This window comes from Rhinoderma darwinii, chromosome 3 (genome assembly GCF_050947455.1).
Source record: "Rhinoderma darwinii isolate aRhiDar2 chromosome 3, aRhiDar2.hap1, whole genome shotgun sequence".
In the NCBI taxonomy this organism is placed as follows: Eukaryota; Metazoa; Chordata; class Amphibia; order Anura; family Rhinodermatidae; genus Rhinoderma; species Rhinoderma darwinii.
This window is the reverse complement of record NC_134689.1, coordinates 79,468,062-79,540,150: the sequence shown is the minus strand read 5'-3', so window position 1 is coordinate 79,540,150 and position 72,089 is coordinate 79,468,062. Positions and strand designations below refer to the sequence as shown.

Sequence of the window (72,089 nt, the reverse complement as noted above, 5' to 3'; positions counted from 1 at the left end):
CACTCCGCGATTGCATTGCAGGGGGCGCGATGAGCTGCTAGAGGGGGTCGCCCCCCTCTTTCTAACTATTTAAATGCCACGGTCGCTATTGACTGCAGCATTTAATGGGTTAAATGAGCGGGATCGCACTCGAGCGCGATCCCGCTCGTTACTGTGTAGTGTCGGCTGTAACATACAGCCGACACCTGCATATTATGGAGATGGATTCACTCTGTGAGCCCGTTCCATGCTTCTCCTACCCGGCTATGACCTTGAGGGGTGTAGTTTCGAAAATGGGTACACTTCTCAGGGGTTTCTTTTATTATTTCACATCAGAGCCTCTGCATTTGTCAACCAATACTTTATAAATCGAGAAATTAGGCCTCAACTTTGCATGGTACTCTTTCACTCCTGAGCCTGGTCGAATGTCCAGGCAAAAGATTAGGGCCACATGTAGGGTGTTTCTCAAACTGGGAAACACAGCATAATAATTAGAGCATTAATTGTTATGGTGCCACAAGCTGGCCACCACATATTGCCATTTCTATGCAAAAAATCCCATTTTCACTTTGCAACATCGAGTGCACACTAATTTCTGCAAAACACCTGTTAACATGCTCACCACAAGGTGAATACATTGAGGGGTGTGGTTTCCAAAATGAGTATCACTTCTGCCGGTTTCCACTGTTTTGGTCCCACAGGAGCGTTGCAAATGCGACATAGCGCCCAGAAACCCATCCTTCTCTTCTGAGCCCTGCCGTGTGCCCAAACAGCAATTTATTACCACATATGGGGTATTGCCATACTCGGGAGAAATTGCTTTACAAATGTTGGGGTTCTTTTTTCCTTTATTTGTTGAGAAAATGTAAAAAAAATTAGCTAAAATTACGTCTTATTGAAGATAAGGGTTTTTGTTTTTTTTCACTTCTAATAAAGTCTATGAAACACCTGTGTGGGTCAAAATTCTCACTACACCCCTAGATTAATTTTTCACGTGGTGTATTTTCGTGAATGGAGTCACTTTTGGGTAGTTTACTCTGTACTGGTACCTTAGGGGATTTGCAAACGCGACATGGTGCCAAGAAGTCAATCCAGCAGAATCTGTACTCCAAAAGCCAAATGGTGCTCCTTCTATTCTGAACTTTGCCGTGTGCTCAAACAGTAGTTTATGACCACAGATGGGGTATTTCCGTACCCTAGAGAAGTTGGTTTACAAATGTTGGGGTTCTTTTTTTCCTTTATTTGTTGAGAAAATGAAAAATTTTTAGCTAAATCTACGTCTTATTGAAGAAAAATGATTTTTTTTTATTTTCACTGCCCAATCCTAATAAAATCTATGAAACACCTGTGGGGTCAAAATGCTCACTACATCCCTAGATGAATTCCTCAAGGGGTGTAGTTTCTTAAATAGAGTTACTTTTTTGGTGTTTTCACAATATTGGTCCCTCATGGGCTTTGCAAATGCGACATGGCCTCTGCAAACCATTCCTGCTAAATTTGAGCTCCAAAAGCCAAATGGCGCTCTTTCCCTTCTAAGCCCTGTTGTGTGTCCAAACAGCTGTTTATGACCACATGTGGGGTATTGTTTTACTTGGGAGAAATTGCTTTACAAATGTCGCAGTGCTTTTTCTCCTTTGGTCCTTGTGGAAATGAGAAAAAATTAGCTAAACCTACATTTTCTTTGAAAAAATGTAGATTTTCATTTTCACGGCCTACTTCCAATAATTTCTGCAAAAAAAATCTGTGGGGTCAAAATTCTCACTAAACCCCTAGATAATTTCTTGAGGGGTGTAGTTTCCCAAATGGGGTCACTTTTGGGGGATTTCAATTGTTTTGGCACCGCAAGAGCCCTTCAAACCAGACATGGTGCCTAAAATATATCCTAATAAAAAGGAGGCTCCAAAATCCACTAGGTGCTCCTTCGCTTCTGAGGCCTGTGATTCAGTCCATTAGCACACTAGGGCCACATGTGGGATATTTCGTAAAACTGCAGAACCTGGCCAGTTAATGTTGAGTTGCGTTTCTCTGGTAAAACCTTCTGTGTTACAAAAGAAATTGATTAAATATTTCTTTCTGCAAATAAAAATGAAATCTGTACATTTTACCTCTACTTTGCTTTAATTCCTGTGAAACGTCTAAAGGGTTAAGAAACTTTATAAATGCTGTTTTGAGTACTTTGGGGGTTGAAGCTTTTAAAATGGGGTGACTTATTGGGGGTTCCTAATATATAAGGCCCTTAAAGCCACTTCACAACTGAACTGGTCCCTAAAAAAATAACATTTGAAAATTTTCTTCAAAATTTGAGAAATTGCTGCTGAAGTTCTAAGCCTTGTAACGTCCTAGAAAAATAGCAGGATGTTCAAAAAATGATGCAAATCTAAAGTAGACATATGGGGATGTTAATTAGCAACAATTTTGTGTGGTATAACTGCCACATTTTTGCTCAAAATGTTGGTGTTTTTCACAAATAAATATTGAATGTATCGAGCAAATTTTTCCGTTAACATAAAGACCAATGTGTCACAAGAAAACAAGCTCAGAATCGCTTGGATAGGTAAAAGCATTCCAAAGTTAATACCACATAAAGTGAAACGTCAGATTTGAAAAATGAGGCTCTGTCAGGAAAGTCAAAAGTGGCCAAAGCAGAAAGGGGTTAAAGGAAAGGTGTCATGATTTTTTTTTTTATTAACCCCTTAACGCACCTTGATGCAACTGTACGTCATGGTTTGCACTGCATTAAGGCACCATGAAGTACAGTTACATCATGGTGCTTTCCTGTCACCATGTCAAAACACAAGGTGACAGAACAGTGACATTGGCTGTCATAGACAGCTAATAGTCACTGTGACTCGTCGGGGGAACAATCGCGGTGCGGCTTTTGATTGGTCAGTCAGTAGTGACTGACCAATCACAGTATTGCAGCATGCTTACCCAGCTAAAAGAGCCGGGTAACCACGCTAGCCGATCAGCTGTTGGCAACAGGAGGCCTAACAATGGCCCCCTGTCTGCCAAGTACGGCGGCCTGTTAGGACCTGCCCGGAGGCGGGGCTTAAAAGGCTTCCAGCCGCAGATGAAAGATGGCGGCAGGTTTAGAAGCTGAGCCTGCGCCATCGACCAAAGGATGTCAGCTGTATGTTACAGCTGACATCCGGCTGTAACGGCAGGGAACAGAGCTAGCTCTGCTCCCTGCCATTAACACCTTAGATGCCATGATAAAAAGTGATCATGGCATCTTAGTTTTTTCCAGGAGACCGGCATCGCTGCGATGTGGTCGCACTGATGCCGATTGTTACTATGGGAACCGGAGGCCAACAGTCGCTTCCTGGTCTGCCAGGTATGGAAACTTATTAGGGCCCCACCCGGAGGCGGAGCCTAATAGGCTTGCTGTCAGTGAATAGCTGACAGCTCTAATACATTGCACTACGTTGGTAGTGCAATGTGTAAGAATAAAGATGAGAGGTGCAGGTCTTCAAGTCCCCTAGTGGGACAAAAAAAGTTAGAGAAAAGTTCAAAGTTAAAAAATTAAAAACTGCCTTTTTTCCTATAATAAGTCTTTTATTATAGGAAAAAAATTAAAAATGTTAAAAAAGTACACATATTTGGTATCACCGCGTTCATAACAACCCAAACTATAAAACTATAATGTTATTTAAGTATAGAATAAAAAGTGATCAAAAAGTTGCACGTACCCCAAAACACTACAAATAAAATCTACATCCCGTCCTGCATAAAAAAAAGTCCTTACACAGCCTTGTCAACGCAAAAATAAAAACGTTATGGCTCTCAGAATATGGGGACAAAAATGTATTATTTTTTTTTTGTGCAAACGCTGTAAAACATAAAAAAACTATATACATATGGTATCGCCGTAATCGTATCGACCCGCAGAATAAAGTACAATGTAATTTATAGCGCACGGTGAACACTATAAAAAAAACAAAAAAAACATTGTCAGAATTGCAGGTTTTTGGTCGCCTCGCTTGCCCAAAAAATTTAATAAAAAGTGATAAAAAAATTGCGTGTACCCCAAAATGGTACCAATGAAAACTACAGATTGTCCCACAACAAATAAGCCCTCAAACATCTCCGGTGGAGAAAAAATAAAAAAAGTTCTGGCTCTCACAATATGGCGATGAAAAATGTGCAGAGTGTTGCAAAAGCAGATAAGATCGGGCACTATTTGTCAGTGCAACACTGGGCACACATATGCGGGTTATTATTTATTTACCGCATTATTATACCCTCTTATTAAGCCCTGATGTACCCCGCACAGATTACATACGCCCCCACATTATAAACTGAAATACCAGCCAAACCCCAACCAGAACTACTGCCAAGCAAAATCTGCGCTCCAAAAGCCAAATGGCGCTCCCTCCCTTCTGAGCCCTACAGCATGCCCAAACACCAGTTTACGTCCACTTATATGGCATTGCCATACCCAGGAAAACTGGTTTAACTGTTTGTGAGATATTTGTCATCAGTGGCACAAACTGGGTACAACATGTTGTGCACTAAATTGGCATATCAGTGGAAAATGTTACTTTTCACTTTGCACCATCCGCTGGGCACTAATTTCTAATGCAGAATCACCTGTGGGGTCAAAATGCTCACTACACTCCTTAAAATGCCCTAAGGGGTGTAGTTTCCAATATGGGGGTCACTACTTGGGGGTTTGTTTTACTATGTGACTTCCGTGCCCTGCAATTGTGGGCCAATGCTGTGAAAATCACCAAAATAGACCTCAAATGCGCATGGTGCACATGCTCATTTGTCCAGGCAAATGATAAATGCCTTGAGGGGTGCAGTTTCCAAAATGTGGTCACTTCTTCGGCCTTCCACTGTACTGTGGTACCTCAGGGGTTTTACATATGCGACATGGTGGCCAAAAACCAATACAGCAAAATCTGCATGCCAAATAACGCTCCTTCCCTTTAGAGTTTTGCTGGATGTCCAAATAGCAGTTTGTTACCACATATGGGGTATTGCCGTAATCAAGAGAAATTGCTTTACAAATGTTGGGGTGCTTTTTCTCCAGTATCCCTTGTGAAAATGAAGACATTCTACAATTTAGTGGAACAAAATGTAGATTTTCATTTTCACAGCCAAATTCCAATAAATTCTGCAAAAGACCTGTGGGGTCTAAATGCTCACTATACCCCTAGATAGATTCCTTGAGAGGTGTAGTTTCCCAAATGGGGTCATTTTTGGGGGGTTTCCACTGTTTTGGCCTCTCATGGGATTTGCAAATGAAATATGGCACCTGAAAAACAATCAAGCAAAATTTGAGCTCCAAAAGCCAAATGGCGCTCCTTCCCTTCTGAGCCTTGCCGTGGGTCCAAACAGCAGTTTATTACCACATATGGGGTATTGCCATACTCAGAAGAGTTTGCTTTACAAATGTTGGGTTTCTTTTTCTTTTTTATCTATTGTCAAAATCGAAAAATCTGAGCTAAAACGAAATTTTATTAGAAAAAACTTAGATTTTCATTTTCAGAGCATAATTACACTAAATTCAGCAAAATACCTGTGGGGTCAAAATGCCCACTATACCCCTTGATAAATTCCTTGAGGGGTGTAGTTACCCAAATGGTGTGGTTCTTTGTTTTGGCCCCACAAGACCTCTTCAAACCTGACATGGTGCCTAAAATATATTCTAATAAAAATAAGGCCCCAAAATCCTCTAGGTGCACTTTGCTTCTGAGGCGTGTGTTTCCATCCAGTAGCACGCTAGGGCCACATGCGGGCTATTTCTAAAAACTTCAGAATCTGGGCAATAAATATTGAGTTGCGTTTCTCTGGTGAAACGTTTTGTGTTAGGGTATGTTCCCATGCTTAACCAAAAACGTCTGAAAATGCAGAGCTGTTTTCAAAGGAAACTCGCGTTTTTCGCGGCGTATTTTACGGCCGTTTTTTGGAGCTGTTTTTCAATGGAGTCAATGAAAAACGCCTCCAAAAACGTCCCAAGAAGTGTCCTGCACTTCTTTTGACGAGCCGTCATTTTACGCGCCGTGTTTTGACAGCAACTCGTAAAATAAAGGCTCGTGGGAACAGAACATCGTAAAACCCATTGCAAGCAATGGGCAGATGTTTGTAGGTGTAATGGAACAGTTTTTTCAGGCGTAATTTGAGGCGTAAAACGACCGAATTACATCTGAAAACACTGCGTGTGAACATACCCTTACAGAAAAAAATTGATAAAAACAGATTTTCTGCAAACAAAAAGGCATTTGTAAATTTCACCTTTCATTTTTTTAATTCTTGTGAAACGCCTAAAGGGTTAAGAAACTTTTTAAATGCTGTTTTGAATACATTGAGGGGTTCAGTTTTTAAAATGGGCTGATTTATAGGGGGTTTATAGTATATAAGGCCCTCAAAACCAGTTCAGAACGGAAGTGGTCCATAAAATAAGGCTTTTTAAATTTTCTTAGAAATGTGAGAAATTGCTGCTAAAGTTCTAAGCCTTGTAACATCCTAGAAAAATAAAAGGACGTCTAAAAAACAATGCAAACGTAAAGTAGACATATGGGCAGTGGCGTAGCTATAGGGGTCGCAGCATTCACAATTTTGACCGGGCCCCGAAGCCAGGGGAGCCCACGGCCCCCCGCACCACATCAATAAAAAGTTACTATAGTAACTTGGGCCGTGGGCCCTGTTACTATAGTAACTGACTGTACTTACCTTCCTGGTTCCGGATCGCAGCGGAGGTCCTGATGTCACAGCGCTGTGTGCAGCGCTTGACGTCACAACGCTATGCGCCAGGCACAACATCGAGAGGACAGAACTTCCACCGTGGCTGAAGAGGAAGGTAAGATTAGTATCTCTGACTGCTAAAGCTGATTGGCGGGGTCCAACTCCCGGAAGCCGGCCAATCAGCTGTTTTGAAGGAACCGCAGCACTCGTACGAGAGCTGCTTCCCCTTCATTCCGGTCACACTGTGAATCCGTGTAGGCGATTCACAGTGTGAGCGGGTGGTGAAATGAAGGGGAAGCAGCTCTCGTACGAGTGCTGCGGCCCCTTCAAAACAGCTAATTGGCCGGCTCCCGGGAGTCGGACCCCGGATACATCAGCTATTGATGTCCTATCCTGAGGATAGGCCATCAATGTTTAGGGACTGGATAACCCCTTTAAGCCTACGATGTAGCAGGCTTAGAGGGCCCATGAGACAGGATCACAGATTGTGTGATGCTGTCTGCTGGGCCCTGTATCTAAGCCAATCACATGGTAGGCTTAGATACATGGCCCATGTGTGATCCTGTCTGATGGGCTCTGTATACAAGCCTACCACACTATAGGTTTAGATACAGGGCCCCAGCACACAGTAATCTTATACTGTATAAGATTACTGTCTGCTGGACCCTGTATCTAAGCCTACCTTGTGGTAGGCTTAGACACAGGGTCCCACAGACAGTATCACACATGGGCCCTGTATCTAAGCCTAACACGTGTTACTAATCGTTTTTTGTGTGTTTTCTTACAGGTTCGGCCATTGGACTACGTCGTATTCAAGGACTACTTCGATGACGGCTTTTTTTATTATCAATAAAATGGATAATGAGGGTTGTGTGTGGTTTTTTTTTATTTCAATAAAATATTTTTTCTATGTCTTTGTGGTTTTTTTTAAACTGTATTACTACCGCCTTAGTAATGGCCACCGGCTGATTGACAGCATCCATTGCTAAGGCGAGGCTTAGTGTTAGCCGGTGCCGAGGCTAACACTAACCTCCATTATTACCCCGGTACCCACCGCCACCAGGGGTGCTGGGAAGAGCTGGGTACGATCCAGCACCTGACCATCTGTAGTGACGGCCAGGCACCGGGGCGGCCGCAGGCTGATAGTAGTAGGCTGGGGAAGGCCAAAAACAGTGGCCCTCTGGCGTCAGTTCACAGTATTACAGCCTTCTCCTTCTCACTTGAATAGGAGAGGCATTCATAGTAGAAGAAAGGAATGATGGAGGAGTGGTGCTCGCTGCTATTCCTTCAAAACAGCTGATTGGCGGCTATAAAGAATCAGCAGCACATGAGCGCCGCTGATCCTTCATAGCTGCTTCCAAGCTGTTTTGAAGGATCAGCGGCGAGCACCGATTCTCCGTCGTTCCTTGCTCCTACTGAGAATAGCCCACTAGCGGCGATTCACAGTATTACAGCCTTCTCCTTTTCACTTGAATAGGAGGAACAAGGAATGACGGAGCAGTGGTGCTCGGCGCTGTTCCTCCAAAACAGCTGATTGGCGGCTATGAAGGATCAGCGGCACGCGAGCGCCGCTGATCATTTATAGCCGCTTATCAGCTGTTTTGAATGATCAGCAGCGAGCACCGATGCTCCGTCGTTCCTTGTTCCTACTGTGAATAGCCCTCTAGCGCCCTCCCCATTTTCATAACCAGCCAGATACAATAAAACAGTTGCAGCCTAGCATTACCAGGGTGGGAAGGGACACTGTTTTGGGCCTTTCCCAGCCTAATAAAACCAGCCTGCGGCCGTCCCAGTGCCCGACCATCACTACATATGGTCGGGTACTGGATCGTACCTGGCTCTTCCGGATACGCCCGGTGGCGGTGGGTACAGGTGTAATAACGGGGGGTTGGTGCTGGCCCCGCCTTAGTAATGGACAACTTCAAACAGACAACTGGCATTACTAATGCGCTAATAAAGTATTAAAAAACAGATATAACTCCCTGTTCACACAGAGCTTGCTGGCGCTGATTTTGATGCGGAAACCGAGTTGGAATCAGCGCCATAAAACCCCAGAAATCTCCCCGCATTGATTTCAATAGGAGGCAGAGGTGTTTTTTTCCCAGGCGACTTTTGATTGCTCGCGGGGTGAAAAAAGCGGCGTTTCCTTTCTCGTGTCTTCCGCCTCTGACCTCCCAGTGGTTCATGCATTAGCTTCAAAGGCCGCGTGCGAAAACTGCTGCGAAAACTGCGGAAAAAAAGTGCAGGCAGGAATTCTGAGGTAGATTTTTATCTGCCTGCAAAAAACTCTGTGTAGACAGGGCTTAAGAGAGTATTCACACAGTGCGGTTTTGCGGCATCTTTCCCAAGTGGCCGAAAACCACATCGAATAGCGTATGCTTTTTTACCACAATTTTTTCGATGCGGTTTTCGGCTGCATATTGAAAACGCGGCAAATGTGAATACACCCTAAGATAATATTTTTTTATTCAAATAAAAACTCCCCCACACAACCCTCGTTAACCGTTTTATTTAAAAAACGTAGATCATCGAAGTAGTCCAGCGTACCTACGACGTAGTCCAAACGGTCGAACAGAACCTCCAAAACAAAAAAATAAAGCTAGTAATATAAAAAATAAAAATCTTCTCACTAAGGGTATGGGGAGGACACGCTTACTAAAAAACGTCTGAAAATACGGAGCGGTTTTCAAGGGAAAACAGTTCCTGATTTTCAGAATTTTTTTTAGCAGCTCGCATTTTTCGTGGGGTTTTTTTATGGCCGTTTTTGGAACTGTTTTTCTACAGAGTCAATGAAAAATGGCTACAAAAGCGGCTCAAGAAGTAACATGCACTTCTTTTTTGAGGGCGTTTTTTTTACGTTCCCGTTTTTCAAAACGGCCTCGTAAAATAACGCCCCTTCAGAACAGAACGTCGCTTTTCCCACTGAAATCAATGGGAAGATGTTTGGAGGCATTCTGCTTCCGATTTTTCAGCCATTTTTCGGCCGTTTATGGCCCGAAAAACGGCCGAAAATAAGCTGTGTGCACATACCCCTAGAGCGACTTCTGTCTTCTCCCTGCACCGCAATATAAACTAGAGGCCAATGAAAAATAACTCACACGCCGCTCAAAAAAACAACAATGTGTAGACGTGAAAAAAATACGTCTAGCGTTTCTTGTGAAGCGGCTTTTAAAATATAGGCGGTTTTTACATGATTTTAACGTGTTTTTTGACACATTTTTTGCGTGCTTTTTGGCTAAGGGAATATTTAGCACACTTTACGCGCCAAAGAATTGACCAGACACCTCTTATTTTCCCCAATGCATTTTTTAAAAACGCTTGCGTAAAAAATCGTGTTGTATGTACTAACAGCTCGCTTTCCCATTGATGTAAATGGGAAGCTTAATCAAGCGTTTGACGCATTTTCAGGACACATAAAATGCGCCAAAAATCACGTCAAATACGCGCCGTGTGAACCTATCAACTGAAAAGTTATTCACTACAGGGTCCTCCCTCTTGACTTTCATCATTCTTTGCCTTTTGGTGTGTTCTAGAGCTCTGCCAGCTGCCATTATAAAAGCACTCAAAAAATGGGAGCTGGACAATGCTTAGAAGTTTGAAGACACCTTTTCCTGACTTATAGCCAAAAATAGGGAGGGGGTGAGTCCCACTCCCACATTTACAGCAGCTGTAAGTCAGGCTGCTTTGTCTGATTCACCTTGTTGTAATTCGGGGAAGTGCTCCTTCTGGTGACCAACATAGGAAAACATGTCAAATTATTATTTCTTTTTTAATAAATCCCACCTTGTGGAAAAAAAAAAAATACGGCAAAGTAACTTACTTAAAAAAGATGTAATTCGCGACACATTCCCTTTAAACTCATTTTAATCACTTTCACATTTTGCCACCTTTTGTTTATTTGAGGACATTTTGTATCCAAGCCAGGTACTTAAATGGGGGCTTATCCCCCTCTTGAGAACTTACCTAACCTTCTCACCTCATCCCCTGGGCACGTCAACAAAATTTCTTACCATACTCGTTTCACTCATGGGGTACGCCCCATCAAAGGATCTAGAATGCTGTGAAGCATTGCAAAAATGTTGGCAGGCCTCAAAATATGAGGCACAAAAGCAAATATAATGCAATACATAATAAAACAACCTGCAGGACACTCTGGAGCAACCCCATTATCCATCCCCCTTAAACCAGTTAGTGGGATCTAGCCATGACAACTAATCTGGCCACTCCAGGCTCCAATTATCTCTAGAATTGACTTTCTAGAATTCTTCCTTTATATTCTTAGCTTGCTCTATGTCATACTTAACCTGCATAATGCCGGAAAGGTCTATATAATGGCAGCATGCTGGGCAATCTACTTGGCACATGCCCCCTTGGGCAGCATTCAAAACATTAAACACATAATCTGTAACATTGTCAAATATTTCAGTTAATTTCTCTATGTTATGTGCATTCTTTACTGCTAAGCCTACTAATGTTAACGATAATTCAAATTTGTTCACCAATGGCGCATATATTGGTCATAAAAATTGTGTTGCACTGTCACTTACTGTCCTAATAGGACTTTTACCACAGCGAATATAACAAGTTGTAGGCAGCATCTTTCCCAGGTAACATAACCTCAGGGTTCACATTGATGCCATGTACTTGCTACTTATGAGTGAGAACAACATAACTTCTCATAATAAAACACTTTGGATTGTAATCTGCAGTATCGTGGCATATGTATATACATTATAATTATAGTGGGTACTGCCAGTGTACCTACAAGAAGAGACACAGCCTGGCTCCTGCCGCACCTGCCGAAATTGTAGAGAACAATTCTGTCAGTTTAACCCCTTAGATGCCGCGGTCAATAGCGACCGTGGCATCTAAGGTGTTTGACGGAGGGAGCTTCCTCTGTCACCCCATCGGCACACCCGCGACACGACTGCGGAGCGCTGATTGATTACCATGGCAGACGTTGCCTAACAAAAGCCCCCAGGTCTGCCAACAGTAACTGCCTAATAGGTAATTCCAGAGGCATGGCCTTATGGATTGCCTGTCAGTTTACACTGACAGTCAATAATGCTTTGATATATTATTGTAAGTCTACGGAAGCATTCTATCTGCAATCAGAAGACCGCATTGTGAAGTCCCCTAGTGGGACTAAAAATTTTTTTATTCAAAAACAGTTAAAGTTTATTCAAAAAGAATTAAAAAACGTGGTTTTCTTTTATTTTTGCTGTAATCTTTTTCTTTTTTTTAACGTGTGAAAAAAAAAATACACATATAAGTTATCGCCGTGATCATACCTCGATCAATAAAGTTAACTCATTAATTAAATCGGCATACAAATGGCATACAAAAACAATTTAAAAAACAACCGCAAAATTACTTTTTCTTTCCATTCCCCTCCCCCCCCCCCAAACGATAAAATAAAAGTTGATTAATAAGTTCCATGTACCGCAAAATAGTACCAATGCAAACTACACTTTGTTCTGCAAAAAACAAGACCACATATGGCTATATAGACGGAAAAATAAAAAAGTTACGGCTCTTGGAATGTGGCGATGCGCTTTGGCTTCTTAATTATAGACTGAGCTCGCGAGCACACCCTGGTGGTCACTGTGGAACAAGACGGCCATATGTGCAGAAATCTCTGGAGAGAAGATCGTCAACTGGATGGAAGGAGTTTGTGGTCAGTGACCACGGACGTGACAATGCCCTTAATACCATGAAATAAAAAATGTACACATCTTCAACATTAACTCAAGATAGACGTACGCATCTGCAATCATTCATCACACAAAACGTTTTTAACATACCTCTGGATAAATTTCTGCGTCCAGGAGATGTGACGTCATGACTGCTAATTATAGCCCCGGCAAATGCATGAGTGAAAAGGGGGTTTGTGTAAGAATAAGCTTTTAACTTACCAGGCCTGTTTTTAAAAAATGTCACTGATGCAATGCCAGACTATTAATCTCCCGTGTTTCGGCACAAAAAAACTGTTGATGCAATCATGGCCAAAATATATATAAAGCTGAAGTTTTAGACGGGTATATAAGTAGATACCCTCCCAGGAAACTTATCCAGATCCAAATCTTAAGTTATATCGATATATCGGAGAGAAGTAAGAGACACAGAGACACTGCTTTGTATACCAAAAAATACTCCTCTGAGGATTATTGCCAAAAACAATTACAATAATATCTTGTGAAAAGGGATTAGATTGATTTCAGCCAATAATTTACAATATGTCAATAACTCTGATTCAGCCAATAGCATACAATGAGAATATGTTCCAAGGCATTAAAAAAAAACTTTTAAATGTGAAATTATAATTCTCATGAAATTCTTACGTCATCTCCGTTCCTGCATTTGCAATATAATTCTATCTCTATGGGCTATTCCTTCTCATGAAAGACCTTTCCATAGAGTTACAAATACAAGGTCAAAGAGTACATTCCTTACAGACTCCAGATAAGAGACAGAGAAGTCAGAAAGCTTAAAGGGAACCTGTCACCAGCATTTCACCTATTAAACCAGCAATACCTGGTGGTAGTGGGTAAAAATATCATTTTCATGTATCCTATAATTATCTTCTAAATTATCTTCTAAGAAGGCTTTGTACCTTTAGTATTCAGTTATTTAGTGTTCCTGTGCCGTATAATATGAGTATAATAAAAACTTAACATTTTTTCTAATAATTGGTGTGTGTCGTTGCTGATTTTCCTTTTATAAGTTATCTTGTTCCTATTTAAGTACTCCAATACCCTAGAGTCAACTTGGCTAGCAGAAGAGGGTTGCACCCTCTTCCGCTTGCTGGCGGCAGTATTTTCTGCAGAGGGAGGGCTACAGACACTGTGGCCAGATGAAGTCCCTGGATTGGCTGGATCATTGTGATCTGGGTGTTCCTGGGCTGGGGCAAGTAGTGTGCTCTCCACTTCTCCCCTCTCCTCTTTCTTCCTCGTCCTCCTCCTCAACAACTCAGTTGTCCTCAGAGCTTAGTTTAGAAATTGTTTACAATTGTTTACAACACGTATTAACAACTAATGTCATTTTTTTATTTTTTAGGATACTTACGAGTGAAGTTTGAAAACCGGAAAAAACATATATATAAATATATATATAGTTATCTGAGGGGCGATTATATAGTTAAACCTGTTCTACAAGGCCAACATGACACGAATGCTTCATTTTTACGGTGACACCAGCTCTATCAGGGGCACATGGCAACATTGTTTAATGCTAAGACTTGCTCAATAGGGACACATGACACAAATATATGAAGGGGGCATTTATTAATCATTATCAGGGCCACATAGCAGTAATGGAAAAAATTATTTTTTAGGCTAAAACCTGCAAAATCTGCGGCATATGACATCAACGGATAAAGGGAATCTATATACAATATATATACAATATTTAAAGCTAGGGGCTCTAGTATGGTTGCACTTACCAAACTTTGATTTTTCAGCAGGCCTCGCACGGGACCACTGCTGCTGAAACACGCTTTTTGCAATGGCCTCCCATGCTGCATCTTTCTTGATGTGATCATTGAACGCATCCGTCCTGGTGTCCCATAACTCTGGCCTCTCCTACACCGTTATAAGTTTTTATACATTAATGGACCCTGGCGTCACTTTTTTTAACAGTGCTCAGGATGAAACAATCAGCCTCCAATTTCTCCACTAGATTATTCATGCTGGTCTGCAAGCACTTTCTGTTTTTTTGTTTTTTTACCCAATTTCCTAAGCATGAACAACGCACAGCACATGGATGTTGCCCATGGGCTGTGTGTTATTTTCACAAACCTGCACAAACACGGACCAATATGGGACATGCAGTGAGTTTTACGCAACGGACACATGCTGTGTGAAAAATCACCATTGTCTGAAAAACCCTATTAACCTCTTCACGCGCTGCTCCGCAACTGTACGTCCTGCAGAGGGTTTGCTTACTGCATCAGGACGTACAGTTGCGGAGCAGTTCCCGGCGCACACTGTCCTAACGGACAGTGTCCGGGAACCGGGAGGTCAGCTGTCCCCGACAGCTGACACTCCAGTCTTGCCGGTCAGCGGACCATCGCCGCTGATTTCGGCAATTAACCCCATAAATGTGGCGACAGATTGGGTTCGCCACATTTAAGAGGCTTGAAGCACATCAGCAGCCCCCACGAAGGGGCTGCCGATGCTTGTCGTGGCAATCGGAGGCCAGACAATGACCTCCAGGTTGCCATATACGGAAGCCTCGGAGGAGCAGCCTCCAGCCGGTCCTCTGAGGCTTCCTGTCAGTGTGACTGTCACGTCACAATGACAGTTAGAATACATTACAAAACGTAGGTAGTGTAATGTATTCTAGCAGCGATCAGAGCTGCAAGTCTAAATGTCCCCTAGTGGGACAAGTGAAAAAAGTAAAAAAAAGTAATAAAAATGTTTTTAAAAAAGTGTAAAAATAAAAGTTAGAAGTTACATAAACAAACACTGCTTTTTTTCCTATAATAAGTCTTTCCTTATAGGAAAAAATGAGCACGTTAAAAAAAGTACACATATCTGGTATCACCGCGTTCGTAACGACCCCAACTATAAAACTATTTTCCCGCACGATGAACACCCCAAAAAAATCAATAAAAAACTACACTAGAATCGCTTTTTTTTGTGGTCACCACCCCTCCCAAAATAGAGAATAAAAAGTGAGCAAAAAGTCGCATGTACCCGAAAAAAGTACCGATAAAAACTACAACCCGTCCCGCAAAAAACACTTTTGACTGAAAAATAAAAAGTTATGGAGACACAGAAAATGAATTATTTTGTAAAAAAAGTGATTTTATTGGGCAAACGCTGCAAAACCTATATACATATGATATCGCCGTAATTGTACCGACCCGCAGAATAGAGTAAAATTGTCATTTAAAGCACACGGTGAACGCTGCAAAAAATAAACTAAAAAATCATTGTCAGAATTGCTTGTTTATGGTCACTTGGCTTGCAAAAAAATTGAATAAAAAGTGATCAAAAAAATCGCATGTACCCCAAAATGGTACCAATGAAAACTACAGATTGTCCCGCAACAAATAAGCCCTCACACGGCTCCGGTGTTGAAAAATAAAAAAGTTCTGGCTCTCAGAATATATGGCGATGCAAAATGTGCAGTGTTCCAAAATCGGATAAGATCGGGCGCCATTTATCAGTGCCACACATCTATGAATTATTATTTATTTACTGCATTATTATACCCTCTTATTATGCCCTGATGTTCTCCACACAGATTACATCTGCCCCCACATTATAAACTGAAATACCAGTAAAACTCCAAACAGAACAACTGCCAAGCAATATCTGCGCTCCAAAAGCAAAATGGCGTCCCTCCCTTCTGAGCCCTGCAGCGTGCCCAAACAGCAGTTTGCGCCCACATATACGGCATCACCATACCCGCTTAAAGAGGCTCTGTCACCAGATTTTGCAACCCCTATCTGCTATTGCAGCAGATAGGCGCTGCAATGTAGATTACAGTAACGTTTTTATTTTTAAAAAACGAGCATTTTTGGCCAAGTTATGACCATTTTTGTAGTTATGCAAATGAGGCTTGCAAAAGTCCAAGTGGGTGTGTTTAACAGTAAAAGTCCAAGTGGGCGTGTATTATGTGCGTACATCGGGGCGCTTTTACTTCTTTTACTAGCTGGGCGTTCTGAGGAGAAGTATCATCCACTTCTCTTCAGAACGCCCAGCTTCTGCCAGATCACGCTGTGACGTCACTCACAGGTCCTGCATCGTGTCAGACGAGCGAGGACACATCGGCACCAGAGGCTTCAGTTGATTCTGCAGCAGCATCGGCGTTAGCAGGTAAGTCGATGTAGCTACTTACCTGCAAACGCTGATGCTGCTGCAGAATCATCTGTAGCCTCTGGTGCCGATGTGTCCTCGCTCGTCTGACACGATGCAGGACCTGTGAGTGACGTCACAGCGTGATCTGGCAGAAGCTGGGCGTTCTGAAGAGAAGTGGATGATACTTCTCCTCAGAACGCCCAGCTAGTAAAAGAAGTAAAAGCGCCCCGATGTACGCACATAATACACGCCCACTTGGACTTTTAATGTTAAACACACCCACTTGGACTTTTGCAAGCCTCATTTGCATAACTACAAAAATGGTCATAACTTGGCCAAAAATGCTCGTTTTAAAAAAATAAAAACGTTACTGTAATCTCCATTGCAGCGCCTATCTGCTGCAATAGCAGATAGGGGTTGCAAAATCTGGTGACAGAGCCTCTTTAACGCTTTATGAGGTATTTGTCTTCAGTGGCACAAACTGGGCACAACATATTATGCACTAAAATGGCATATCAGTGGAAAATTGCAATATTCACACCATCTGCTGTGCATTAACCACTTTGCGCACTATGGCTTAATAGCACGTCCATGCGCTCCGTACGCTGCGGGTGTCGACTGTGTATTACAGCTGACACCCAGGACTAACAAACAGGAACAGCCTGTAAAAATAACAATATACTGCAATACATTAGTATCGCAGTATATTGTACCAGCAATCCAATGATCGCTGGTTCAAGTTCCCTAAGGGGACTAATAAAATATGTAGAAGAATTAAAGTTATTAGTATTGAGAAAGAAAAAAGTTTAAAGTTAAAAAAAAAAACTTTTTCCATTTTTCTTCTAAAGTAATGTCAAAAAATAAACAAAATTGGTATCGCTACGTCCATAAAAGGCCGAACTATTACAATATACCATTATTTAACTTGCACGGTGAACACCGTAAAAAACTTAATTTAAACCGCCAAAATCGCTGCAGTTTTCGTTTTTACCGCACGGCGAGAGCTGTAAAAACGAAAACCCCGAAAATGGAATCAGATTTTTTTCCTATATTCCTATATTTTCCTATTTTTTTTCAGTTTCCCAGTACATTACACAATTCCTCAAGAAATAAGCCCTCACATCAATCTACTGACGGAAAAAGAAAAAAGTTATGGTTCTTGGAAGGCGGGGAGTGAAAAACTAAAATAAGAAAGCAAAAAATGGATCAGTCCCGAAAGGGTTAATTAGTTTCTAATGAAAAAAAACTTTTGACCACATGTGGGGTATTTCCATACTCGGGAGAAATTGCTTTACAAAAATTGTTTGTTTTTTTTCTCCTTTATCCCTTGTGAAAATGAGAAAATGCAACATTTTAGTGGAAAAAAATTGTGATATTCATTTTCATGGCCTAATTCTAATAAATTCTGCAAAAGACCCGTGGGGTCTAAATGCTCACTATACCCCTAGAAAAATTCCTTGACGGGTGTTTCCAAAACGGGGTAACTTGGGGGGTTTCCACTGTTTTGGTCACTCCAGGGCAATGCAAACGCGGCATGGCACCGAAAAACAATCCAGCAAAATCCGTGCTCCAAAATCCAAATGGCGCTCCTTCCATTTTGAGCGCTGTCATGGATCCAATCAGCAGTTTATTACCACATATGGGGTATTGCCGTAATCAGGAGAAAATGCTTTTCAAATGTTGTGGTTCTTTTTTTCCTTTATTCCTTGTAAAAAGTTAAAATTTCTATGCTTTTTCAGAAAAAAAATCTATTCTCATTTTCACTGCCTAATTCCACTAAATTCTGCAAAAAAAACTGTGTGGTCAAAATGCTATCTATACCCCTAGATAAATTCTTTGAGAGGTGTAGTTCCAAAATGGGGTCACTTTTGTGGGGTTTCCCCTGTTTTGGTCCCTCCAGGGCGTTGCAAACGCGACATGGCATCTAAAACCAATCCAGCAAAATCTGTGCTCCAAAATCCAAATGGCGCTCCTTCCCTTCTGAGCCCTGCTGTGGGTTCAATCACAGTTTATTACCACATATGGGATATTGCTGTAATCGGGAGACATTGCTTTACAAATGTTGGGGTGCATTTTCTTCATTATTCCTTGTAAATATTAAAAATGTCTATGTTTTTTCAAAAAAAAAGTAGATTTTCATATTTACAAACTAATTCCAATATATTTAGCGAAAAACCTGTGCGGTCAAAATGCTAACTATACCCCTAGATAAATTCCTTGAGGGGTCTAGTTCCAAAATGGGGTAACTTTTGGGGTGTTTCCACTGCTTTGGCACCACAAGACCTCTTCAAACCTGACAAGGTGCCTAAAATATATTCCAAAAAAAAAGGAGGCCCAAAATCCACTGGGTGCTCCTTTGCTTCTGAGGCCTGTGTTTCAGTCCATTACCACACTAGGGCCACATGTGGGATATTTCTAAAAACTGCAGAATCTGGGCAATAAATATTGAGTTGCATTTCTCTGGTAAAAACTTCTGTGTTACAAAAAAAAATGTATTAGAAATGAATTTTGGCAAAAAAAATAAAATTTGTAAATTTCACCTCTACATTTCTTTAATTCCTGTGAAACGCCTAAAGGGTAAAAACACTTTGTGAATGCTGATTCGAATACCTTGAGGGTGTAGTTTTCAAAATCGGGTGACTTCTGGGGATTTTCTAATATATAAGGCCCTCAAATCCACTTCAGAACTGAACTGGTCCGTGAAAAAATGGCCTTTTGACATTTTCTTTAAAATATGAGAAATTGCTGCTAAAGTTCTAAGCCTTGTAACACCCTAGAAACACGCTCGTCTGATTGAACCCTAAGAATCAGAAAGATCTTGGACACAGGAATGAGCCTGCAACGTCCGTGGTCGCTGACCACGAACTTCTTCCACCCGGTCGACGCCCTTTTCTCCAGAGATGTCTGCACATGCGGCCATCCTGTTCCACAGTGACCACCAGGGTGCGCTCGCGAGCTCAGTCCAGCCTTAAGGAGCCAGAGCGCACACAGGTGTGAGATTGAGCTGATTGCTCCCAGAGCACCCTGCACTATAAGAAGGGCTCTGCGCCTTCCTGTATTGCCTGAGTTTTATTGTCGTTACCCTAGTCTGTCTATGCAAATGGTCTCCTAAATGTTTTCCAGTTCCCAGTGTTTCTCATTCCTGCTACCTGTAACCTGTATCGCCTGCTATCCTGGTCAAGTACCATATTGAGTTGGAGTAGTGCTGCTGCCTGTCCTGCTTCACCACGCCTTGTGTCTGCCTGCTTCCTAAGTCCCAGCCGAACCTGTCTTGCTACTGTCTGAGCTACCACAGATACACCTATACAAACTATAGACTGTGACCTATGTCCTGTTGGCCAGCTGCCATACTGTCAAGGAAGTATGGTCCAGTGGGTCCACGTACCCCACGTCACAGAGTACTCCATTCTGAGCATGCACAGAGCACAAGATCGTGCAGCTCAGGGCATAGACGACAAGTGATGAACTGCGCAGACTTGGCCAACGTATTCAGGGACCAGCAGGTTTTCCCAAACTTCCTTCAATTTGGACATGGGCACAAGGTAAATATTTTATTACAGAAACAGTTAAATATTTTTCAAAATTGTACATTAGAAAGTTGTTTTTATTTTTTAAAGGTACTTTATTAAATCCATTTAGGTTAATGGGAGAACTCCTTTAATGTTGGGGATGTATTTTGTGACAGGTTTTTTAGAGAAGAAACATGCGGTCATAAATTTGTTGCAACATATGTAAATATATTAATTTAGCTTTAACTTAGATATAGGCTAAAAATTTTCTACTTTTGATAGATGTAGGCCATAGTGTCTAAGATGCCTAGCAAATGCAGCCAAATTTACCATGCCAGGTGTACCATTTAGATAAATTTGACACAATTGATGCAATTTAACCCAATTTGTGAATGCTTCCATCTAACAGCACTATAATTCTTCCACATGACTCGATTTACTAGTGTGATTAAACTTAAAAAAAAAAAACTTTCACATATCATAGTGACATGTCAAAAGTTTTGATCAGTAGGGGTCCAAGCGCTGAGACCCCCACCGATCGCTAAAACAAAGCAGCAGAAGTGCTGTGCCCCTTAATTTCTTATCGGCTCTTCTCAGCTCTCCTCGGAAAGCCGAACGAACAGTGTATGGATTTACAGACTCTGTTGAGCCCGCACACCACTCGATTGGCTTTTCCCAAGAAAATAAGGGGAACAACGCTCACCTAAGCTGATCTGTTGCTTGGTTTTAGCAAACGGTGGAGGCCTTAAACTTCTGACATGTCACTTTGAAGTGTAATTAAACTTTTAAAAAAATCTTTGACATGTCACTTAGAAATTTCAAAGATTTTTATTAAAGTTTAATTATACTTTAAAGGGGTTGTCCACTACCAGACAACTGATGACCTATCCACCGGTCATCAGTACATGATCTGTGGGGGCCGACACCCAGACCCCACACCGATCAGCTGATCCGGTGGCCTCCCTGCACCGGACGTACATGACGGTGTTCGGGTACTAATCAGTCTCAACCGGCAGGGATAATACGCTGAGTTCGTACGAAAGGAATCACACCACACAGAGTCTGGTACAAAGCTCCTCACTCAGCATCAGGCGTCACTGATTTATTTATTACACACATTTGTTCTATATCTCCTTTCTCCTGGGGGTGGGTACATGTTATCACACTTTTATAAAAGCACGTATCACTGTAAGCCTCTTGTTACTTTGTGTCATCCTTGGATAGGTTCACCCTTATCTGGTCCTTTAGATATGTCTTCATAGTTCATAGTTTGTTCATACCAGGAAGTGACTTGTTATTTTATTAGTGCGTAGTCCCTGTTCAGGGGCCATCTTGCCACGTATACTTATCTAATCCTATTACTATTGCTTCATCACAATTATGTACACAACTCTATAGTCTATATTTTATTAAAGAAAGAAAATTATTATAAACATTAACTTCTGTCCACTCCATCCTTCACAGTCCCCCCTTTTATCATTATTTTCTTCATTTCTTAACCTAAGTGTGTCCGTGCTCTGGGAAAGGGGAGTAAAAGGATTTTTTCACCAGTTTGAGACGAGCCTCCCCTATTAGGAGACCCCCCTTTGTAGCTGGACTTAAAGAGTCGGTGCACACCCTACACTATCTATTCATCTTCAGAACAATAGTCTCGATAAAGGGTGGTTGTTTTCATGGATGGAGTTGGTAAAAGTCCTTCAATTTCTGAAGAAAACATAAAAGTGGGAGTTACTTCAGTTATAGTTTTAGTCATTAATTTCTTCATACATGGTAATACACAACAAGCAATAACTGCGAAAAGCACTAGAAAGATTAAGATTACAATCCCAATTTGGGCCAGAATTTTCTGCCATCCGGTTAACCATGAGAAATACTGATCCCATGGGTCTGTGAAACCTCAATTTCGTTTTAATTCCTCGGATAAAGAAACAATCTGTTTGATTGCCATGGTTACTTTGCCGTTTGGTCCTGTGTTATCTGGAATAAAAGTACGACAGGTAGTACCTATCATGGCACAAACGCCTCCTTTTTCTGCTAGTATCATATCAAGGGCCATACGGTTCTGGAAAGTCATAGTAGATGTGGGTCCTAACTGGTCAGCTAGACCTTGTAAAGCGTCCCTAGTATAGTTAACAAACCGTTGCTGGTTGTAATAGATATAATTTATCCAATCTACATTTTTGTTAGCTGTGATCATAGGGATTAATGATTCAAATCAAGCTGCTACCTGATCCCGGGCCTTGAATTCATCTGGGACCCCCCTTGGGACTCCTATAGCATCTATATACACATGGGGGTCAAAACTTCCTTTCAGATCTCTTTTTTCCCCTTGTAAATATGTGACTATTTTGAGAGATGGTCTCTTGGGTTTCTAACTGTATACCATTCAATACTCCTAAATATCTCTTAAAATTGTTATCAAGAATACAAAATATCTCCTATTTCTTATTTGGCTATTATTCATACATAATATCATCCCATCAGTTTCTTTTATTACAATCGTAGAGTTGAGCCTCTCCTTGTTGCATCTTTCATAAGTCTTATTTATCATTTCGTTTCTATTTTTACTGGTTGTATATTTCTGTCGATACTGTAAATCTGGTTCATAACAACAAAACCACAGCCCCGGCGTCTCTTCTTGTATGCTAATGTTGGCTGTTTTGTCTATGTGAAGGTACACAGTCCCTCCATGTGGTCCTTTTTTCCAAGTCCCTTCGGTTGTAGTCACATTTGTAGTATAACACGGGGCATTGGCCTTACATGTGTAGTTACCCTCCTTTCTATCCACTGTGGCATTCGCCCACCCTGTCCTGAACTGTTCCAGTGATTCTGTACTGATTACGTGTACAGGAGTAGCAGTTCTGCCTTTTTGTATAAGAGCACACGCAACAACCGCCGCAACAACCGCAAAGATCTTCATTCTTCTGGCTGAAGAACCTTTTTACAATGACTGGCGTGAATCCAGCTTGCCTTTCCTTCGAGCTTCACTGAGGTGCTTGTAACGAGTAGGACTTGAAAAGGACCATCAAATCTTGGGTCTAGACTTTTCCTCACGTGTCTTTTAACAACGACCCAATCTGCTGGTTCTAGCTTATACGTCAACTGAATCAGGACCTGGAATGGAAGCAAATACTTGTGCATGCACCTTGGTCAATTGTTTGTCAAGCGTTGATACATAATCTGTTAGTCTACCATACTGCATTTGGAGCACCTGTGGAAAATAACATCCTAATCTGGGAGCCGACCCAAATAAGATCTCATATGGGCTGAGACCTGTTCTTTTTGTGGGCGTGTATCTTACTGAGAACAAGGCTAATGGTAGACACTCGGTCCATGGTTTCCCGTTTTCTACCATTGCTTTTTGGATTTTCAATTTGAGAGTCCCATTTAGTCTCTCAACCTTCCCACTGCTTTGTGGATGGTATAGTGTATGTAGGGCTTGACTTATGCCTAGAGCTGACAACACATGGTTCATGATTTCACCCGTAAAATGAGTTCCTCTGTCTCTCTCGATCATCTCTGGAACTCCATATCTGCACACCACCTCGTTGATCAGTTTCTTTGCTGTGGCTACGGCTGTAGCTTTGGTTACTGGAAAAGCTTCTGGCCATCCTGAAAAGAGATCAATACAAACAAGCACATACTCCTAGGTACCAACTTTGGGTAGTTGAATATAGTCTATCTGCAGTCTCTGGAACGGATATATAGGTCTGGGTGTGTGCTTCTGTGGTACTTTTACAGTTCTTCCAATATTATGTGTTGCACAGATCATGCATCCTTGTGTAAAACTGCTGGCCATCACACTAAACCCTGGGGCATACCACACCTTGTTTACCAAGTCCATCATTGCCGTTTTTTATTGGTGTGTCTCTCCATGTGTTATCTGGGCCATCATTGGGAACATTGTCTTAGGCAGGCACAGTTTATTCTGGCATTGCCAGAGGCCATCTTTTCGTAGCGTTGCTCCTTGGGCCGTCCACTTGTCTTTTTCTTCTTTTGTTGCTTGTCCTTGAAGTTTTTTGCCGTAGTTCCGGGCTTACAGCTGGTCTTGTTTCCTCTGGATCTTTTATCTGACATACGGCTGCTAACACGGGTAGCTTCTGTGCTGCTTGCTTTGCCGCTTCGTCTGCCAGGGCATTTCCTTTTGTCTCTGGTGAACTCACCTTAGTGTGAGCTTTTATCTTTACTACTGCTACTTCTGTGGGTAACATCAGGGTCGCCATCAAATATTTTACAAAGTCTGCATTCTTTACAGGTGTACCTGCAGAGGTCAAAAATTGTCTTGCCCTCCATATGGGGCCATAATCGTGTGCAATCCCAAATGCATATCGAGAGTCAGTGTATATATTTGCTGTCTTTCCTTCTGCATGTTGGCATGCTGCTGCCAGGGCCTTAAGCTCCGCTTCTTGTGCTGAGCGGGACGCTGGTAAGGAGGCTGCTTCTAGGACTACATCTTCGGTGGTTACTGCATATCCTGTAAGAAAAGATCCTTCTACAAAATACCTTGAACCATCCACAAAGAGTATTTAGGTCTGGGTTTTGGAGTGGGGTATCTTTTACATGTGCGAAGCCCACTGTTTCCTGGGCCATAAGGGCCATACAATCATGTTCATCAGTTTCAGACAAAAATTGTGACCATACTTTACCTACGTCTTCTCCCCCCTTGCTCCAAAGGCAGTAAGGTAGCTGGGTTCAATGTAGTACAGCGGTGTAAAGTAACCTGCTCAGGGAGAAGAAGCGCACAGGTTAATCTCAAATGTCTTGCAGTGGACAAATGCTTAGGTTGTACTTGAGTTAGAATAGCAGTAATATATATATCATGTGGTGGAAATGCCAGGACCAAATCTGAGGCCTTGTTTAACATTGAATTTACAGCAATGATAGCTCTCACACATGATGGGGAACCTCGGGCCACAGGGTCTAGTCTAGCTGAATAACATGCTACCGGGCGCTGCTGTGGTCCATGACTTTGTGTGAGAACCGCAGTGTCATGTCCATTTTGTTCAGTACAGTACAAAGTATATGCTTGCGTAGAGGTACTCCATGGATTGGTGTCACAAGCCGCTACCAAACACAACTCCTCCTCATTCAGCTGATAATCCAGAATACTTTGAGAATCTCACTTTTATCAGGTTCTGCAAATACTTGATTAATACAAAAACAAATAAAAATAAAACATTCCCAAAAACTTTACATCAAATTAACAATGTCCAGACAAGTTTTGTTTTGCCTTCTCCCTCATCTAAATCCATAAAGACTCGTGTGAGTGATGTCACCTCGCCTCCTGTGTAACTTTGCTGGAGGGGGATGGTCTCTTACACATAAACCAAAATTGTACCTGATCAGTTCCTTCACCCTTCCCCCCTTTGTGGACTCTGCGAGAGTGATGTAGCAGAGTTCACAACTACATCTCAACATAACACTAATTTAACCCCTTGTAATGTACAACAGCCTGAAACAAAAATGACTTTTTCCTGACAAACATTTGATCTTTACAATGACATAACTCATGTGTGAAATCAAAAACAAAACAATTGTAGTTAGTTATTCAATAAAACAGAAAATATTATCTCTGATCACATTAATTACTGCAAACCAATAAACAGTATATAAAAATAGGGAACGGTGGGGGGCACATACATTTTCAAAACCCCGTGTCTCACAGTATCTGTAGTTTAATACATCTGAATTAACATCAAAACACATGAAATCTGATCACATCATAACACATAAATATCGTAACTTTTATAACCAACAGCGCTTGCGCAAAAGAGAAGAAATGTATTTAGGTTTGTAGACATTACTGATATATATATATCTCAGCAGTGCATATTGAGATCCCTCTGTCTCATCAGCCCTGCAGACTGCACCCAGTCAGCCCCCCTCCTCCTCCTCTCAAACACAGCACACTTTAGGGGGGAGGGAGGTCACAAACTCGCAGCTTCTCACAATCTTAACACTTTCAATGCCGGCAAAACAACATACGTATCTGCAATCATTTATCACACCATTGTACAGGAATTATCTACGTTAATGTTTAACCGTACAATCTGACGGCCACCATCTCTATATTATGATGACGTGTTGTTTCATCAGTGAACTAAAACTGGAACTTCTGTAAATAGAAAAAACACTACAAATGACAAAATTAACAAGGTGATTATTTCATACTGATTTGGTTGGGCCGGGCGTGGCCACATCCTACGGAGGGGGCTTATAAAATCCTCCTTCTTGTGTGAGTACCGGATATAACGGAACAACAGGTTTAGGTGTACCAAGATGGCCTCCTGGGGCGGGGAGTGGTGCCGAAGGCGTGGCATATATGGGAGGATCGGGGCGTGGAAAGTGACATGATACACAATATTCAACTTGGGGCGGGTTCTGTTAACCACAACTGGGACACTCCCACGAAGTTAGAATTCCACCGTCGCCATTATAGGGCGGTGGCTGGACACGTTCTTTGTAATACACATATTTGATGATTTTACCCTTTCTGTCTCGTATTTCTTGCTCAGTAAACTTGTCTTTAGTTATGGCTATGGCTGTTCTTTGCCAAGCTAATGCTTCATCTAACTTTCCTTCGTCACTTAATCTTCCCTTGTTTTCCCTAAGAGCTGCAGCCCATTCTTCCATCTATAAATATGCCACATATGTGCATAACTTTCTTACTATTTTCTACATTCTTCTTGCCTTCTCTTTTTTCTACTATCTCTTTTGCGGTTAATGAACCACATTCCTTTGCCTGTCTCTTTGTTTTAAACACATTAAACATACTGTTCTATATTTAACACCGTCCTGAGAATGAAACCTTATTCTCGATGTTTCTGAACACAAAACACAATTTTTTTTTATTTTTTTTTAACACAATTATAACTGACTGTCTGTCTCTGTCGTCTTAATGGTATCAACCTATACCCTGCGACCAATTAAATTATTACACTTACACCTGTCGTCTTAATGGTATCAACCTATACCCTGCGACCAATTAAATTATTACACTTACACCTGTCGTCTTAATGGTATCAACCTATACCCTGCGACCAATTAAATTAAATTATTACACCTGTCGTCTTAATGGTATCAACCTATACCCTGCGACCAATTAAATTAAATTATTACACCTGTCGTCTTAATGGTATCAACCTATACCCTGCGACCAATTAAATTAAATTATTACACCTGTCGTCTTAATGGTATCAACCTATACCCTGCGACCAATTAAATTATCACACTTATACTTATCACCTATGCCGGCGAGACGCGACTATCTATACTATGATTCTTGGAACCACACAGCGGGTTAACTCTCTGTCGCTGAGAGTGTGGCCGGGATCGACTCCAAATACCTCGGTATCTTATCACCTGCTCACTCTCCCACACGGATAAGAGCCAATATTCATAAACATGAACTTAACCTTACCGTGTTTTATTTGAAGCTGATCAGACTTCCTGGGAGCGTGGCTGGTGATTCGATGTTGAGGCGTCTGGGGGTCGTCGATCACGGACACGGCTTATCCCTCGAGTGTGGCCCCACGTCGAGCGCCAAAATGTTCGGGTACTAATCAGTCTCAACCGGCAGGGATAATACGCTGAGTTCGTACGAAAGGAATCACACCACACAGAGTCTGGTACAAAGCTCCTCACTCAGCATCAGGCGTCACTGATTTATTTATTACACACATTTGTTCTATATCTCCTTTCTCCTGGGGGTGGGTACATGTTATCACACTTTTATAAAAGCACGTATCACTGTAAGCCTCTTGTTACTTTGTGTCATCCTTGGATAGGTTCACCCTTATCTGGTCCTTTAGATATGTCTTCATAGTTCATAGTTTGTTCATACCAGGAAGTGACTTGTTATTTTATTAGTGCGTAGTCCCTGTTCAGGGGCCATCTTGCCACGTATACTTATCTAATCCTATTACTATTGCTTCATCACAATTATGTACACAACTCTATAGTCTATATTTTATTAAAGAAAGAAAATTATTATAAACATTAACTTCTGTCCACTCCATCCTTCACAACGGAAGCAGTTGGCACTGGCCACGGAATAGCAGCTGAGCTGCAATACTGCAGCTCTGCTTTTATTCAAGTGAATAGGAGCAGAGCTTCAGTTCTGTAGCACAGCCGCTATGCTATGTACGGAGCAAACTGCTTCCGGAACCGTATATAGCATAATGTGCCATAACATGCGGTGCCCACAGGCCACCGGAGTGGCTTATTGCTGTGGGGTCCGGGTATCGGACCCACACCGATTATATACTGATTACCTATCCGGTGGATAGGTCATCAGTTGTCTGGTGGTGGACAACCCCTTTTAGTAGTGTTATTTGTTTACCAGCATGACAAACATGCAGTACCTGTTAAATCACCTGGATAATTGTGATATTAAACACTTGCATTGTAAAAAAAGGAGATGGCACTTTGAGAACTGTGTTCTTGTACTGACCGTTAAATATATTTTGTATATGGTGCCTCATATATCCTTGGCTTTTTGCATACATTGGGTTAGATTTATCAGTAAAGTCATAAGTTGCAAACATTTATGAGTCAGCAATTTATTAAAATGGTGCATGCCGCATGATAAATATAGCATAACATAACTCTTCCTTACAGTAGGCATATATTTACCCCAATATTTTGAGCCATAAAAGTGGCACTTACCATAGATGAGGTTAAAGAGACAAGTTACCTTGTATTAGGAGTGATATAGTTATTAACTTTGTTCCTTAATTCAAAAACTGCTTTATGTGTCCCTTAAAACCTTATTTATTTGAGGTCTCCAAGTAAGTCTAGATTCAGGGGCGCATGCAGGTGGGTTTCCAGTTGCCCGGAAACCCCCATGACCAGGGCCGGAAGGCCCTTACATCCTATGGGACCAGTGGCATCGCTAGCACCGGACGACTGCCACATTTAATTGTATCTACATCCTCAGGACGTAGGTAAAATTAAATACTATGGCGGAGCAGGGAGCTTTAAGCTCCTTGCTGCGCCATTCACTAGGCTACAGGCTATGCTAGGCCTGCATCCTATAAGACGCTGGAACAAATCCCTGCACAGGCCAGCACGGGCAAGGGTCCTTTCTCGATGTTTCATAGGCTGCAGGACTGAAGAGGCAGTGAGACTCTGCAGCTCCGTTCCTCGTGGGAATGGGGCTAGGTGAGTATAAGTTTTTTTTAATTTGTTTGGGGCGCACTATCTACAAGGCAGGAATGTGTGGAACTATCTACAAGGGGGGAGTGTGTGGCATTATCTACAAGGGGTGTGTGACACTATCTTCAGGGGCTGTGTGGCACTATCTACAGGGGAGTGGCACTATCTTCAGAGGGCTGTGTGGCACTATCTACTGGGGGCTGTGCAGTACTATCTACATGGGGCTGTGTGGTTCTACCTACCGGGGTGTGGCACTATCTATGGGGGGCGTGGCACTATCAACAGGGGGCTGTGGCACTATCTACATGGACACTGTGGCACTATCTACAGTAGGCACTGTGGAATTATCTACAGTAAGCAGTGTGTGGCAATATCTACAGGGAGCAGTGTGTGGCACTATCTACTGGTGGCACTGTGGCCCTAACTACACTGGCTGTGTGTGACACGATAAACAGGGCGCAGTGTGTGGCACTATATACTGAGGGCACTCTGGCGCTATCTATATGGACTGTATTTGGTGCTATCTACATGTTAGGTGTGTGGCACTATCTACTGGGGGCACTGTGTGGCACTATCTACAAGGGACATTGTGGCACTATCTACAGGGGATATTGTGGCACTATCTTACAAGGGGCACTGTGTGTGGTACTATCTACACTGGTTTTTACGCTGCCAGTAGTGGCCAGCACATATCCACTAGTTTAGCCTTTTTTTTATTAGAGCTTGTAATATAAAGAGCTAGGTTAATGGATAAGTGCAGACCAATACTCGTAGCGTAAAAACTGGAGGGTAGATGGAGCATGGTGAAAATTACTTGGTTTGAAAAGCCCCCTTTAAAAATCCTGTGTTTGCCCCTGAGGTCTACAGGTAAATAAGACTTTGATAAGACAAAGGCAGATAACTCTGGCTTGAAACTTAAAGAGGCTCTGTCACCAGATTTTGCAACCCCTATCTGCTATTGCAGCAGATCGGCGCTGCAATGTAGTTTACAGTAACGTTTTTATTTTTAAAAAACGAGCATTTTTGGCCAAGTTATGACCATTTTCGTATTTATGCAAATGAGGCTTGCAAAAGTACAACTGGGCGTGTTGAAAAGTAAAAGTACAACTGGGCGTGTATTATGTGTGTTACATCAGGGCGTGTTTACTTCTTTTACTAGCTGGGCGTTGAGAAGAGAAGTATCATCCACTTCTCTTCAGAACGCCCAGCTTCTGGCAGTGCAGACACAGCGTGTTCTCGAGAGATCACGCTGTGACGTCACTCACAGGTCCTGCATCATGTCAGACGAGCCGGCACCAGAGGCTACAGATGATTCTGCAGCAGCATCGGCGTTTGCAGGTAAGTCGATGTAGCTACTTACCTGCAAATGCTGATGCTGCTGCAGAATCAACTGTAGCCTCTGGTGCCGACACGATGCAGGACCTGTGAGTGACGTCACAGATCTGCACTGCTAGAAGCTGGGCGTTCTGAAGAGAAGTGGATGATACTTCTCATCAGAACGCCCAGCTAGTAAAAGTAGTAAACACGCCCCGATGTACGCACATAATACACGCCCAGTTGTACTTTTACTTTTCAACACGCCCAGTTGTACTTTTGCAAGCCTCATTTGCATAAATACGAAAATGGTCATAACTTGGCCAAAAATGCTCGTTTTTTAAAAATAAAAACGTTACTGTAATCTACATTGCAGCGCCTATCTGCTGCAATAGCAGATAGGGCTTGCAAAATCTGGTGACAGAGCCTCTTTAAAGCACACCTTTAGATGAATATTAGATGTAGGGCAGCTAGAAATATTATGTGTAACCTGCATATTTTATGTCTCTTTCCTTCCCATTTATGGTTTTTATAAATTAACATTTTCTCTCTATGCTGAATATGTGAGAAATTCATGGCGCATGCTCTAAGCCTATCAGATTTCTAAGTTTGCCCTCCCCTTAAACTTTTATGCTGTTTCAAAAAAACACTGAGTGACAAACTGAAACTCCTCCTCTTGGTCTTCTAGTTCCTGTTTTGGACTAGAGGGATTTTTTGATGACTGAGAAAGTTTCTGAACATAAATTCTTCAGGTAGAAAAAAAGAAAATAAAGGCTGCTTGGAGCTAAGTTAGATGCCACTTTTCCATAATAAGACGTATTACAAAGTGTCATGTAGTCACTGGTACTGCTGGTTTATGCAAAACAAAATGTAACCATAGATGTTTTTTTGCCTGGATTTACACATTAGTTTAATGTTTTTCTCGACTTTTTAGGTCAATCAAATTTTTTTTATTTTTGTGATCGCACTTAGCATCTTATAACGGTTCTCAACTGTTTGTTCATGGATCCTCGGTGTGATCTGGGAGATGGTGCTTGGAACCCAGGCAACGCTTGGCACAGCGGATAGAGGCGGTCGGATGGAAAGGCAGAAATCAGGACAGGCAGCAGACGTCGTAATGGGTATGAAAGCAATAGGTCAAAGCAGGCGGCAGGCAAGGATAGTCAAGTTCAGGCAGAGGTCAGCAACGGGAAATTCACACAAAGGCAGAAGGGAAGGAAACAGAGAACCAGGGCACAGGGAAACTCACGGGGAACTTGGTTGAACAAGCATGGATGAACGGAAGGAGGAACCTTAAATAGGAAGTCTTTAGAATTAAGGCGAGCACTGACCCTTTAAGACAGAACGAGTCACTGTCTAGTGACTGCAGCCGCACATCGAGGATGACGGCCATGGAGGGAGGTAAGGGATGCACTTACCTGACACCGCCCAGGGCCAGCAGAGCGTCCGGATCGGGTAAGTGGACCTCGGGATGAGCATGCGGTAATGGAGGGCGCAGGAACCGGAGCAGAGGCCGTGGGGAAGGCGGGGAACAGCGCGGCAGCCGTTACACATCTCATATTCCATTATGATCAATCCGCAAATCCCTTTGCTCAAGAACTATGTATTTTGTGGGGGGGGGGGGTGGTTTAGTTGTTTATTTCTATTAAGCATATTTAAAACAACACTTTTTCTTTTTGTGTTCGCATTTAGCATCTGATATTCCATTATGATCAATCCGCAAATCCCTGTGCTCAAGAACTATGTATTTTGTGAGGGTTTTTTTTAGCTGTTTATTTCTATTAAGCATATTTAAAACAACATTTTTTTCCCTAAGGACAAACATTTTTAAATTCTCTGTAGAAAGTAAACATCTGCAATAAAATGCCCCTTGAGTACTAATTTTCAGAACTAAAACAACTTTCTCATCATCACAGGACAGATGCTGACAGTGAATTCCAGAATAATACAAATCAGATAAAGTACTGGAAATGATATAGTGATTGAAGCCCACATAATGTGTTTGAAGCCCACACATAAAGATTGGAATAGCTTTCTTATCTTTTTCCTTTCTCTGTCTCTAATTGAAATTAATATATATTGTTGGGAATATGAAATAGACAGCTTTTATAATGTTTTACTTCACAGAGGAGCTTGTTTGTTGGCAATTCTGCCATACAGCATTGGGGACTTTAGTTTAAATGGGAACATCTGTCTCTAAACGAAGATATGCTCCAGTAAATTAGTTGTAGAGCGTGTGACTGAGTTGATAACATTTTGAAGTACAGTGCAGGCTTCAGGAGTTGTACGGTTGCCTCGGCTCTTATCTGCCAGCTGCCTTTCCCAAGATCAGCTTTGAACTTCTGGCAGGAGACAAGAAAGCCAGCAACATTGGAGGTACCCTTTAAATGTAATGTTACTGTATGGAAAATGTTCAAGTAATAGTTACTTGTTATGATTTGAGCAGTTTTTTCTCCTGAGGCAAAAATGCTCATCCACTGAAAATACCTAAATTTTGACCACACAGTGTAAATTAATATTATTAATAACACACCATTTACACATATTGCTATTATTCTTCATTTAAAGTACTCTGTCACCTCCAAAAAAACGAAACTACAACAATCAGTATATAGCTGAAAAGACGCTGATTCCGAATATGTAAGTTTTATCGTTTCACTGACTTGCATTCCCTCACTACAAGCCCACAAGCGGGCAGTGCGCTGCATGCTGATGATGAGTTCTAGGAGTTTTCTCAATTATGTCTGCGAGCTTAGCAGCCTTTCTATGCATCAGCATGCAGCACACGAACTGTTTGTGGGCTTACAGCGGGGGAATACAAGTGGGTAGAAAGATAAAAATTAAAGATTCGGAATCAGCGTCTTTTAAAAGGACACTCAATTTGTAAACTATTTATGTTAATCTAATAGTGTATCTGATATATACATCAACCAGGGCCGATTCTAGCTTTTCTGCTGCCTTAGGCGAAAAATGAAATGGCACCCCCCTGATTTTGATTGACATCTCCCTGGCTGTTCTACATCACTACCAGCCTCCTCCAACTCTTGCGGATGCACTGTTGCCTTGTACTTCCCTGACATACGCAGTGCAGCGGTGAAGCCGGGCAGAGTACACCTCGCCGCACAATGCGTGCCCAAGTAGTACGAGGCAATGGAGCATCCGAGAAAGTTGGAGGAGGTAGGTAGTGATGTATAACAGCCAGGGGGATGTCAATGAAGCATAAAACGGTGGGTTTGGAGGCAGGACTATGTGACTGTTCAGAATAGTGGGACTGTGTGCGCCGTTTTAAAAGTTGATTTTATAGATTTTGCTGCATCTGAAGAAAACATACAGGGGAATGTTTGAAAATATTGTCAGGTCATGTATTACTGCATGGTGTTAGGAAACCTTCATCCCTTTAAGATCACCATGACTACTAGCTTCTGGCCGGTTCTGGTTTTAGTTGTTGAGCCTATTCCTCTTCCCTGTCTTTCTTCCTATCAGATTGAAGGGTGGAGTATTTATATCTGGGTTGGTTCTGTTTTCTTTACTTGTGATTTTTCTGGTTTCCATGTGTTTGATCAAGCTACTGACTATACCCTGTACCTTTGACTATTTGCACCATGGTGCCACACACTACGCTCCTAAATATAATAGCGCCATACACTGCAACTCTAATTATAATAGTGCCTTACATTTTGTCCCTGATTATAATAGCACCATACACTGTGTCGTCCCCCACACACAGTGCCCCCCCAAAGAGCCCACTGTAGATAATGCCCCCCCATAGAGCCCCCTACAGACAGTGCCCCGCATAGATCCTCCTGTAGATATAGTCCCCTGTAGATAATGCCCAACATATAGCCACCTGTAGATAGTGCTCCACATTTAGTGGCCCTGTAGATAGTGCTCCACACATAGCCCTCCCTGTAGATAGTGCTCCACATATAGACCCCTGTAGATAGTGCTCCACATTTAGCCCCCTGTAGATAGTGCTTCACACATAGCCCCCCTGTAGATAGTGCTCCACATATAGCACCCCTGTAGATAGTGCTCCACATGTAGCCCCCCACACTTTTAAAGATGACGTCATTCTGCCCTGCCAATCAGCGTCTTTCAATTATGTAAGTGGCGCGATGACGTCATCGTGCCACCTGCGTCATTGAAAGGTGCTGATTGGCAGGGTGCCATGCCCTTCCATTCAACTACGCAAGTGGCGCGCCATTCAGTGCTTATGCATGTAATTGTATCTGCATCCTATAGACAGCTGGTTTCAGTGGCGCTGGTGTGGCGGCTGGTTTCAGTGATGCTGGTGCCCCCTCGGAAATTATCCATGATGCTCATCTCGCCTCATGGATGGTGCAGCCCTGATATCTACTTTGTAATATACTTCTGTGTGAAGTCACTGCCACTAGGTGTCTACTTTCCTGTAATCTGCTGTCCACCCCCTGTTGTCAAGAAATATCCATCTCTAGTTGCAAAGCAGAGGAGACGGACTACTGCAGGTGAGGGTTTATCCCTTCACTGCCTGCCAATAGAAGTCTATGGTGAGGGGAGAGTAGGAAGAGGTATCAGAGTGAGAGAAAGAAAAAATAGACATGCTGTCCATAGAAGTCTTTGGAGGGGGAAGGGGAAACAGTAGCAGAGTGAGAAGGATTCACACATATGTGCTGCAGCTTCTGTTAACCGTTACTGTCCCACCCCAGTGCTGAATTATCAGCTACACTGCTCATTACTGCTGTATAATGTTCTCCATGCTGCTGTAGATTCTATATATGTGGTAGATAGAGATAGGGGAGCAGGATTCTTCTTTTTTCTATGTGTGCCTTGTATAGAAGACATGATAGTAGTTAGGCTCCTAAGGCTGGGTTCACACGTGGCGGAATTTCACTTAAATTCCACTGCGGACACTCCGCAGCGTTAATCCGCAGCGGAGCCGTTTGTCCATTGACTTACACTTTAATTTAGCAGTGTTCGTTTAGACGAGGCGTAAAATTCCGCTGCGGAGCATAGGCTGCGGAGCGGAATTTGGTGTCCGCAGCATGCTCTGTCTGTTGCGGAGCAGTGGCGGACTCATGGCGGAATTTCTCCATTGACTTCAATGGAGATTCTAATTTCCGCAATGAAGTCCGCAGCTGTCATGCACATGTTATGTGTGCTGCGGATCCGTCTTGCTTTTTTAACTTGACATTTCTTCATTCTGGCTGGACCTATGTATTTCTAGGTCTACAGCCAGACTGAGGAAGTCAATGGGGCTCCCGTAATGACGGGAGCGTTGCTAGGAGACGTCAGTAAATAGTCACTGTCCAGGGTGCTGAAAGAGTTAAGCGATCGGCAGTAACTGTTTCTGCACCCGGGACAGTGACTACCGATCCCACTATACATGTATCTGTAAAAAAAAATGAAGTTCATACTTACCGAGAACTCCCTGCTTCTGTCTCCAGTCCGGCCTCCCAGGATGACGTTTCAGTCTAAGTGACGGCTGCAGCCAATCACAGGCTAATAACAGGCTGCAGCGGTCACATGGACTGCCGCGTCATCCAGGGAGATCGGGCTGGATGCCGAAGGAGGGACGCGTCACCAAGACAACGGGCGGTAAGTATGAATTTCTTTGACTTACACAAGGGAAAGTGCTGTCCCTTCTCTCTATCCTGCACTGAATAGGGAGAAGGGAAGTACTTTTACCGCAGTCCGCAGCAGCTAGTCCGCATCAATTTACTGCACATTTTGTGCAGATCCGCAGCAGAATCTGCAACGCAGATTCTGTGCGGCATTGATGCGGACAGTTGCGGAGGAAATCCGCCACGTGTGGTCATGCCCTTAGGGAAAAACTGCTAAAACAAAATGCAGAATACAAGTCATATAGTGGCCAGAAATAGTGTTATTCCTCATGTACATACATATCACAGCTTAATCTGAAAAGTCAACTGAAAGTGAGGTATGATTTATAGGCTATGTACACCTTTGAAATCTTTGTTTTCTTTTTTTAATAAAAAGTGTGTTTTGTGCAACTTTCTAAATACTTTTTATAAAAAATTATTTTTAATTTTTGAGATACAGCTGCTTTGTATTCTGTATCTGTATCTGTATCTGGATCTGGGCCACACTGGCTGACAGGTACTGGACATATTCACTGATCACACACGCGGAGCCTAGTTAGAGACACTGCCTGCTGCTCCACCCATTCCCCTCCACTGGGGTCTCATTGGGACTACTTCCACTTAATTTTATAAAAGGCTTAATTAATAGGGCAGGTTATATAAACTCAAAGGGACAGTTTGTTGGATTCATTACCCTGCAATATGGTTAAAAGGCCCCAGGAAGCTGACAGCTTATTTTCCTACTATAGAGCCTACACCTGATGGTTCTGCTAGTATGCAACCTGATGTGCCGGAGGCACTGACCTTGTCACCCAGGTCCACTGCTCCATCGGGAGCTACCACCTCTGCATCTGCTTCTCCCAGGGTGATTCCATCTCCTTCTGCAGATAATAGAGATGGGGTTAAATGTCCGTCGGAAGTATCCCCCTCAGCCCCTCCAATAAGCAAGGGTCCTGCCACTAAGAGAAATGCTATTTTGCCCTCTGGGGATGTAACAAATACTCCTGCAGATTTAGAGAGTTATAATTTGGAATGTTTTCCATCCTCCTCCACACCTGTAACAGAAGATACTCTTAAAAGTATGTTGGTTATCCTTAACAAACTACATTTCTAGGCGGGTCTCCACTCTAGCCAATAATCTTAAAAGTAATATTGATGCCATTGGGACCAACACTGATCATTTGGAAAGAAAGATGGCAGAATATTCTACCGATCATAATAAGCTAGTGGATGCACATAATGCACTGGAGGATGAGGTACAGTGGCTTAATTATATAGTTGCAGATGCAGAAGACAGGTCCAGAAGGAATAACATTGATGTTAAAGGAGTACCGGAAGACGTCCCCACTTCTGATATTGGTGACTACCTCAAACGTCTGTTTAAATCCTAACTTTCATCCCTGTCAGACTTGGCCCTTACTCTTGATCGAGCTCACCGGATTCCCAATTCCAAATCTGCTCCGGATAAGGTTCCTAGAGACATTCTGGTGAGGGTTAATTTCTTTCTTATAATGTTTGAGGCTCGTAGATGAGGCCGCCTACCGGACCCATATTGCAATATGACATTATACCCAGATCTATCAGCAGCAACATTACAGGCCCATCTGCAGTTTTCTCCTATCATGCAAGCATTGAAGGATGCTCAGATAAATGGGGGTATCCACTAAAACTCCTGATGTCAAGAAACGGAATTACGGCAGTGCTGCATTCAGTGGAGGATGGATTTTCTATATTGGAAAAATGTAATATCTCTCAGAAGATCTTGGTACCCATCAGCTATGAGGCTCCTGCTTATTCATTGCGGGCTCCTCAGGAAGCAACACTTGAACTTTCTGTCTATATCAGCACATTTCGTGAAGTAATTCTTAATTTTGAGCATAAGGATTACATTTTAGTCACTCTGCCTTTTCATAATTATTATGTGCTGATATGTATTGTTCCTAGCCGGTTCCTGTCTTGGTGTCTCCACACGTTAATCCAGCAGCTCTTGTTTTGTTGTAATGTCAGTATATTTTACTCCATTAATGCACATGGGTTTAATAGTCCGTTTAAACGTAGCTTACTGTCCAGGGGAGCCCGTACTTTAAAATGTGACGTGCTTCTGGTACAGGAGACACATTTTCACAAGTCAAAGTCTCCCACCAGTACTAATAAAGCATTTCCTCATATTTTCATGTCTTCGGCCTTTGAAGGGAGTACTCATAACAATTAAATATACAGTGGCTTTTGAACTCCAGACAGTAGTGAAAGACCCCATGGGCCGTTTCCTCATTGTGGTATGTACTATTAATAATGCTATGTACACGATAGTTAATGTTTTTTTCCTAATCGCAGACAAGGGAGATTGTTTTCTAAATTGAAATTAGAACTCCAGGCTGTACAATAGGGCCATCTTATTGTTGGAGATGATTTTAATACTGTACTGAATAGAGATAACAATGATTTTCTCACTCAGAAAATTTTGGACGAGGATTTGTTTGATGTGTGAATATGCCAGCAGGGCACCGAACGTGGTTACACATTTTTTTCTTTACCTAGGCAGTCATACTCTCGATTTGATTTATTTTTAAGGGATAAGAATGTCCTTATCCTTTCCAAGTCCTCCTCCGTAGGGGTTATTACATGGTCTGACCACGCTCCTATATCTGTAGTAGTTGCGGAACATTTTTGATCCCCACCACCCATCTCAGTGGAGACTAAGGGAATTAGCAACACCCTTTTGTCATATTTTGAGATGAACTCACCTTTGGTATCTAATCCTCATTAACTATGGAATGCCGATAAGGCATTTATGAATGGTACTTTTAATACAAGCTTGTGCTCAAGCCAAATGTGCCAGGGAAAAGGATGTGACCAACACCGTAGCTAAAATTTCCCAACTTGAATCTTCGAATAAATTGTCTCCCTCAATAACTTTCTCACAGTCCATCTGGGGTCTGCGTTTGCATCTGCAAACTTTTCTAGCCTCTAAGTTTGACTTTGTACTTAAGTAAAATTACAATTGAACTCCTATGCACATAATAATAGAGTGGGAGCCCTTTTGGCTCGCAGACTTAAAACAGTTTTCGAATATCTCTAAGTTAGCTTACTTAAAAGGTGGTAGAGGTGAAAAGATGATTGATCCGAGGCAAATAGAAGAACGTTTTCGACTTTACTATGAATCCTTGTATAATTTTTCCTCAGACTTAAATACCCATCAACCCTCCCAGCAAGAAATTAACTTTTTCCTAGCCTCAGTTAACCTACCTACTGTAGATTCCTCTATCCTTGATCATTTTTCTGTCTCATTTAGTACAGCGGAGGTATCAGGGGCTATTTCTTCTCTAAAACCGTTTAAAGCCCCTGGACCAGATGCATTCACTAATGTTTATTATAAGGGTATGTTCACATGGCAGCGTCCATAACGGCCGAAATTACGGGGCTGTTTCCAGGAGAAAACAGCCCCGTCATTTCAGCCGTAACGGCATGTGCAGGCGCTTGAACGCCGCGTCCATTACGGACGTAACTGGAGCTGGATTTCCATGGAGTCCATGGAAAACGGCTCCATTTACGTCTGAAGAAGTGACATGACACTTCTTTGGTGCGGGCGTCTTTTTACGCGTCTATTTACGCGTCGGTCTTTTGACAGCGACGCGTAAATATACGCCTCGTGTGAACAGGCAAACGTCAGCCCATTGCTTTCAATGGGCAGATGTTTGTCAACGCTTTCAAGCTGTAATTTCGGACGTAATTCGGGGGTTAAAACGCCCGAATTACGTCCGTAAATAGGCCGTGTGAACATACCCTAAGAAATATTTTGATGTGTTGTCTCCTCATTTAGTAGAGGTATTTAATTAGGCAGCAGTTCACGGTTCTTTTCCAGCAGAAATGCTCTCAGCGACTATTGTTGCATTGCCTAAGCCAGGGAAAGCTAACTTTCGTACAACTTCAGTACTGAACTTGTGAAAATACACGCTAAGGTACTTTCTGCTAGATTAAAAAATGTACTCCCAAATATAATTTCATCTGACCAGGTAGGATTAGTCGCTAGTAAACAGGCTCCTGATGGCAGTCCTGTTTTATTGACTTAATTCAATTGGTCGATAACGCCAGAACGCCTTCTCTGCTCTTAGCTTTGGCTGCAGAGAAGGCATTCGATAGGGTGCTCAGGTTATATCTTATGAATACTTTAGAAAAGTTTGGCCTGATGGGCTTTATTAAATCTGCAATATTAGCCTTGTATTCATCCCCATCGGCTAGGGTTTTGTCCTCCGGTTTTCTCTCAGATCCTCTCCCGATTAGTAACGGTACGTGGCAAGGATGCACGTTGTCTCCCATTATATTTGCTCTTATGATGGAGCCCTTGGCTGCTTCTATTAGGGAGAGGATTCATGGGATTCATGCTTCTATTCATGGGATTCACATGGGTTGAGTTCAGCATAGGAAAGGGCTTTATGCAGACGATGTATTACTTGCCCTTACAGATCCTATGACCTCACTTTTGAATTTTGAACGGTCTCATACTATAGAGTTAACTCGTCCAAATCTCAGGTCCTGTATATGGGAATAGATCCCACCAAGCAGACCCTCCTAAAGACCTGTTTTCTATATGTCTGGAACTCAGATTGTATCCAATACTTGGGTATTAAGCTCATCTTCCCTAGTAGATTGCTGTTTTCCCAAAATTACTCCTCTCTAATTCCAAGAATATCTTGCATGTTCGATAAATTTTCAAAATCCTTAGCAACGTGGGCAGGAAAGATAGCGATAATTTAAATAATGATATTGCCAATAATAGTATATACTTTTCGCACGGTGACTATCCCTTTACCCTCCTCTTTTATTCCCCAATTGCAGAAAGCGTTGTCTTTCATTTCGGGTGGGAAGCAGCTCAGGGTTTGCGTCTCTATTATTGTCAGACCATGGCAGGTGGGCGGGGTGGGAGTCCCTGATTTCTATAAATATTATATGTCTGTCACGCTTGATCAACTTAAAGGGAAGGTGTCATAAAAAATTTTTATTATTATTATATTGCTTTTAATTTAATATAAACAACATTTTTATTTAATAGTGTTGTGACTTTACATTTTTTACTGTGTTCTTACTTTTACTTCTCTATGGGGGCTGCCATTTTTTTTTTCATCTCTGTATGTGTCGATTAACGACACATACAGAGATGGAATACGGCACATACAACCCCATAGAGAATGGAAACAGGAGCCATTCCATTCACAGAAGCATACGCCGTCTGTGTAGGAATGGCGCATGCGCCTCTCCAACACAGACCAAAACGAAGCTCGTTCGTAGAGCAAAATTCGGCGCCATGTGGACTGGAAGCCGCTGCCGGACAGTAAGATGACGACTTCCAGCTGTGGCTTCCTGTCATATGTTCAACGAAGCGAAGGCGCAAAGAGCGTAGACCAGCGGAGGCAGCGGCGGCAGGAGCAGGTAATTTATGTTTGTGTCAGTGATGTGTGTATTATGTTCGTGTATGTTCGTGTATGTTCGTGTATGTTCGTGTATGTTCGTGTGATACTGTCTGCTGAGCCCTGTATCTAATCCTCCTACACTGTGCAGTCACTCAGAAAATGGCGGCACACAGTGTAGGAGGTTTGAAGACCTTCAAACCCCTCCTTCTCCTGGTACTAGCCAGAAGAAGGGAGGGGGGATTGGGTGAGGACACTAGAGGAGTGTGTCCATCCCAAATTTGCAGCATAAATCAATGAGGTTACTTTACCACAGTGAACATGCTGCAATTTTGAGAACTGCTTCCTCTAGTGACCAGCACATGGAAATGTTATAAAGAATCTAATTTATAATATTTCCTGACTTGTGAAAAAATTCTAGCGACACATTCCCTCTAAATTTTGGTGGATGAAATGTAACAAAAGTGGGTCGGAATAGAACAATGAATACTAGGAGCACCCCTTATCTCTGTCTTGATTAAGTCTCCTTCTCCCTCATGTACTCCATTGGTTCCACTATTGGGGGCGACAACCTCGTTGGATGCTTGGAGGTATCTCTTATGTCAATCTTCTTTTAATGACTGTGTGTCCATATGCAACATGCCTCTTAGATTTTGGTATACCTTAATTGATAATATTAATGTTGATTCCTGGGGGAAGGCTGGGATTGGGAACATTCAGTGCCTTTTTCATTAGTCTCTTTTATGTTCCCTTATGGATCTATTCTCTACCATTCCTCGATCAGATTTTTATAAATATCTGTGTATTTATATAAGACATGCATTGTCCTTTTTGGATATCTCCAGTCCATTGTTTGCTCGTCAGGCTTTGCCGTTCTATTAACAATAAACTCCCTGAAGCTAAAGGTATCTCCTTGTTTTAAAACATTTTTACCACCTAATAAACTGACCCATATATCTAAATGGAAATTGGAGCTTAATTTGGAATTTTCTATTCAATCTTGGTTTAAAGCAATGGTCTGGGTAAAGAAGGTGTCTAAAATTTCTGTCCACTGGGAAATGTCACGCAAAATTATCTTATGTTGGTATCTCACCTTTCTTCGCCTCTCTTATATGTCTTCCTCTTCCTCAGATATGTGATGGAGGGGATGTGGGATGAGAGGAATGTACTTACATACCTGGTGGGAATGTTATTTAGTTCATAGTCTCTGGTTGATTGTCTCTCAATTGGCCGCCAAAGTTTTAAAACTTCATATCCCTTTAAGCCCGGGTCTGGCCTTATGCTTTCTTTTTTTTTTTTTTATATAAATTCTTTTATTTTCATTTTTCAAACGCCATGAAGATAGTGCCGACATAAACAGCACAGACATCGGCACACAGGCCAGTAAGTATGGAAACAATAAGTGCAATGCAAGAGATACAATACACAGCTCTGGCCTTCGTCTGCATCAATCTGGAAGAAGCAGCAAATTTTATACATCCCGAACCAGCAGCCATGCATAAAACCAAAGAAGGACAGACTAGAAATATAGAAGAACAGGAAGGAAGGGGGGATAGAGAGAAAGGAAAAGGGAGGTAGGGGAGGAAGCTGACCTCACACACATAAATCTAGGAAGCGCATCAGGAGGCCATAATGGTCCTATACTCCACGGATGATTGGAATCGAATCCACTCACGAAACGTTTGGATAAATTTGGCATGAGCCCCTCTCATGATCTCCTGAATCTTGCCGAACCACATGCCCACTGTAGGCGGACAAGTTTGTCTCCATAACACGGGGACACAAACCCTAGCAGCGTTCACCAAGTGGCGAACCACCGAGCGTCGGTACGTAGATAAGGGGACCTCGCACAAATGGAGCAGGAACAGAGCAGGAGAACGCGGAAGGGGAAAGTCCGTAAATTTAGAAGAAATGCGCCACACCTCAGACCAAAAGTCTGACAGCTGCGGGCACTCCCAAAAGATATGCAAAATCGTGCCCACCTGGCCCCCACATCTCCAACACAACGGAGAGACCGCCGGAATCATTGCATGCAATCTGGAAGGCACCCTATACCAACGCGACAGGATCTTAAAGCCTGCTTCTTGAAATCGGCTGGCCATGGATGATTTGTGTGACATGGTAAACAGACGGTCCGTCTGTTCTGCAGTGAATGTAAGACCTAGGTCCCTCTCACAGCAACTCAAATATGAAGGTGTGGGGAGAGTAGAGGGGGAGATCAGCAGCGCATAGAGCCTGGACATTGAGTGGCGCACCGAGGTCGTGCCCCTGCATAGTCGTTCGAAAGGTGTGCAGTCTCGCAAATATGCCAGGCGGTAAAGGAGATGGGTTCTGACAAGGATGACAGCTGTGAACCGGTCATCCAAGCCGAATCCTGTATAAAATTATCCGCATAGCCCTTGCCTGCCCTCAACCAGTGTCGGAAGGGCCCCCCCTCCTGTCCCGGTGGGAATGCCGGGTTGCCCAACAAGGGCGATGGGGACGAAGAGATCTCCTTCCGAGGGAAGAGCTGGGACGCGATCGCCATGGTGGGCCCTATTGTCGGATGCATTCGAGCCGAGAGGGGAACATGTGTGCCTAACCAAGGCAGAGCCTGCAACGGGACCTCAAAAAAGGACTGTTCCATAGACACCCACTGTTTGACCCCCGTGTGCCTGAACCAGTCCAATATTCATGCCAAATGAGAGGCCTGGTGATAGGAGACAAAATCTGGGAGACCAATGCCACCATCACACTTGGCACGAAAAAGCAGGGACCGCGCGATGCGCGCTGGCTTCCCCACCCATATAAATCTGTGGAGTAGGGAAAACAGGGCTTGGAAGAAGGGACGGGGGACATGTACCGGCAAGGCCTGTAATAGATACAAAATCCGGGGCAGAATGTTCATCTTAAAGATGGCACATCTACCAAACCAAGTGAAGGTGCCCAACGTCCAGGACTCTAAATCGCTCTTCACCCGTTGAAGAAGCGGAGGGTAATTCACCACGTAAAGGCGAGATAGGTCTCTGGTCAGCCGGACCCCCAGGTATTTAAGGGAATCCCTGGCCCACTTAAAAGAGAAGGACTCTGACAGCTCATCCACCAGGGACTGCGGCAATGAGATGTTGAGAGCCTCCGATTTCTGGTAATTGATCTTAAAGTTAGAAAGTTTCGAGTATCTACTCAGCTCCGCCAACAGGTTGGGTAAGGAGATTCTGGGGGTAGTGAGAAAAAAGAGCAGGTCATCCGCATAGGTGGACACCTTATGGCACTGTCCTCCCAAAGAAACACCCGCTATGTCCGGATTGGAGCGAATGTGGCACAAAAATGGCTCCAAACACAAAATGAAAATTAAGGGAGACAAGGGACAACCCTGCCTCATGCCGTTGGAGATAGCGAGCGAGGAGAAGTGGCCGTTCACCTTAACCTGTGCCGTGGGTGAGGAGTAGAGACTCGAAATCCACTGCATCATATAGGAACCCAGCCCCACATGCCGCAGTGTAGCCAACATAAAATCCCAGTTGACCCTGTCGAAGGCCTTCTCCGCATCCGTAGAGAGGAGGCATATGGGCAGGGACGTGACGGCCGCCGGATACATCAAATTGATAGCCCGCGTAGTGTTATCCCGAGCCTCCCTCAATGGCATAAAGCCCACCTGATCATTATGGATCACGTCATGTAATAGCGGAGTCATCCTGTGTGCCAGAATTTTTGCAAACAGCTTCAAATCTACATTCAACAATGATATGGGATGATAATTCTGACACAAGGATGGGTCCTTCCCTTCTTTGGGTATCACTGTGATATGTGCCCTCAACGTGTCCTTAGGAAGGGCCCTCCCCTCCGTGAGCGAATTTAAAGCATGTAGAAAATGAAGTGAAAGCAGTTCCGAACAGGCCTTATAATAAGGCAGTGAGAACCCGTCCGGGCCCGGCGCCTTTCCCGAAGGCGAGTCTTTCAGTGCCCATGACCACTCCTCCGGGGAAATAGGAGCCTCCAGTGCGGCAGTAGCCCCCTGGGGGATACGTTTCATGCATGAGGACCGGAGATATGCGTCAATCCTCTCCATGTGACGCTCTCCACCCGAAGGGGGGGGCCCAGGAAGGTTATGAAGAGAGTGATAATAGGCCCGAAAGGTCTCCGAGATGTCATGTGGAAGCTGCCTGTGCCGACCCGGTGGGGCCTGTACCCGAGGGACATAGGTGCGCATACGTGACTTCCTCAACGTCCTAGCCAGAGACCTGCCTGGTTTATTACTGTACTCGTAAAAATGTCTTCTACATTTAACTAAGGAGGCTCTAGCTTTGGAAAGACAGAGCGAGCGAACCTGCTCTCTCAACTGCCCCAATTCCGCTCCCACCACCCGATCCTGAGAGACCTTATGCGACTGTAACAATGTGTGTATGCGGTTCAGGAGGTCCCTGAGATGTGCCGCCCGCTCCCGCTTGAATTTGGCCCCAATACGGATGAAGGAACCGCGCACTACACACTTGTGTGCCTCCCATACACAAAGTGGGTCCACCCCTGACGCGGCGTTCGTAGCAAAATATTCAGTGAGATCCCTGTGGATCTCCGACACCACCGTCGAATCCTGCAGGAGAGCTTCATTCAGACGCCACTGCCAGGAACGAGGGCGCGCCTTCGGCAGAGTAAGGCAGAGAGTGATAAGAGCGTGGTCCGAAAACGTGATGTTATCTATGGAGGCAGAAGTGAGGTCGGGGAGGTGGGAGTGATGTAAAAACAAATAATCTAAACGGGAATATGAATTGTGAGGGGCCGAGTAGAAAGTATAGTCCCTGGTCGAGGGATGCATGAGCCGCCATGAGTCGACCAGTTGGTGCTCATGTAACAGCCGATGCATTCGACGATGTGCCGCCCTGGATAAGGACGAATGTCCCCTTGAGGAGTCTAACGTGGGATCTAAAGTGGCATTCAAGTCTCCCCCCAGTATCAGAGTGCCTTCCAGAAAGTCATCCAACGCAACCAACACCCGTTCTAAAAATGCAACCTGACCGGCGTTAGGGAGGTAGTATGAGGCCAGTGTGAACAAGGTGTTATCCAGCCTACCTTTCACAAAGAGGTACCGACCTGCACAATCAGTGCGTGTCTGCAGATGCTCCCAGGGAAGAGAGCGAGAAATCAAAATGGAGACCGCCTTAGTCTTGGAGTCAGGGGATGTACTATGATAGACATCCGGGAAGTTGGAATCGGCACGTATGTTGTCGGACCGGAAGTGAGTCTCCTGTAGGAAAGCGACTTGCGCTTTTTTCTTCCAGAGGAGACAGAGAATGGAGGACCTCTTTTCAGGGATATTCAGGCCCTGCGCATTCAAGGAGACATGGTTAAGGCAGACATATTAAGAGGGGTGGGGGATGACAGAGGGAAAAAGGGAAACGGAAGAGAAAGAAAAAGACCCCTTCAATGCATCACAAAGATCCGGAGCAATGGAACTGCACAACCCCTCTACTAGCGGAGTGCAAAACCCCTCAAAACTCGCCGTGGGCTGTGTCGCCCTCAGAAGGAAAACCTACCGACCGCGACTCAGCAACATGGGACCCTAGTGGGGAGACAAAGAATGGCAGCGGCGCTACAGACACAATTCCTCAAATATGGATACAAGAAGACTAATAATAAACAATGAAGCTCAGCGGTACCCCGGACCCACCCAATAAACTACCGTTACAACTCTCCCAGCCCTGCTTAACGTCTAGCTGCGGATCCCCACTTGTGCAACCCTTAGATAACATACTGAACAAAAAGTCCCGGTTAAATCCGCCAGTCAAGCCGTCCTTAGTATCTTCGGATGGTCACCTGCAGAATAAAAGGGGGTTAAGTGCAAACAACTGGCCAACCGTGGCCTATGCCCTCAGACAGGAACACTCAGCATCACCGGCATACAGTCAGTCTCTGTGAGAACGCCGTCCGGGCGTCCGGAAATCGCTCGGCACATCTCTGGAGCGAGACGGGGTGGGCGCACATAGTCCTGGTAGGGACCTCCCTTGGTGAAAAGTGCTTCCGGGGGTTCCGTCCAGTCCGGTATCCGCACCGGGGAAATCTCCAAGAACCGAAAGGCCTCCTCTAGGTCCCCCGGAGACCGGACAGCAAATGAATGTCCTTGTCTGCGGAGAATAATATGAAAGAGGTGTCCCCATCTGTAGGTGGCTCCCGCCGCCTTAGTGGCCTCCAACAGAGGGCATACGGTCCGCCGCATATGGAGGGTCAACCTGGAAACATCCGACAGTACGGTGATCTCCGAACCCTCAAAGAGAACGGTCCCCTGCTCCCAAGCTCTCCGAGATTCCGGAATGCCCTGTAATTTCAGGTTATTTCTTCTCCCGCTGTTTTCTACATCGTCGAGATGCAATGAGAAGTCTCGCATTTGAGTGGACTGAGTGTCCATGGCGCGGGAAAGTACGCAGATGTCCATAGTGTGAACAGCATCGTGGCGCTCTAAGGCCTCTACCCGTGCGACCAGGGATCGTACCTCCTGCGAGACCACGCCAATGGCCTTGTTGTGCTTTTCTTCCAGGCGCGAGAGTCGTAGTTCCAAATCAGACTTGGTGGGGAGCACCCGCATCTCCCACAACTCCGCAAGGGTCCGTTCCATGGAGAGCAGGGGCCGCGGGGAATGAGCCGGCTGATGCTCCCCCAAACCCGCTGGAGGGGTGGACGAACCCTTCAAAATTGCTGGCGTCCCCTGACTAAACTGCTGAAAGTCGGGAGGGGGATACTGCTGCGAGGCGGCCTGACAAGATGGCGCCGGGGCTGTACTTCCCTGCGAGGACACGCAGTCCTCGCCCTGCCCTGCAACGTGCTGGGGCTGGAGAGGAGGAAAATCTTCCGCCGGATCTGGGGGTACCGATCCCCGAGAGCAAAACTGCTCCCTGCGCTACCTCCGTGGACATGCTGACCAAGTCAGGGGCACAGGGGCTGCTGTGTGGTCTTACCGGCTCAGCAAGGTAGGAAGGCGGCGAGCGTCCACGTGGTGGCGGGGTCCGGCTGTGGCCTGAAGAAGGAGTGGATGCCCACGGCGGAGAAGCTCCATCCTGAGTGGAGCGAAGGTACTGGCTGATGGATGAGGCGCCTGGAGTGACTGAGTGGCTCTTACGACTTCTCCCCTTTGTCATCGTCTGCAGGGATCAGGTTAGTGAGCCCATACGGGCGATTTACTGGAAGCGGGGTCCGGAGCTCCAGAGAAACACGTCCTCACACCGCCATGCCAAAGCCACGCCCCTGCCTTATGCTTTCTAGTTCTTGAACATGTCCCAATTTACACCACGATTGTGTTTTGTACACTCCATCTTTGCTGTCAGATAGACACCCTTTTTCACCAATGTAGCATATCTTCTCCCATCAATTGTCAGGCCTTGGCCTATTTATCCAAGGTACAAGTCCCACCTGTAGCGAAGAGAATAAAATATTTTCACAATACAGCCACAATACACCAATGCACAACAGCAAAATCACTTGTACTTAGAGACAGCAATGTACTTAGAGACACATTACTCAATGTAATAACAGTATGATATATATTAACCTTGGTGGTCACTTGGGCATAAGCAGGCCATAACACTATCCCCATTATACTATGGGATTCAGTGCATATATATTGCAATTGAAAGGGACTGGGGGATTTTGGTGGACAGTAATCTTAACTCTAGCAACCAGTGCCAGGCAGCTGCTGCCAAGGAAAATAAAAGAGGCATAGATGCTTATTGAAAGAACATAGGTTTGCCTCTATACATCACTAATCAGACCACACATGGAATATTGTGTGCAATTTTGAGCATCTGTGTATAGGAGGGATATAGCTGAACTGGAGTCCCTTCTATGAATCTGAACGAGCACCTCCCATTACCTAAATGGCCGTCATGTAATACTACATTTACCCTGCAGTGGCCAATGCAGGGGAAATGCCTGGCTGACTGCGACTTTGGGAGTGGGACCCGGGCGATCAGCCACATGGGCTGCATTCTGAAAGGAGTTGACTCTAATGAGACAACCCCTTTAAGAGAATGGCTGCATTGTAGTATTGAAATAATCAAACTGGGGATTATTCAGTTTGGAAAAAATATGGCTTAGAGGGCGATTTAATTACTATGTACAAACATCTCAATGGACAGTTCAAAGATCTGTCTAATTGTATTTATACTTAAGCCTTTAACCATGACAAGGGGGCATCCTCTATATACAGCAGAAAGAAGGATTCACCATCATTATAGACAGGATTTCTTTACTGTAACAGCAATGGGACTGTGGACCAATTCAACAGAGGCCTGGATGGTTTTTATAAGATATAATATCACAAGTTATATGTACGATTGCTGGAAATGGGTCATTAATCCAGGGATTTACTCTAGTTCCCACAGTTTTGAAGACTGACCCTACTCCAAGCCCCATTGTGGCTGACAGCTGCACAGGCAATGTGTTCGACTCTTGTGTGAGTCCCAAAGGTGGAATTTACACCTGTCATACGTATTCTGTATATTTGCCACAATAGTTTACACCTTTAAGTTTATTGCGGCCCTTGAGAGTAGTATGTTCTGACCATATGGTCCTCAAACCAGAAAAGGTTGTACAACCCTGCTTTAGTGGATGGCTGTTGATTACATAATTTGAGGGACAGTTTAATACGTTTTGATTTTGGCACAAAGAGCAAACACAGATTTCAGATTTGTTGGTGCCCATGGTGTAGATGGTGGTTACGTGTTAAAGGGGTATTTCGAGTTTATAAAAAATCTGGCCAAGGGGGAAAATCAATAAATTCAATAAAAGAGCCAATCTTCACTTGACAGATGCCCCGGCGTTCCAGCGCAGCTTCCCTGGTCCCCTCTGCTTTTGTTTGCTGACATGGCTACAGCTATGACGTTCCCGTATTCCCACATGATTGCTGCAGCCAAACACTGGGCTCAGTGGTCCTGTGCTGTATACCATTGTGGATAATGATTTGCTGCAGCGATCACGTGGATTTACGAGCATTTCTTTGCAGCAGCCATGTTAACAAACAGCAGAGAGGAGGACCTGAGTAACTGAGCTGGAACATGGGGGATCTGTCAGGTGAGTAATTGCTCTTGTATTGAATCCCACCCCTTGGCCAGATTTTTTATTAACTCTGAAAAAAACAACCTCTTTAACCCATGTTTTATTTCATCTATATAGGTCCAAAATTATGTGTTGATTAACTTAAAAATTATGGTGCATCTGCACCATTATTTGTGGAGCCACAATTCTGATGAACAGGGTTATAATAGTATAAGGTATGCAATTTCTCTATTTCTTGTAAATTCATTTTTCATTTCTTTTTATATTTGTTTTATAAATGATTCCAGGTTAAGGGAATTGCTTTGACGAATATTTAAATATTCATGATTGCATTTTTTTTAATGTTAAAAGCTTCTACATTAAATTAAGAATGTAGTATTGCTAAATATGGAAAATACTGTTTGTTTTGATGCAGAAGGCCACAGCTGCAGTAACCACATTTATTACAAGAATGTCAGCAGTTAAAAATAAACCAATGGGCTATGAGAAGAAACAAGGTAACTGCATTGTACTTTATTATTTAATATGGAGAAAATCACTCTAATGTAATGTGTGACCAATGCATTCATTGTTTTTGTAAACACTAAAGTGAAGAATTGTCTTGAACTTTCAGGAAGATCAAGGCCACACAAGAAGGATCATTTCTAAACACAATGTAAAAATGGTCACTGGGAAAGCAAAACATGAATATCCTGTGGCTCTGGATGATTCATCTGTGGATGACTAAACAGTGTAGACTTGCAGCTGTAGTCCCTCAATGGTTTCAGTCCCACAAGAAATTAAATGTCAGTTTTACTGATTTGGAGATGAAACAGCCCAACAATTATTCACACAATATGCAACCAGGATTTATTGATCAATGTATACTAAATGGAGTCACGGAGCAAATAAAAAAAAATTACAACCTCAAAAGCCTGAGTGTTTTTTATAGGCCTGTAAGAACTGCTGACTTACATTCTCCAGGGCCTGGGTGCGACTGCAACCTCGGCACCTCCTCAAATTACGCCCCTGCCTCTCAGCCTCCCTATTCAGCCACAGTCATCGGTAGGCAGTTTGAAGCACTGAAGTGAATTATGCTTTACCACTCAATGGTGCACCTGACGGCCCCGCTCTATGAGTTTGTAACTCCTAGATGCATTAACTTTACAGTAAAAGCACTTACAGTTGATTGGGGTAGATCTAGCATATCAGAAATTACACAAACTAATTAGGCCCCATGCACACAACTGTATTTTTCATCTGTAATTACGGACCATAATTATGGATTGTAATTATGGATCCATTAATTTCTATTGTCTATGGACACCTTTCCGTATTTTTACGGATGGGTTTCTTGTGCCATAGAAATGATAGAACATGTCCTTTTTTGTCTGTAATTACGGCAAGGACTCCCCTTAGAACTCTATTGGCGCTTCCGTAATTACGGATGGCTACAGATCCGTAGCAGTCTGTAATTGCAGAAGTGTTGCTATGTGACGCTAGGGGATTGTCCAAGATTCCTCCCTGTTTTTTTTTCGGATGCATTACGGACTGTATTTACAGACACCGTTCCGTATATGTGGATGATTTATAAATGACTATAAATTACTACGGATCCGTATTTACAGTGCCACATTTAAAGTTACTGAGTTCTTCAGTATGACCCATACTACTACCGATGTTTGTTTATAAAAATTGCTTGATTGCGCCACGGCTCTTTCCCCGGAAGGAGATCTCTCTGTCTCCCTCCCCCTTGTTTCCTATCTTGGGCAATCCTGCATTCCCACCGGGGCAGGAAAGGGGTCCCTTCCAGCACTGTCAGACCCTATCTCCTTTACTTCCTCGAAGGTCACGCAGTTGAGACACTTCCTCGCGTCCCTACCTAACCCATCGGCATACTCACGAGATAGTTCCCCTTTCGAACTCCTTTGAACGGGCACGGTGCGTCACTCGTTGTCCAGACTTTACGCTCTCCTGATCTCTCCATCCAATCTTTCCACACCTTCTTACTTGCTGAACTGGGAGAGGGACTTGGGTCTAACATTCACTACGGAACATAAGGATCGCTTTTTTACTCTGACACATAAATCCTCCATGGCTAGCAGATTTCAGGAGGCAGGATTTAAGATCTTGTCGCGATGGTATAGAGTGCCTTCCAGATTGCATGCGATGATCCCTGCGGTCTCACCATTGTGTTGGAGATGTGGAGACCATGTGGGTACACTTTTACATATCTTTTGTAGAGATATTTTTTATTAGGCACTATGGGGACATTATACTTGGTATGGAGGGCGCTATGGGGGTAATATACTGAATGGGGGCAGCTATGAACACATTAAACTGTGTGGTGGCAGATATGGGGGCATTATACTGTATGATGGCAGCTATGGGGGCATTATACTCTGTGGGGGCATTATATTGTGTGGGGGCAGTTATGGGGACATTATACTGTGTGGGGGCTGTTATGGGGGAATTACACTGTGGGGGCAGCTATAGGGGCATTATACTGTTTAGTCAGGCACTATAGGGGCATTATACTGTGTGGGGCAGCTTTAGGACATTATCCTGTGTGGGGGCAGCTATAAGGGCATTATATTGTGTGGGGCCCACTTAGGGGTCATTATACTGTGTGGGGGCCCACTTAAATGTGTTTCACCCCCTATGCTAAATGCCTACCTATGACTCTGGTGGTCACTGATGGATGGGTCGGGTCACATGACCCACCATCAGTGGCCATAGTTGGGCCTCAGCAATGCAAAGTAGCAGGATACCTCGAGCCCGCCCCATCCCCCGCCCACACAATTATCATTGTTTTCGATGTTGCAGGGACTCATTTTTTTTATTGGAGCTTAGTACCAGGATCTAGCTACAAATTAAGTTGAAATAACTCAGATGAAATGGGTCTAAGTACGGTAGTGGGGGGTCCCTAACAAAAGTCTCGACCAAAACTGGGTCCCAGCCTCAGAAAGTTTGGGTACCACTGCTATATACTATACAATGTCTGCATGAGCCTATATTTTGTGTGTTCAATTTGCATGGAAGTACATTCTGTGTATTTGGGGGTTGTAATCTTATTCCCACTATTTCTCCGCCATTTTAACAGATTGTATTAGTGTCATTTACTATTCACTTAATTTTGTGTTAATAAATTGTATATCTATTTTGTCAAATGATCTTTTGGCTATTTGTATTCCTTATAGTCTATTTTAGGTTCTCCTACGCACATTTGACTTGTTCTAAAAAGTTATCTCAAAGTGCAGGTGCGCTTTAACCAATGACAACAGCAAGAGCTACGTGATGTTATGACGTCAGATTCAGAAACCTATGATGGATCTAGTTTTTTAGGCCACATTAAACTATTGAATAAGTGTCTATCATATCGTACAGATGATCGTTGAAGATGAAAGTCATTTTTTTATTGAATTTTTTCTAATTAACTGATGGTAAACATCATTGTAATTTCACGATAAAGAGACTGGGATTGTTAAGGAAGAGCACACATCCCCTCCTAACACTGATGTCACAAGTGATACTGAAAAATTGTTAAAAAAAAATATAAAAAGAAGGCAGCCACAACTTTGGTTTTTGTGAAATACAGGCTCTAAAATGCCTATCACAAAATGTGAAGTTGAAACCCGCTGACAAAGGGAGTTCCCTTGCAACTCAGGAAAAAGATTAATATGTATAAGATATTATGAGCCAGATGTCAGATATTGAGGACTATGCATTACTTAATTGTGACCCTAAAAATGTCTATTCAGGAGCAGATTAATCAAATAGTGAAACAAGCATATACTGATGAATTGATTAATGATAATTAAAAATGTTTCTTTATACAACAATTTCAAATTACTGCGGTCCTGTATATGTTACCTAAGGTACATAAAAACACTGAACAACACCCAGGCCACCTTATAGTGACAGGCACAGAGCCTTTTTTTTAGCCCCATCTCATGCTTTCTTGATAAGCTATGTCTACTCTTCCAAATAGTTTCTACTAGAGACCCACGATTTCTGGTCTAAGTGGTACTTTGCCGCAATTATTTCCTGTTAAGGGATCAATATTATGATGACATCCTAGTGGCTGCCTGTTATGAAGCCTAGGGGCCTAATGAAGGCCCCAGATCTGCCATCTTTGTAATTCTATAAAGCCCTGCCTCTGGAAGGTTTTCATAGGAAATTGTCAGTATCTCGATAAACTGCAATATATTAGTATTGCAGTATATCATGGATCACTGGTTCAAGTTCCCTAGAGGGACTTACAGTATAAAAAAGTAAAATACAATTAAATAAAGTTTTATTTAATGTACAAATTGCTGTTTTTGGGTCACCTTAGCTCCCCCCAAAAAAATAGAATAAAAGGTGATCAAAAAGTCGTATGTACCACATAATGGCACCAATAAAAACTACAGTTTGCCCACAAAAAATAAGCCATCACATAACTAAATCAATAGAAAATAAAAAAAACTTATGGCTCTCAGAATGTGGTGACACAAAACAATTTTTTTTTATTAAAGGGAATGTGTCGCGAATTAACTCTTTTTTTTTTTTAAGTAAGTTACTTATTTCTATTATATTTTTTACATTTTTTGCTGTATTTTTTTTTTTTTACACATGGTGGAAAGTATTCAAAATTAAATAACAATTTGACATGTTTTCCTATGTTGGCCACCAGAGGGAGCACTTCCCAGAATTATAGCAAGGTGAATAAGGCAAAGCAACCTGACTCACAGCTGCTGTAAACGTGGGAGGGAATCTCACCCCCCCTCCTACAAGCCAGGAAAAGGTGTCTTCAAATTGCTAAGCAGTGTCCGGCTGCCATTTTGGGAGTGTGTAACGTCTATGGTCGGGGGCCGTCGTTCAGACTTACCCTCTGACGGCCCTGGCCATGGATATCTGTCTTTGCGGCGTCAGCTCCCTCCAGGGAGACGCCGGCACTCACTTACGGGTCCTTGGACTGTTTCCCGCAGGGCGCGCGCGCTAGCGCGTGCACGACCTTAAAGGGCTAGTACGTGTCCAGCTGTCACCCATCAATAATTAGCCCAAATGGCTGCTGGACTATAATAAGGGGCTCTGCCCACTTGTTCCTCGCCTGAGCGTTGTTATTTACCTAAGTTTGTCTTGCAAATGGTCTCCCAGTGTTTCCTAGTTCCCAGTGTTACCCGTTCCTGCCGATAAAGTCAAGTCGTGTCTTCCGCTGCATCCACGGTGTCGCCTGCTGATAAAGTCAAGTCGTGTCTTCCGCTGCATCCACGGTGCCACCTGCTGAGAAAAGTCAAGTCGTGTCTTCCGCTGCATCCACTGTGCCACCCGCTGTGAAAGTCAAGTCGTGCTTCTGTACTGTCTACATTACCTCAGGTACCTGTTCTGAACTATAGACATTGTTTTGTACCTTGTTGGCCAGCTGCTACCCCGCTACGCGGTATGGCCCAGTGGGTCCTTACCCCGCGCCGTGACAGAGTGATTGTACAAATGGCAGCTGGCAGAAGCTATAGGACACACCAAAAGGCTAAGGGTATGTTCACACGCAGGGGCGTAACTAGGAAAGACTGGGCCCCATAGCAAACTTTTGACTGGGGCCCCCCCTCCCCTGGGTGTCACACAACCCCCCCCCCCACCTTGTAGATAGTGCCTTTTTTTACAGCCCCCCCTGTAGATAATGCCATACATTCCCCCCGTAGATAACGCCATACAGTCGCCCCTGTAGATAACGCCATACAGCGCCCCCCCTGTAGACTGTATGGCGTTATCTACAGGGGGGACTGTATGGCGTTATCTACAGAGGGGGCTGTATGGCGTTATCTACGGGGGAATGTATGGCGTTATCTACAGGGGGACTGTATGGCGTTATCTACAGGGGGCCGTATGGCGTTATCTACAGGGGGCTGTATGGCGCTATTTACAGGGGGACTGTATGGCGTTATCTACAGGGGGGACTGTGTGGCGTTATCTACAGGGGGACTGTGTGGCGTTATCTACAGGGGGGACTGTGTGGCGTTATCTACAGGGGGGACTGTATGGCGTTATCTACAGGGGGACTGTATGGCGTTATCTACAGGGGGACTGTATGGCGTTATCTACAGGGGGACTGTATGGCATTATCTACAGAGGGGGCTGTATGGCGCTAACGCCATACAGCCCCCACTGTAGAGAGCGCCATACAGCCCCCCCCATAGGGAATGCCATACAGCTCCCCCTGTAGGGAACACCATACAGCGCCCCCCCCTGCAGGGAACGCCATACAGCGCCCCCCAGGGAACGCAATACAGCGACCCCCAGGGAACGCCATACAGTGCCCACCCCCTGCAGGGAACGCCATACAGCGCCCCCCCTGCAGGGAACGCCATACAGCCCCCCCCCTGCAGGGAACGCCATACAGCCCCCCCCATAGGGAATGCCATACAGCCCCCCCTGTAGGGAACACCATACAGCGCCCCCCCCCCCCTGCAGGGAACGCCATACAGCGCCCCCCAGGGAACGCAATACAGCGACCCCCAGGGAACGCCATACAGTGCCCACCCCCTGCAGGGAACGCCATACAGCGCCCCCCCTGCAGGGAACGCCATACAGCGCCCCCCCCCCCTGCAGGGAACGCCATACAGCGCCCCCCCCTGCAGGGAACGCCATACAGCGCCCCCAGCCTGCAGGGAACGCCATACAGCGCCCCCCCCTGCAGGGAACGCCATACAGCACCCCCCCTGCAGGGAACGCCATACAGCGCCCCCCCCTGCAGGGAACGCCATACAGCCCCCCCCCCCAAAATGCGACCTATAGTGTGTCCCACAAATAACATGCATCCCCTATTCACAGGATAGGGGATACATGTGTGATCGCTGGCAGCGATAGGGAGAACGGGGGACTGAAAGTCCCCTGAAGTTCTCCATGACTAACCTCGGACTTCCGGCGTCTGTGTCGGCAGCACAATAATAATGAAAGGAGCGCTGGTCACGCATGCACACAATTTTTTAATCAAACTCGCGTTTTAGGCCGTGTTTTTTACGGCCGTTTTTGGAGCTGTTTTTCTATAGAGTCAATGAAAAACGGCTCCAAAAATGTCCCAAGAAGTGACATGCATTTCTTTTTGTCGGGCGTCTTTTTACATGCCGTTTTTGCAAAACGGGCGCGTAAAAAACGCCCCATCGGAACAGAATGCCGTATTTCCCATTGAAACCAAGGGGCAGATGTTTGTAGGCATTCTGCTTCTGATTTTTCAGCCGTTTTTTGGGACGTTTACGCCCCAAAAAATGGATGAAAACACTGCGTGTGAACATACCCTTAGAATAATTAAAATTAGGGGAATGACTTTTCAGTTGACAGGTTCAATGGCGTGTATTTGATAAATTTTTTTGCGCATTTTACATGCCAAAAACCGCATAAAAAAACGCTTTTATTTACATAATTGGTAAAGTGCGCTGTTAGTACATACAATGCGCTTTTTTACACACGCATTTTTAAAAACTGCGTTGTGTAAATAAAGAAATGTTTAATCAATTCCTTTCTACACACACTCAGCTCTGCTACACACACACACACACACACAGCACTGCTACACACAGACACCCACACACAGCACTACTACACACAGACACACACACAGCACTGCTTCACACAGATACACTCAGCTCTGCTACACACAGACACACACACTCAGCACTTTTACACACAGACACACACTCAGCTCTGCTACACAGACACACACTCTCAGCCTTCCTACACAGACACACAGCATAAAGGAAGGATTGCCATAAAAACAGAGCTAAATATAAAACAGTAAATTAAGCAAAATAGTTACCAGCTATAGTGTATGATGACTACTTAAAAACACACACATTGCATGCCAATATATCCTGTAATATAAATATGTGCACACAGCAACCAAACCAACATATTTAGACAGGGGGGGTGTCGCGAGGGGGTGGAGTGGGGGGGCGTCGTGAGGGGGTGGAGTGGGGGGGCACCGTGAGGGCATCATGGGGGGGGCACCGGGGGGGGCGTCGCGATGGGGGGGCCGCGGGGGAGGTCACGAGAGTGAGAGTCTGTGAGAGAGAGAGGGACTGACAGAGACACACACACCTTACCTGCAGTGCAGCCATTCTTCATAATGGTGCCTGCTATCTCCCTACAAACCAGCTTCTCTGCTGTGTGGCTCTGAACTGCGCCTGCGCCGTATTCCATCTGTGTATGTGTCGTTAAGAGACACATACACAGATGAAATAAAACATGGCAGCCCCCAGTAAAGTAAGAAAGTGTTAATAAAAGAAACTTTGCGTGTGAAAAATTAAATAAAGTCAATATAAAATTTAATTAAATAAAAACACATAAATTAATTTAAAAAAAATAATCATGACACTGTCCCTTTAACAAATTGTTTTTTCTTTATAAAAGTGGTAAAACATGAAAAAAACTATATAAATAAATTTGGTATCTCCTAATCGTATCAACCCGTAGAATTAACCCGTTCCCGACATTTGCCGTATGGGTACGCCATGGAAAGCCATGACTTCCGGCAAATTGCCGTATCCATGCGCCAAATGTTTGGCACCGGCTCAGAAGCTGTGCCGGTGCCATCATCACCGGATCTCAGCAGTATCTTACAGCTGACATTCGGCTGTAATGGCGGGGACCGAAATTAGCTTTGATCCCCGCCATTAACCCCTTAAGTGCGGCGCTCAAACGTGATCGCTGCACTTAAGGTGTTTGCAGCTCATCGGAATCCCAGCAATGAAATTGCCAGAGTTCCGGTGGATGCAATGGCAACCGGAGGCCTAATACTGGCCTCCCGGTCTGCCTAGCATGGAAGCCGGTCAGGACCCGCCCGGCGGCGGAGCCTGATCGGCTTCCGTAGCCGCCGGCAAGATGGTGCCGGCTCAGGAGCTGATTCGGCGTCATCAGTGGTGGAAGTCAGTTGTATGTTACAGCTGACATCCACCTGTAACGGCAGGAACCGGAGCTAGCTCCGATCCCTGCCATTAACCACTTCGATGCAGCAATCGAAAGCGATCGCTGCATTTTAGCGATTGCTAGTAGATCGCCAGCCCTGACAGGCAATCAGGACTGGCGACTGCTGCTATGGCAACAGGAGACACAATGGCCTCCTGCTCTGCCATTACAGAAGACGATTAGGCCCCGCCGGGAGGCGAAGCCTAATCGGCTTGCTGTCAGTGAATAACTGACAGATCTAATACATTGCACTACGTAGGTAGTGCAATGTATTAGAAAAAAACATCAGACAGTTGGACCTTCAAGTCCCCTAGTAGGACTTGAAAAATAGTGTAAAAAACTATAAAACAAGTGTAAAAAAAAGTGAAAAAAATAAAAGTTTGAAAACATATAAAAGTTTCAAGTAATAAAATAAAACACAATCGCCCTGTTCCCTTATCAAGTCCTTTATTATTGAAAAAAACCAAAACATACGTATTTGGTATCGCCACGACCATAACGACCTGAGGTATAAAAATATTATATTATTTATTGCACGTGGTGAACAGCGTAAAAAAAACCCGTAAAAAACTATACCAGAGTTTGTTTTTTTGTCACTTTGCCCTACAAATATTGAAATAAAAAGTGATCAAAAAGTCGCACATATGCAAAAAATGGTACCTATAAAAAATATATAGCTTGTCTCGCAAAAAACAAGCCCTCATACAGCTCCGTCGACAAAAAAGTTAAAAAGTTATGGTTCTTACAACTTGGCGACAGAAAAAATACATTCTTTTTGCAAAAGTAATTTTATTGTGCAAAACGTTGTAAAACATAAAAAAGTGCCATAAATTAGGTATCGCCGGAATCGTATTGACCCGCAGAATAAAGTTAACATGTAATTTATAATGTGTGGTGAACGCTGTATAAAAAAAACCTTAAAAAACTGTGCCAGTATTGCGTTTTTTTGGGTTACCCAGCTTACATGTACCCCCACATTATAAACGGAAACACCAGCAATACTCAAACAAATCTACTACCAAGCAAAATCCGCTCTCCAAAAGCCAAATGGCGCTCCCTCCGCTCTGAACCCTATAGCGTGCCCAAACAGCAGTTTAAATCAGGCACAATAGAGGAAAGTTGGCACCACTCTTTGTTTCCACAGTATGGAACAGGTATGTAGATACAAATGGAGTCAGGGTTTCCTGGTAAAACAAACTTCGGGTGGTGCTCAGCATGAAAAGAGACAGTCTTGCAATATCATGTAGGTGAGAAAAATGAAAATGCGGCACTCACCCATTTGTATTTCTTCTGAACTTTAATATAACATCTTGGCAAAGATAAAAAGCGTTACAGGGAGGACAGCAAGTTGTAGGTTACAACCTGTTTCGCGCTAGAGACAGCGCTTCTTCTGACCTAAAACATCATTGCTGGCGGCGTTTACTTCCACATATATGGCATCGCCATACCCGGGAGAACCCTTTTAACAATTTTTGGGGTGTGTGTCTCCAGTGGCATAAGCTGGGCACAACATATTTGCCACTGAAATGGCATATCTAGAGAAAAATATAAATTTTTAATTGCACCATCCGCAGCGCATTCATTTATGGAAAAGAACTTTGGGGTGAAAATGCTCACTACACCCCTTAATAAATGCCTTGAGGGGTGTAATTTTCAAAATGGGGTCACTTTCTTTTTATTATTTCACATCTGGGCCTTTGTAAATCGCCAAATTAGGCCTCAATTTTACATGTTACTCTTTCACTCCTGAGCCTGGTCGAATGTCCAGGCAAATGATTAGGGTCACATCTAGGGTATTTCTAAAACCGGGAAACACTGCATAATAATTAGAGAGCTTGTCTTGTTATGGTGGCACAAGCTGGGCACCACATATTGGCATATCTATAGAAAAAATCTAATTTTTACTCTGCAACATGGAGTGCACACTAATTTCTACAAAACACTTGCAGGGTTAACATGCTCACTACACCCCTAGGTGAGTGCATTGAATGGTGTAGTTTCCAAAATGTGGTCACTTCTGGGTGGTTTCGACTGTTTTGGTCCCACAGGCGCCCAGAAACCAATCCAGCAAAATCTGCACTCCAAATGGCGCTCCTTCCCTTCTGAGCCCTGCTGTGTGCCCAAACAGCAGTTTATGACCACATATGGGGTATTGTCATACTCAGGAGAAATTGCTTTACAAATGTTGGGTTCTTATTTTCCTTTATTTGTTGGCCTCTGCAAACCATTCCTGCTAAATTTGAGCTCCAAAAGCCAAATAATGCTCTTTCCCTTCTAAGCCCTGCCGTGTGTCCAAACAGTCATTTATGCTTTATATATTTTTCAGTGCTTTTTCTCCTGTAGTCCTTGTGGAAATGAGAAAAAAGTACACGGAGGTAGAGGCAGGGCAATTGCGCCACGGACAAGTCCGGGCGCAAAAGGCGGAGTCAGGCAGGCAGGGTCAAACCGGGAGAGTGCGGCAAAACAAAAGTCAGAAGGCAGAGAAAAGTCAGGAGTCAAGCCGCGGTCAGGGGTAACAAAGGAGTAAAATGCAAGTCGCTCAGGGGAGCCTGTAACTAGGGAAAGCACAGGGCTATGATACACTAATTACAGGCAAAGGCCTACTGCCCCAGGCTGAACTAAATAAGGAGAGGGCGGGAGCTCAGGAACATAAGCCAGGCCTTGATTGGCCTGACGCTCCTGAGCTCCTATTGGCTACAGACTGCCTCAATCTGCCAGGCCATGCGACGCCCGAGCGAGTAACTCTCGACGTCATGGAGACCGAGGGAGCCGCAGGAAGAGAGTACGTGGCAGTTAATGTTTCTAAAAAATAATGGTGCACAAAACCACTGCATGTCCTCTCAATTTGTCACAGGTTTATAATATCGAAAATCATTAAATTACTCTCTACCCTATGAGTCAGAGAAGTCAAAGGTAATATTATTTTATCCCCCCTAACTTTTTATTTTCCTTCATTCTACCCCTCACTCTACTTTTCATGATGTTTTAAACATGTGTATGTTCTATCAGCCATGCTTGGCCTCGTCTTCACTCAATCATTTTAATATTCAAGTTATAGTTGTACAGAACCACTGCTCTGATTCGGTTATTGAGAAAACTTGTAGGCTGCCAAAGAGAAAGGGAGTTATATGCCGCAGGGGTGAGGCCAACTGACCTGACCTCAGCCAACCATAGAATGGGCCCCATTAAAACTGCATGAAGTAGGGAGGGTGCGGCGCTCTGCTAAAGTGCACTTCAGTGTGTTCACAGCCTGTCCATTGAGTCTATGGAGAGGGGAGGGGGCAGGTAGAGGGAGCAGAGTGATAGACCATAGAAGTGTATGGAGAGTGGAGGGGAGCAGGAGGGAGGAGCAGAGAGAGAGAGAGGAGACATAGACACTGCATATAGATGTCTATGGAGAGGGGAGAAGCGGGAGGAGGGAGCAGAGTGACAGACACAGACACTGCTGCCCATAGAAGTCTATGGAGAGTAGAGGGAGAGCAGGAGAAGAAAGGAGACACAGGCTGCTGGTAAGAGTTATATCTCGCTCTAGTGCTGGATTCTCAGTCACTCTGCTAATTACTGCTGTATAATGTCCTCCATGCTGCTGCTGCTTCTATGTATATATGTTAAAAATAGAGATAGGAGAGCATATGTCTCCTCCCCTCAATGTGTGTAGTGTATGGTAGACATGATAGCAGTTAGGCCCTACCCATTTAGGGGCAGTGTACAGCTGAACTAGTGTTTCTAAGTGTAGCGCCGACAGCCGCGGGTCTCAATTGCCACTGCAGCCGCCAGCTTGCTTATCATCACCGCCAGCACCTCCCTGCCCAGGGACGCCGGCACACTCTGCTCTCTCCTCCTCCCCTGGCCTGTGCCCGTAGGGTGCGCATGCAAGCTCATCCCTGTTCTTAAATGGCCAGCGCACACCAGGAATATTGCCCCCAGCCTATCCCAGCACATCCTGGACTACTTAAGGAACTCTGCCCACTTCCTCAGTGCCTGAGCAATGTTGTTTCTAGACAGTGCTAGTCTGCGACGGTACCGTAGCCTGTTCCCTAAAAGCTGTGTTCATGACTGTCCTGTATCTGTTGGGAAGTCCTGTATCCTGAGTCCAGTGTCTGTGACCAGTCCTGTATCCGTGTCCAGTCCTGTATCCTGAGTCCAGTGTCCGTGACCACTCCTACATCCTGATACTGGCCAAATTCTCCCCCGCAATGAACAACTTGTACATGGCATGATGGGAGGAACGCTATCTATACCCAACCGATAATCCTTTCTACCAATGGTTAGTCCAGGTGCTGCCAGATCTCAGGAGTCGGGTGGGCCCTAAAGAGAAGCCAGGGGCAGTGAGTAAATACTTATTTTTTTTAGGTCTGATCTGGGGTGTCCAAACTGGGGCAGTTCCTTTTTGGATAATGTGTCCTTTAAAGAGTGTGGCATGGGGGCCGGCACCCCTTTAGTTCTGCCCCTGCAAATTGTGATGTTTATTTGATGTTGGAATAAACTGAAGTAGTCTGAAGATCAGCTTTAAATTCTCTGCATGGCAAAAGTACCCAAATAAGCCAGAGTATTAAAGAGAACCAAACTTGTGCATACTGAAATTTCCCAGACTATAGATGGCTTATTTCAGACTTGTCATTTGCAGAGCTTTTCAAAAGCTCTGTCTATTGTCATCCAGAGATGTCAAGGTTTTGAAGAAAGTCATCAGTGTTGAAGGGTATTTAAAATACTGCATCCTGTTACCAATTCACTGTAAATTCTCTTCTGATCACTATATATGGATGGAAACCTACAGGGACTGGAATTTAAACATTTTGTAATCACGTTGATTGTTTGTTTGTTTGTTTGTTTGTTTGTTTGTTTGTTTGTTTGTTTGTTTGTTTGTTTGTTTGTTTGTTTGTTTTAGCCATGATGATAACATACCTGAATGAAGTGGAACTGAGCTAATATTCATAGAATTGACATGCTAATCGTATTATGGAATAATCTCAGTATGTCATCTACTATAAGAAAAATGGTTTCTAATTCCTTGTATCATTCTAAGTACGTGCTGTTGGTTTAGAGAATAAGTTTTACTATTTTGAATAGGTAGACCAATTATTCCTTACCTGTAGTGTTGTGTGTATACATATATATATATATATATATATATATATATATATATATTATTTTTTTTTATTATTTATATATTTTTTTTAATTCAATGCAAAAGTATTTTACTATACATCCAGTTTAGCTGCGTTTTTTTTTTTTTTGCTCCAATATGCATTGCGTGAGGATGTCTAAATACCTAATGTTTTGGTTTCTTTAATCCCAAAACATAGCATGCTGCATGTATGGTGTTTCTCTAGTGTTTTTCTAGATAACTTCAAAAACGTCTGAAAACACGACTGTATAAAAAGACACTATTCAAACCTCTTAACGTCCACAAGCCACATAATTACGACACTGTGGAGAGGCTTAAATCTCCAGCGCGGTAAAAACATGGCATTGCAGGACAGGAACAGCCGGGCACCCAGTAAAGAAGGTAGTAGCTTTTTTTTTTTTTTTACAGTTTCTGCCTTCACAATCTGTGTATACACAACACTCAATGAGCTTTGTGTACACAATAGAGGCAGCAGAAGTGATCATTGTCGGACAACTGATAGTTGAGAGTCCTGCTGGGTCTACTAGAACCGATACAGCCTTGTAATTGTGACATTTTCGTAGCTGTTTTTCCCTGTAACTCAGACTGCTATGGCAGGCTGCAGTTACAGGGAAAATATGTAGTGTAAATAAATAAATAAATATCCCCTAAAGGTCTTTTTTGGCCTCACAAAAATAAGTGAAATTAAAACAAATGATAATAAAATAACAATAAAAAAACTATGAAAAAAATCCTGATAATCAATTATGTCAAAAGCCCTCCACCCCAACTTAATTTCCTTAATTAACTAGGCCATGTTATTCATTAAAATAAACAGTAGCGTATAGCAGATACAAATATTAATGTATTTAAGGCTTCTCTATGTGATTGCAAAAAAAACATTTCTTTGAATTTTTTTATTATTATTTTTCACACACTCAAGGCCAAATGAATCTAAAAAACAAAAAAATAATGGGGCCCAGATTTACTTGAACATGTGTGTAAAAAAGGTAAAAATAACAAAGCCCTATCTGTCACAAAGAAAAGCAAAAATCACTTTAATGTTTTGCCATTAAGTAGAAAAATATGTCCAGTATTAAAGGGGTTTTCTGGTGAAGTAACATCTCTGATCGGTGCGGGCCGACTCTCGCCACCCCAGTTGGTCAGCTGCGGCACTGCTTCCCCATCATTATTTATACAGTTCCGTAACGCACAACACTGACACATTTGTGGCAGCTGCGCACTGTATTATAGCTTTGTCTGTTCACTTGAATGTAAGGATGCTGTAAGGGTATGTTCACACGCAGTGGTCTCAGCCGTAATTCGGGCGTTTTACGCCTCAAATTCCGCCTGAAAAAACGCCCCTAATACACCTACAAACATCTGCCCATTGCTTTCAATGGGAATTACGGTGTTCTGTTCCCACGAGCCTTTATTTTACGCGTCGCTGTCAAAATACGGCACGTAAAATAACGGCTCCTCAAAAGAAGTGTAGGACACTTCTTGAGACGTTTTTGGAAGCGTTTTTCATTGACTCCATTGAAAAACAGCTCCAAAAACGGGCGTAAAAAAACGCAGCGAAAAACGCGAGTTGTTAAAAAAACGTCTGAAAATCAGGAGCTGTTTTCGCCTGAAAACAGCTCCGTATTTTCAGACTTTTTTGCTCACTGCGTGTGAACATACCCTCATACTGTTCATAGCTGCTACGAATGTCATGGTGTTGTTCAGTGCGCAGTTATGTAAGCAATGAAGGGGAAGTAGTGCTCGCCTTAGCGTTGCAGCCCCTTCAAACATCTGACTGGCTGGGGTGGCGAGAGTCAGACACCCACCGATCAGATATCGTTTGCCTTCTCTAATGGTTTGGTCCCTGTGCCAGAAACCATGTAATTTACGTGCTGTGTTTGATGGCAGGCAAATTATCACACATGTACAGATGCTGCGTCTAAAGCTAAAGGAGGCAGATACATTTAAAGAGGCTCTGTCACCAGATTTTGCAACCCCTATCTGCTATTGCAGCAGATAGGCGCTGCAATGTAGATTACAGTAACGTTTTTATTTTTAAAAAACGAGCATTTTTGGCCAAGTTATGACCATTTTTGTAGTTATGCAAATGAGGCTTGCAAAAGTCCAAGTGGGTGTGTTTAAAAGTAAAAGTCCAAGTGGGCGTGTATTATGTGCGTACATCGGGGCGTTTTTAATACTTTCACTAGCTGGGCGCTCTGAAGAGAAGTAACATCCTCTTCTTTTCAGAACGCCCAGCTTCTGACAGTGCAGATCTGTGACGTCACTCACAGGTCCTGCATCGTGACGGCCACATCGGCACCAGAGGCTACAGTTGATTCTGCAGCAGCATCAGCGTTTGCAGGTAAGATCGACTTACCTGCAAACGCTGATGCTGCTGCAGAATCAACTGTAGCCTCTGGTGCCGATGTGGCCATCACGATGCAGGACCTGTGAGTGACGTCACAGATCTGCACTGTCAGAAGCTGGGCGTTCTGAAGAGAAGAGGATGTTACTTCTCTTCAGAGCGCCCAGCTAGTGAAAGTATTAAAAACGCCCCGATGTACGCACATAATACACGCCCACTTGGACTTTTACTTTTAAACACACCCACTTGGACTTTTGCAAGCCTCATTTGCATAACTATAAAAATGGTCATAACTTGGCCAAAAATGCTCGTTTTTTAAAAATAAAAACGTTACTGTAATCTACATTGCAGCGCCTATCTGCTGCAATAGCAGATAGGGGTTGCAAAATCTGGTGACAGAGCCTCTTTAAAGCTAAAATAAGGTCTTTGTTTTTGGCGCAATAGAGACGTCATACATTACTCCATGTAGCCATCTTTATCTTGAATGAACGCATAAAATAAACAGTGGCAAGAAACTTTGAATTTACTTTTCCAATGACTTTTCAATGGCTTTTGTTGTGTGATGTCACGCTGCAGCAAGTTATCAGTGTTAAGATAAACTTGGCTACATCTGTACACATATTTGACACCGTTATGTGGGGGAGAATTGGAGGGTTAATTTTGGGGTTAAATATTATTCACTGAATAAACTACCTTATAATACAGAATGAAAAAAATAGGAAAACTGGAAAAACTGTATTTTTTTCCTGCTTCTGACCATTTCTCCCTAAAAAAGTATAGATTTTTTAAATAATTTTTTCAAAATAACATATGGTAAAAATTAGTAAAAAAAAAATGACAAAACTGGAGCATGTAAACACAGCTGAACTGGATAGCTAATAACTACAGGGTGGGCCATTTATATGGATACACCTAAATAAAATGGGAATGGTTGGTGATATTAACTTCCTGTTTGTGGCACATTAGTATATGGGAGGGGGGAAACTTTTCAAGCTGGGTGTTGACCATGGTGGCCATTTTGAAGTCGGCCATTTTGTATCCAACTTTAGTTTTTTGAATGGGAAGAGGGTCATGTGACACATCAAACTTATCGAGAATTTCACAAGAAAAACAATGGTGTGCTTGGTTTTAATGTTACTTTATTCTTTCATGAGTTATTTACAAGTTTCTGACCACTTATAAAATGTGTTCAAATTTCCTTTCTTTTTTTGCAGAAATTCATTTTTAATCAATTTTTTTTGTAACATAGAACGTTTTACCAGAGAAACGCAACTCAATATTTATTGCCCAGATTCTGCAGTTTTTAGAAATATCCCACATGTGGTTCTAGTGTGCTTATGGACTGAAGCACAGGCCTCAGAAGAAAAGGAGCACCTAGTGGATTTTGGGCCTCCTTTTTATTCGAATATATTTTAGGCACTATGTCAGGTTTGAAGGGCTCTTGCACTGCCAAAACTGTGGAAATCCCCCACAAGTGGCCCCATTTGGGAAACTACACCTCCTCAAGGAAATAATCTAGGGGTATAGTGAACATTTTGACCCCACAGGTTTATTGCAGAAATTATTGGAAGTAGGCTGTGAAAATTAAAATCTAAATTTTTTCAAAGAAGATGTAGGTTTAGCTAATATTTTCTAATTTCCACAAGGACTAAAGGAGAAAAAGCACCGCAAAATTTGTAAAGCAATTTCTCCATAGAAAAACAATACCCCACATGTGGTCATAAATGGCAGTTTGGACACACAGCAGGGCTTAGAAGGGAAAGAGCGCCATTTGGCTTTTGGTGCTCAAATTTAGAAGGAATGGTTTGCAAAGCCCCTGAAGGACCAAAACAGAGTAAACACCCAAAAAGTTACTCTATTTAGGAAATTACACACTTTGAGGAATTCATCTAGGGGTGTAGTGAACATTTTGACTCCACAAGTGTTTCATAGATTTTATTAGAATTGGGCAGTGAAAATAAAAATAATCCTTTTTCATCAATAAGATGTAGCTTTAGCCCTAAATTTTTCATTTTCTCAACAAATAAACGAAAAAAAGAGCCCCAACATTTGTAAAGCAACTTCCCTGGAGTAGGGAAACACCCCATATGTGGTCATAAACTGCTGTTTAGGCACACGGCAAGGATCAGAAGAGAAGGAGCGCCAGTTGGCTTTTGGACCTCAGATTTTCTGGATTGGTTTCTTGACACCATGTCGCTTTTGCCAAGCCCCTAAGGTACCAGTACAGTGGAAACTACTCAAAAGTGATTCCATTCACGAAACTACACCCCTTGAAGAATTCATCTAGGGGTGTAGTGAGCATTTCGACCATACAGGTGTTTCATAGATTTTATTAGAATTGGTAAGTGAAAATAAAAAAAATCCTCAACATTTGTAAAGCAATTTCTCCCGAGTACAGCAATACCCTATATGTGGTCATAAACTCCTGTTTGGGCACACAGTAGGGCTCAGAAGTGAAGATACAGCTGACATCCGGGGATGATGGCACCTACTCAGCTTTTGTGCCGATGCCATCCATTTGTCGTAAGTATACGACAATTTGCAGGAAGCACTGGCTTTCCATGACGTATACTTACGGGAAGGGGTTAAAACAAATATAGTAACATAAGTTACAGAAGACACTAAATTAAATACACCTAAAAAGCAAATGCTTTTATATAGTGTTTTTTTTTTTTTTTTTTTAAATAATGTATTCAGTCTGTAGACCTATTGGGTCTGAGATTGTTGCATTTAATTTACTTGATTTTTTTTTTCCCTGTGATTTTTTTTTTTACCATGTGCGAAAATGAATGTTACGCTTTCCAGAAGTGCCACTTATAACTTCTGCTACTTAAGGTCAAGATTAAATACATTTTATGCTGCCATTTTAGGTAAGGCATGGTGCTGGGCAATTTAGATAAACTAAATAAAGCATGCATCTTCTGTGCTCTCTGCCAGATCCTTAAACTCTACCACACATGCAAACATTTCAAACAAACTATCCCGTTCCTTTATTTTGTAGTGTCACAAGCCAAGATTTTTCAGAGTCCTTATTCAGTGAGAGTCGCTCCTTCCAAGAATTGAGATTGTAAATGTTTGCAGCCAGAAATATCACATACAACATTACATTCAAAGAGTTTAAATAAATCTACAAATTGAATTATCCTAAATCTAATAATATACATTACCATAATCCCACCTTCTGAAAGTAGGATTGATCTTTAGCTACAGATGAGAAAATCAAATTCCCCTTAGAGCTTGTCAAATATGTATAGTCCTCAAGTTATGAGTCTTTAATTTGCCGATGAAGCACAGGTTACAGACTACCATAAAAAAAAGTCTACAATCTGCTTATAGCCTGTAAAGAATTTGATTTGCCACTCCTTGCCTGTTTAAAGAGGCTCTGTCACCAGATTTTGCAACCCCTATCTGCTATTGCAGCAGATAGGCGCTGCAATGTAGATTACAGTAACGTTTTTATTTTTAAAAAACGAGCATTTTTGGCCAAGTTATGACCATTTTCGTATTTATGCAAATGAGGCTTGCAAAAGTACAACTGGGCGTGTTGAAAAGTAAAAGTACAACTGGGCGTGTATTATGTGCGTACATCGGGGCGTGTTTACAACTTTTACTAGCTGGGCTTTCTGACGAGAAGTATCATCCACTTCTCTTCAGAACGCCCAGCTTCTGGCAGTGCAGATCTGTGACGTCACTCACAGGTCCTGCATCGTGTCGGCACCAGAGGCTACAGTTGATTCTGCAGCAGCATCAGCGTTTGCAGGTAAGTAGCTACATCGACTTACCTGCAAACGCCGATGCTGCTGCAGAATCATCTGTAGCCTCTGGTGCCGGTGTCCTCGCTCGTCTGACACGATGCAGGACCTGTGAGTGACGACACAGCATGATCTCTCGAGAACACGCTGTGTCTGCACTGCCAGAAGCTGGGCGTTGTGAAGAGAAGTGGATGATACTTCTATACACAACGCCCAGCTTGTAAAAGTAGTAAACACGCCCCGATGTACGCACATAATACACGCCCAGTTGTACTTTTACTTTTCAACACGCCCAGTTGTACTTTTGCAAGCCTCATTTGCATAAATACGAAAATGGTCATAACTTGGCCAAAAATGCTCGTTTTTTAAAAATAAAAACGTTACTGTAAACTACATTGCAGCGCCTATCTGCTGCAATAGCAGATAGGGGTTGCAAAATCTGGTGACAGAGCCTCTTTAACTTTGCATTCTGCTAATGAAAGTCATTTCCCGATATAATAAGCATGAATAACTCCAAATCACAGCTACAATTATTGCTTATATTTATAGACATAGATATTCTATCTGTAATCACAAAAAATAATATATAGCAAGCACGCATCTCTGAAAAGACACAGGAGACACTGACATAATGTATTTGAAATATGCTGGAATATTACTTCACCAATATCCAAGTGTTAATGAAGAACAGTGAAAGAACCAAATAAGCAAAACCCCAAGTTTTGTGTTAATGGGTTAGCTTTATAAATGAAACTATACCAGTTTTGTAGCATAATTTCGTCTGACACTAAAGCCTGATACCGTGCCTGCACAAAGGGTCTACTGCCCATAGTGGAAATGGCAAAATTCCCCCCATCGCATCATACTCACTTTGCCACCTTTCAACTTACACTACATAATGTTAGGGTTATTAAGGGGTTAGAGCTAGTGTGCCTAATAATATTCTTATCAGTCTATAGTGGTTTTGGGGTTAATAACTAATATATGTCATCGTATACAGTGGTGAAAGGTGCCTTGGGGTGGTTTAGATATTAATATCTAATATTCCTGGTGGTTTAGCTTGGTATATACAGTATATGATTAATAGTATTATCTGTGATAGTCTAGGTTACTCACTGCAGAGCCAGGGAGACTGCAGTATGTATTGAGCATGTGTGACATTTCAGCATGGTGTGGGTGAGGAGGGACACTGAAAGGAGCTTGTCAACTCTAGGTGGGAGGGGATTGAGATTACATCATGCATATACTTGTTCTCATAAGTATACTTGGTCTCATGAAATGCTAATTTGACTAATCAGGTAGGAAAATTTTACAGCCATTCTTATAAGTACACCAGCTTCATCAGGTCCAAGAGATCTATTTAATAATGTATGCAGTTTGTATTATGAAATCTGGTGACAGATCCTTTTTAAATTCTAAAATTCTGGCTGCACTCAGCCACCACTAGGGAGAGAGTTTTTTACATTTTAAATTGAACTCAGCTT

The 72,089-nt window shown here is 43.2% G+C and overlaps 1 long non-coding RNA gene across 1 annotated transcript; it reads left to right on the top strand.

The window, feature by feature from the left end:
* Positions 1 to 33,544: 33,544 nt before the first annotated feature.
* LOC142748963 (uncharacterized) lies at positions 33,545 to 51,396 on the top strand. The gene is made up of 3 exons (XR_012882344.1): positions 33,545 to 33,631; positions 50,875 to 50,956; positions 51,073 to 51,396. It is a non-coding gene; the product is annotated as an uncharacterized LOC142748963 (long non-coding RNA).
* Positions 51,397 to 72,089: the final 20,693 nt, after the last annotated feature.